Source organism: Alosa sapidissima, chromosome 20 (genome assembly GCF_018492685.1).
Source record: "Alosa sapidissima isolate fAloSap1 chromosome 20, fAloSap1.pri, whole genome shotgun sequence".
Lineage (NCBI taxonomy): Eukaryota > Metazoa > Chordata > Actinopteri > Clupeiformes > Clupeidae > Alosa > Alosa sapidissima.
Window position 1 is genome coordinate 2568892 of NC_055976.1, and position 72089 is coordinate 2640980.

At 41.0% G+C, this 72089-nt stretch overlaps 2 protein-coding genes and 1 long non-coding RNA gene across 3 annotated transcripts; 1 reads left to right on the top strand and 2 right to left on the bottom strand.

Annotated features, from left to right (window-relative positions):
- Positions 1-1185: 1185 nt before the first annotated feature.
- fgfrl1a (fibroblast growth factor receptor like 1a) lies at positions 1186-29322 on the bottom strand. Its single transcript, XM_042074035.1, has 7 exons — positions 28892-29322; positions 28383-28467; positions 15597-15869; positions 6523-6600; positions 5962-6246; positions 4856-5209; positions 1186-4234 (listed from the first exon to the last, which is right to left on the bottom strand). Exons 2-7 carry the CDS (start codon positions 28444-28446, stop codon positions 3822-3824), a joined length of 1467 nt encoding a protein of 488 aa, XP_041929969.1. The 5' UTR covers positions 28447-28467; positions 28892-29322; the 3' UTR covers positions 1186-3821.
- Positions 29323-30866: 1544 nt separating this feature from the next.
- Positions 30867-44355, bottom strand: rnf4 (ring finger protein 4). The gene is made up of 7 exons (XM_042074812.1): positions 44206-44355; positions 35674-35780; positions 35407-35483; positions 34830-34842; positions 34499-34586; positions 33899-33950; positions 30867-31373 (listed from the first exon to the last, which is right to left on the bottom strand). The coding sequence occupies exons 2-7, from the start codon at positions 35729-35731 to the stop codon at positions 31224-31226; spliced, it is 438 nt and encodes a 145-aa protein (XP_041930746.1). The 5' UTR covers positions 35732-35780; positions 44206-44355; the 3' UTR covers positions 30867-31223.
- LOC121694605 lies at positions 43162-56472 on the top strand. The gene is made up of 4 exons (XR_006025836.1): positions 43162-43209; positions 44513-44606; positions 55162-55250; positions 56101-56472. It is a non-coding gene; the product is annotated as an uncharacterized LOC121694605 (long non-coding RNA).
- The last annotated feature ends 15617 nt before the right edge of the window (positions 56473-72089 follow it).

Here is a 72089-nt window from a genome sequence, read left to right on the forward strand (position 1 = left end):
TATTACTTTGAAGGGGGTGTGAGTTATCATCATAGATATGTAGTCAAAAGGTGGGTAATTGATTCATTCACCCAATCAGTGCTCAATCTCAAATATAACGGCCACAAATGGAAATGTCAAATATTTTTATTAACAATCTCGTCGGTCCAGATAATACTGTTGTCTTTTCTCTCTCTAGCCGGGAGTTTTCTTGTAGCTTGAAAGATGGACTGATGAATCAACCCCTGAACCTGATGAATCCCAGAGATGCATCATGGGAAACCCCTGTGTTTAAACCTCCCTATAGATATTCTTCCCTGTCGTCATTGCATCCAGTAACATAACACATCAGGGACCATTAAACTGAAGTGCAGTAAAGCAAATAGAGGTCCAAATGCTGTAGCAACATGTGACATAAAGTGTGTAAATATGATCTTATTTTCTTTTGTTATGATTAAAATGATTAACAGATTGTCATAATATTATATCTAATGTATATATCACTCACCTGCACTTAATCAGCAGTTGACTTTAAATTGCAATGTAGGGACAGATACAGTTTCTTAAAAGCTGAATATTGCAATGTCATTGGCCTAAATTGGCCCATAATGAGATTGGCCTAAAAATATTGTGGTCACCTTAGATAGTATATTGGATATACTGTAAATGTGGTAGAACCTAATAGAAAGGTAATTGTTACAAAAGTTTGGCAATGTCTGTAACAAACACTTTTGTTGTTTTCTTTATTTTTAATTAGTCAGGCATGCAGTGATTTTCCAGGTCAGACAGGTATCTGTCCAATCTGTTCTCTCTAGGCTCTGAAAACATCAGTTTTGTTCTACATTGTGGTATAAAGGCTTACAAATCATTACAGCTTCTTGCCACTTGTGTCTTGACATTTCCTAACAATTGAATGGGGGATTAGATGATAACTTTAAAAAATCCCAGTAACATCAGTATGCTCTATCTTTCAAGGGCCTTCATGTGGTCATTGTAGAGCCTTTAACACAAGGTCCCAGCCACCAGGGGGCCTCTTGAATATGGTTGGCAAATGGAACAACAGTAAAAGAAAATGGCAAACCTATTGATTTGTCTTTTTAAACAATCTATTTATTCTGTGCATTAAAATAGCCTTCATCACTGATTTCTTGACTAGCTATATCATGATGATTTCCTTTGTCAAAAAGTTGTAGTGTCCACATGATGTTAGGAAGAAAGATATGTTTATTTATCAGCTTATATCCCTGAATAATTTCAAAACATTTGACATCGTATTTGAAATACACACAACGTAATGTCAACAACAGCTTGTCTCAAATCAACTTGGTGACTAAGAGGTGGGGGGGGGATCAGCATTTTTAGCATTACAAATAACAAATAATGCATAAAATGATTAAGAGGGTCTGAGCAGTGGAAACCTCCCAGTGTGAACATGTGGCTTTGGTGATTTTATTCACAAGCCGTTTTACAGCATTTATAAATTAAGTTTTGCTTCTGCAGTGCTCCCCAAACATGCTTTAAAACAAGGAACAAGGTGGGTAGTCTGACCATTAGTTCATAAGTAGATCTATAATTGCACTGAGACACCCCAAATCACAGTAGTGTGTGTATTTTAAGAAGTGCTATCACTGCAGTTCATCCTCAGCTGCATTATTGCAGTCTTAAGGCTCACAGTCTTACTGTATATTTGCATCTATTAAATTAAAAGTATGTTTCACATGGCACATCCATTATAATTTTCACCCATCAAACACTGATTTAATGGATTGATTTTATTTCATTTCATTAATTGATTAAACATTGAAATATTAACTTTTAAATACTTTTAGATATTTCAATCATAGAAAGAGGAACACAAGAACTCATTAAAAGAAGCTGCAGGAGTAGCTTGTGTTTGTCAGCACAAACCGTATTCTTTTCAAAAGCACATTGACAGGACACTATAGCATGGGTTTAAATGATAAAATAATGCCATTAATATTGTATATTAGATGATGCATATATGATATTTACCAGGACACTGTCCCAAGACAACTTGTGTACATCTGATGTGTGCTGCAGTATATAGCTTATGTTCACACAATCCAACAAATTCTGTATTTGTGATTTCAACAAGTATATACTACAGTAATGCCCCATTTCATGTAACATTTCTTGCTTAACAAATAAATTCATGTTTGCTTTATAATCACTGTTCAAAATTGGATACCATAGTTGTCCATTCTGATTTCAGTCTCATAATCCACATTAGCCATATTCTGAAAAGTGTTTTAAGACTTAATAAAGCTATCAAATGATTTTATGCTGTTTCATTTAACGGTTCAGATAATGCCTTTTGATATTAGCAAAAGTATAACCGCACATTCAAAAGGGGTAAGTATGGTAACACCTTTTTGAGTATAAGGAACACCTATGTATCCAAAAGTGAGAGCATGTATGAGTATTGGGTTGTGACTATTGGACCAGATCCTGACAAAACAATGAGATACTGTAGCAACCTTTCAAGTACAAAATGTATTTTTATTCAAATGTGCTTGTTTGTTACAGCATGAAATACAAATATATCTCAGCTTGATAAGCACTGTAGTATTGATGGCATGAACCCTAGTGAACTCGAGATTTATGGAGATGAAGGTTCCAAACATGGTCCCAGAAAGCAGATGTTGATGGTCATTTTGTCCAACATGTGATATAGTTTATGTAAAAGGAAGTATTTTGGAATTTTGAGTTATTTACTGTACATTTTTACAAAATGGCATCTACTGTACCTACTGACTCAATTGAAACTTTACTACAGTAACCACATCAACACATAGTCCAGAATAAAGGGCACCAAATGAGTGTGACATGCAAAGTAGTCTTCTCCTTTCTGTTAAATAGCTGTTAATGACCTACCAACAGTGCAAACGTAGGCTAATAATAAATTCACCTAATAGACTATTTTAGAGGGAGATAGTTAATATTCATTCCCTATATTCAGTCAATGCAAGTTAGTAATTAGGACAAATAACCAGGGTATTTTACCAAAACATAGATAGTGCTTATTTTGGTCAGATAGAAACATTGTAGCACCTGGTCCAATAGCCACTGTTATATGTGAAGTTTTCCAAACATTATCAGACCCAGGTAAAAATCTCTGAAAGTGCAAAGAACATAAAGGGAAACTGTAACCCTATATTAAAAAAATAATGTGATGAAAGTCATTTATCTCAGCATTATTAGTGCTGACATGAACCATGACTCATCATTACTCTTCTAAACCAAACACATTTTCAAGAATATTACAATATCAGAAGTACTGTGGATCCCAGACGGTAACGTGTACAATGTAAAGTATCCATACTACAAGCTGCCAATGTTCTGGGTAAAAGCGGTGTTTTGTAGGTCAACAGTCATTATTCAGCTTTTGTGAACTGCATCACAGATTTCCCTGGAAAACCAGAAATTATTGTACTCGAGTCATCATAAAGCATAATGATTATTAATAGTGATCAGAAAGTAAATTAACCTCTGTGGTATCCATTATGCAACTTGTGAAGATCTGGCAATGTTATACATTCATTTATTCCATTCATGTACTTTTTGAGTGGATTGCCAGGAAAAGTCCTTCCATTCCATTCATTCCTTTTTGCTATATTTTGCTTGTCTTGATGTCATCTATGAAACGTTCTCCAGATGTCAATGATTGTAGGTCTTGATCAGATGGTTTCAGGTGAGAGCAAGTTCGAAATGACAATTATTGGATGAAATTATAGAAAAACATGTCTGTAGCTTCAGTCAGTGGTTTCTTAAACAGTGTGATTCACAGTGTGACATTTAGAGTGAGGTTGGCCTCAGGGTGCTTAACACTGATAATGGATATGTTGGTGCTGATGTACTTTACCATCGACATGTGAGTGAGTATGTGTGTGGATATCCGTGTAGATCTTTGGGTAGACTTTGGGTGCACCTCCTTGGGGCAATAAACATTGCTGTTGCTGGGCTACATACTCCTCATAACTAAATGAACCCATCTGTTCCTTGTCACTGGCAGACAATGTACATGGACCCCAATCGCGAGGAGGTTGGCGATTCTGATTTGGCATTACCTGGCTTGTGTCAGTGGTGCCGGGGGAACATTGTTTTTTGGATTGGCAAAGCCAAAGGAGGATAGTACCAAGAATAAAGACCACTCCAGCAGGGATACCGATGATGACGGGCCAGGGTAGGCTGGGGGACATCGTCGTGGGGATAGTATAGTGGTGCGGGCTGGGGTCTACACATGGAAGGAACATAAACATATATATTATATATATATACACTACCAGTCATAACATAAACATATATATATATATATATATATATATATATATATATATATATATTATATATATTATATATATATACACTACCAGTCAAAAGTTTGGAGACACTTTTGGAGACACAGCAGTTTTTATATTACATTGTGTGCTTACATAATTGCAAAAGGGTTCCAGATTGATACCAGATTAGTAAACAGAATGTGCCTTTGCAACATTGGATGAATGGTTGCTGATAATGGACAATGTAGAGAACCCTTTTGCAATTATGTGAGCACATAATGTAATCTGAAAACTGATTAAAAAACAATTCTCATAGACTTAGTTCCTTAATTCTAAAAACAATGTCACTGTACAAAAATGTTTTAAGAATAAGTGATATAATGTGAATAATTCACTTCAATTTTATCAATTGAACAACAACTAAAATTGTCTCAAGACGCTTTATAGACCCCAGAGCTTGAAACCCCTTTAACATTGTGACTTATCAGAAAAAGTATAACAAATGTTACTGTCACAGTTTTTTTTACAGAAATATCTTTTTGAATGGTCATTAGACAGCAGATTTTTTGGCTTACCAGGTAACACTGTAAGGTATGCACTGCGAAAACTGTAGCCCATGGTATTGGCACCAAGGCAAATATACATGCCCGCATCTTCCTCTTTTGCACGGGTGATGAGTAGCTTATTCAAGTAGGAGCCATCTGGTCGAGACCACACTTCACCAGTGGGCAGCACAACAAAGCGATGATCACCAACTTCAATGGTGGAATTATATTTGCTCTCATCACCAGGCTCTACCCTCTTCAACCACTGGATGACTGGCTTGACATCACTACGGACTTTACACTGGAAAGACGTGGTCCCACCATAGGATACAGTGGTGTTCACTGGATGTGTACCAGTTAAAATGGGCTTGGAGTTTGTTCGCTCTGGAATATCAATAACAGTGTTCTAAGTATTTCAAATGATTAACAGTCTGAAACAAGTTTATTTATTTTCTGTGTTAATAATGCGCTTGGACTCCTATGAAAGAAACCAAGTACAAGGTTGATTCTGTTTCATCTCTAAGAACTAGTCTTTGTTAGCGCACACAGCTGGAAGTTAATTTCAAGTGAATTGAATCTTAATCTTAAAACATGTCTCGTCTGATGATGCCTATCTAAAACTATTAGCAAGTGACACGAGTGGCTACCACTTTATAATCTTATTTAATGTTGTATTATGACTGTTATGCCATTTAAAACTTAAGTACTTACAAGCCTTTAAAGGTGCCATGTGTAATGCCCGCCAAAAAATCAATTCATACTCCACATTCCATAAAAGATGGGGGCAGTATACCTCCAGAAAGTGAGTTGGTCTACCCTAGAGTAACAACCGAGACACATGTATTGCAGTTTGGCTAGCGGTTATGTTGCCCGCATACCGCCTCCAATGGCCGAAACTGGTATTATGACACCTGTCGGGCTGTGGCTAGTAATTTAGCATGCTAATTCAGGTTGATATCTCTGCAGCACTATACCTTGTCATTTTTTTAATGACATCATCGCCCTTATTTCTTCTCATTCTTTCGATGCGTGTAGCTCATTTTTTGGATATTTTTACCTCAATTCTTACACATGGCACCTTTAAATCATGAGACACAAAACACACTCAAAAGCAAGTGTCAAATAACTTGACTTACGTATGACTTCCACTTTATAGGTGGCATTGATCTCCCCAGCACCATTTGATACATGGCAAGTGTACTTGCCACTATGCTCTGGGGTAAGGTTCTTCAGACTAAGGGTCCACTTCTTCTTACGGCCTTCACCAATCTCCTCAGGGGTTAAAGGTTTGCTGTCTTTTAGCCACATGATTTCTGGCCGTGGGTTCCCGTTAGCAGCACACTTGAGCCGTACCGAACTCCCAACAGGCCTTGCAATCACCCGTTTGCGCATTTTTGTTGGCTGGGTAAACCTGGGTCGTACTTGACAAAAGAGAAAACTCAGCTTTGTTTTGTGTATTCATTTAAGATGGAAAGCTTTTTTTATTGCATACTAATGTGAAGTCTCCTCTTTAGCCTGGTGGAAAATACATGGCTGCTCGGCCTACAATCGCCAGAGGCCAGAAGAATAGAACTTGCACAGAAATCCAAACCATGTATTAATTTTAGGATACATTAATTGTTGACATAACTCTTTGCCCTTTGTCAAACAAATTCAATTATATGCTATCATACATACAACACAAATTACTACCTTACCCTGTTTCCCTGCCAGTTGGGTTGAGTAGTCCAAGCTTCCCACTGTACTTGGTGTTTCCTTCCCTGTGCTTGAGTCTTCTGCAGACAGCAAGATAGAGGAAACAGAACTAGTGACCAACTCTGCCTTCAACAGTAGTAACTTTTATGATCTCTTGCTTCAAATTCATGTTATTGAAAAAAAGAAAAATTCATAAATATACAAAAACAATAATTATAAATGGCATGTACTGTACTGTAAACTTAGTGTTATGCCGAGGGTATAAGACCAGATTAATAATAGTTATCAAGTAGAGATGGCATAAAGAGTAGGAAGCTCAGGTGGACATCTGTGGGACCTTTGTGCTACTACTGAATGGAAACTGCATGCTGTTAATGTTAAAGTGCCTTCTGTTTAAGAGATTCACAATTTAAGACATTCTTGGCTACTTACAAGTTCTTTGCTTGGTTGAACTGAAAGGTTTTTTTTTTTCTAAATATACAGCCTATTCATCTTACTTTCTGATACAAGTCTTAGCTCTTGGAAACTCTGGGTTATTATGAACCCTTCCAAAAGGTTGAGTTATTCAGTTTTACAAAATAAAAATGTGGAGCTTGTCAGCTTTAACACCCTCATATACATAAACTCTCAAATGTATACTGGAAAAGTCAGCACACAAAAGCAGCATGATGATAATCAGATTTCTAAATAAAACAAACCAAAGTCTCTCTTTCATTGAGGCGCCATGAAACAAGGGCATTCTACAACATATTTCCCAGATTTAATGACTCTTCTGGCTCTGTAGCTGCAATGAGTTTGTATGACAGAGGTGTTTGCATAACCTCTCTATGTGTTTGCATTCCCTTTTGCAGAGCAGACTGCCCCAGAGAGCTCACTGAGTAACCTGAAATCTGAGTCTCAAGTCTCTGTTCATGCACAAATTGCCATAGTTTAAGTTCTCCAAGGTTTCATGTGGAAGAACCTGGTTTGGGGATTGTCTGTTGAAATGTGAGTCGGGCAGTACTGCTGTAGGAATATTAAAATCTTTCTTATTTCAGTTTTAGCTGAACCTTATTGTTTTGTAGACTGCTGTATCTATTTTAACTACTGTGGATCCAAGTCTACATCCAGTGGACCTACGTGTTAAGTAACAATCCAAACAATCAGCTCTGTAAAATTCCAAACTTTGACAAAAAGCAGATGTATTTACCATTTCTTCAAAGTTGTAAATGTAGTGCATTAATTATTATACAATTACTAGTTTGTGTCTTGGCAAAATTGGCTGTGAAATTTGAGATCTAGTGCAATTACAGCAATACACACATTTTAGGTTTAAGAGGAGAGGAGAGCACATGGGGCACACACTGCTGGCTCCAGCTCACAATCCCCCTGTGATTTACACAATTTCCATCCCTGAGCTTCTGGAAACTATTACTGTGACAGCAGTTACACAGCTTTTTATTAACAGCCAGCCTTCAACTTTCACAATTCATAATGTAGTCATAATACAGACCTAACAACTAAACTAATGGCATCACTACTAAAGAATGAAAAATAATGATAACTTGACAAATTCATTGCCTACAGAATGTCAACAGAAGACTCAATAATACATACATTTTAGGTATTTGCACATCCATTGAAGTTGAGCTCACATTGCACTTCTCTGATACTTACTGACACTTTACAAAAATCTCTTTATATTGGATAGCTGAAGGTTTGCACCAGATATCTGCCTTTTTGCAAAAAGCAGTACATCCCTAAAAATACTTGGGTATAAGAAAGAAAATATCATGCTACTTGTATAACATGTCCTAGATTAGACTAAACATATGAAGTAATATTACACTTCTTCAAGCTCTCAGTCCTATGCTGCTTCTGGCACAGATAAACATGTGTGGCTAGCTGAGGACTGACCGTGCATTAAGTGTTTCCTCTTCTTGTTCAGGGATTGCCTTCAAAAATTCAGTTTTCCAGCCTCACAGCCTCATAAATTCAGCACAGAGACTAACCTTTCCATGGGCCCCACAGAGCAATTTGTCACTGGTATTCAAAGAAATATTCATATGATGCTCCGGTTCATAACTGCATCATGCTATATTTAATTATATATTACATCAGGGCAATTCCACGGAAAATTGACTTTTTGTCACATCCATAACGCCAATAAAATGTGATGGTATGGTATGATGTGAATGATTACATGAAATTTGAGCATTTGCTATTTTTGGCTGATGAATGTAAATGAGAAAAAATGCACAAAAAATGAATGTTATCATTCACATCATACAAATGCCAAGTCATTTCACTGGCGTTATGGATGTGACAAAAAGTCCATTTTCCATGGAATTGCCCATCAACATTATACTTTATATGTCATTTTAGCAGCACATCACCCTGGTTGCTGTCTTTCATCTACTGCCATCTACAGGACACCTTTTATGTACATAATGTTGATCAAACATCCATGCCTCTCCATATCAGACACACACACACACACACACACACACACACACACACACACCCCTCTTCAAAGCGGCCTCAGTGAAATTTGAGGACACATCAAGGAGAGCATGGGGCTTTACCAAATTAACATATCTCATATTGATCACTCTGTGTCGCCTTTGAAAACGACACCTCTCTTCCCATACTGTGAAATCATTTCAAATATGTTACAGATGAGTATGTCATACACAGAGTGCATTGGCAAAAATCTGGTGATTAGACATGCATTATGATAAGGGTTACAATGCAATATTAAAATATATTGCAATACTGTAATCAGGGTTATGTATTGCTATTTTCTAAATCACATTTAGGAAAACTGTTCACAGTTCAACTGTTCAACAGTAAAGTGCACCACAATACTGTATGTATAAAGTCAGAGTCAAATCATGCGGTCAGAACTATGGGATATGGATAGCGGTCCATTTGCTACTTCAATCTAATGTTCATTTCATGCATGATACATCTGACCGAGAGTATTAAAATAAGCGCATACAACATGTGTGTGTGTTTCTACACGAGGCCCCAGCTCATTACCATGCAGTAACTCTGAGCACAACTGATCTGGATCTCAGCAGCTCACTCCCTGCCAACTGTGTCCTCTCTCCCTATCCAGTGGGGAACACAGAGGGCTGTTTGCTGCAGGATTCCTGTGAGGAGTTCCAGGACCATGACCAGAGTTCTATACATCTGCTCACATAAATCCTGTTGATTTGAAACTTTTAACCTATGAATTGCTCTCATCCCTTTCCTCATCCTTTCCCTTCTCTTTTTGCTTCATGTTTGGATATCTACATTACTTTGCTTTTTAATATGATTGGTTATTGAATAGGTTTGAGGGAATCTCCTGGGATCAGATTGACTCTGGGTTTAGCTAATGTAACCAGTACAGAATACCAATACTAAAAATATCACACTGCATGTAATGGACAATGCTATACTTTGCCTACTCGTCTACCTTGCAAACCTTGAAGTTCTAACTCATGTGCATACATTATTGCACAATTAAGGTGGCACATATTTAATTATATAAATAAAACGCACAAACTGCTGTTATTTTTACGACAAACTCTTTTACAAAAACAGACTGGAATGTCATTCCGACTCCCTCCTTTCTTCCCTCTCTCTCAGTTCTTCCTTGTGGTAAGTGATGCAGAACCAGGATGTGGGGGCCTAGCCAGCCCACGTGAACTCAGACACTCATGAACAGACATGAGTGAAATGAAATCCCAGGCCCAGATTTGGAGCTGTATACACCCTGACCCTTCTGCTCCTCAAAATCCCAAACGTTTGTCTCCCAAAACGTCCACTGTACAATAATGCAAAAGATCAATCCCCAATTATTTCCCTCCAAAGAGTGTACACTTCAACACTCTGTAATCAAAGGCACCAATTCAGAAAAATAAAAATCTGTGATTTGTTCTTCAATCCAATCCAATCCAATAGTAATAAACAAAGCACTGCATCACTTTGGATATTATTAGTTTAATTCTTAGGATGCCAATGTCAAGTATTTTAGTGATTCTGCAATGCTCTGATATTTTAATCATGAAAGTCATTTTAAACAGTGGTTGTTTTCCCAAAGTTAGATGATTTTTTTTCCATAAAACACAAATTCAACTACAAAAATAGTATACTGTTGAAAATTGTAAAATTCTAAATGTTGAAACGTTAAATGTTTCTGTGTGATTCCAGAGTTTTGAATAATAGTCACATTTACAGTACATGTGTTTTTATCTCTAGTAAATAGCGGTAAATATATTCTAAAGAGTAGTTTTAAACCTTAGCTGAGGTGCATGGTCCCTCTCCCCATGTTCACCTTTTGAGGAAACATTACATTCATTTATTGCATGTCAAATTCAAACTTCCATCCATTTTGTCATTACAATACAATATTTGTATTTGACAGACACAGTCGACAATGGTGTCCCTGCTGGTTATGAGTTGTGTCAATGAAGCACTCCAATCTAATTCACCTTTCTCTGTAAAACCTGTCGGATTTGGATATTCACCTTTCTCTTTAAGTCCCACTGTCCTGGGTGTGTGCATCATCATGTACTAAAGGGCCATTTCAGCTCATCGACTTGGATAATGCAGACCAACTATTCACAACAGTTTTGAAGAACTAGAGTTATTCCCTTTAAGGACCTCTGGTACTACCTTGCTATGAGTACTGAGCATCAAGCTAGGTGTGCCAGGTATATAGAGAACTCCCTCCTTTCTGGAAGGCACTAATAACAAATCATTGTATTATATGAAATGTTATTGTCAATCAAAATACTTAGGAACATACATGAAATATAATCATTGCAGAGATAATACATAACCTCCTGTAATGAAATCTTGCATAGTGTGGGTCTTACCACTGGAGGTCAGATTACTGCTCATTTCCTCTGCAAATGAGATAGGACACCATACTACAGAATTAAATTCATGACTCTGAGGGTTACCAAATTCATTTATGTATCACTGGATATTCCAGGGGCCCAAGATGGTTGCAATACTAGTGTTGTAATATGATCTGTTTTCTTAAATGATATCCCTGTGACAGCTGTAGACTTTGGCTTGTGTCACGGTAAGACAAGAAGAAAGTCAAGCTTCCAATCAGGACTTCTCCACATAGTTTGTACATTTTAGTTTCTTTCTATCTAAAGTTTCTTTCAATCTATGCATGCTGGATAAGTGGAGGAGAATAAACACTGCAAAAGTCTTTTTAAGTATAGAAAGCACAAAGCCACTGAAGAGGAGATAGAAAGGCTGAAAATTACAAGTAAGTAACTTTCATTGTCACCGACTAATGGACTGGAATGAGGGAGGGGCATATCAACTGTTGATTACGGCCATGTCATGGAAGCATGTGTGTTGATTGACTCTGACTGTTTATCGCTCAGTCCGAACCATCGTATTTGTTTCCCATTTACAGAACTACTTGCATATACAGTCTTCATTCCAGTAGAACTCTAACTTGCCCTCGTGTCGGCTCAGTCATTCGAAGTTGTGCACATGCTTGTAGCACATAAACATCATCGTATGCATGAAGCTACAGCTGCCATGGGTTGAATTACAAGCCTTGAGACAGGCAAACAAAGAGATTAGAAAACACGCCGTGCCCTGACTAAATGCCATGGCAGGGTCCATGTCGGCTCATCAAAGGTGGGCAAGCGCTGAGAGTAAGTGCCCGGAGAGAGAGAGGGAGGCCGCAGCTGCCACGCTGATCTCATCTTGGCAGCTGTTGTATTCAAACTCCCCGTGAGGACGTGAACAGAGGGGGGAGCATGTAAGCCCTGTGCTACTTCACTGAGGCCTATACGCTCAGAAATTCACACCATTTCACTCTTTCGGTCCGTTTTTGAAACGATTTGTTTCAGTGCTCCTTGTCCAAATGCACACATATTTCACATTTCAGATGTACTTTTTTTGCAATATATCTAGGTATTTGGAAATTAAACTTTTTGGCCAAGAGTCATAAACGTTATGTTTGAGCACAATCAATGCAGACTAGGCGTATGAATGAATGCAACGCTCATCCTAAAAAGCATCAGTAGTTCCATCAGCTCGAAGAAGTTCCATCAGCTGCTTCATACAAAACCTGAAAGTGGCTTTTGTGAGCATTTTTAGAAAATATTATTCAATATTTGTGTCAATACATGTGTACACAAAATAAATTCAGTTCAGCTATCACTCCCTGCACTGTTCACTTTTGCACTACCACCATTGCACACACTCTACCATAGCACCTTATCATGGTCAGTGCATCACAGGGTCAGTTCATACCAGACCTTTGTAATCACTTCACATGCTCTTTACATTTTTACATTTCTGTGAGTGATTTTTATGTACGTGAGATACATGTGTGTTTGTGTGTTTGTTGTGTTATGGTTGTATAAGCTACTAGATGTCTAACATTTCCCTCGGGATGAATATCTATCTAGGAGTATCTATCTATTTATCTATCTATCTAAGTGTGCATTCCAAATTGTTTTGCTATCTTTTTAGACCTTGCTCACCTGCATCAACTCCCTTATATCTCTTTTATATCTTGAACACAGACTCCATTATAATTGTTTTGTCGCTTACAATGTGTATATTGTGTTCACATGCTAAACCTGTATATTGTGTTCACATGCTAAACCGTATTCCTACATAGGCGCGAGATTCTCTCATGTACGACTCACTTTTAGGCCTACGCGGACTCTGCCCATGACTTCATGTCCACGTCTGTGACTTGGAGGCCACAAAGAGCACTGGGGGCGGGGCAAAGCCAAAATGTGGGCGTTTCTTCTGTAAGCAACCATTTATGCATATTCAGTGTCCACACAGCCTGGGTTTAGACCCAACACTGGGAATCCCTGTTGTTTTGGATACACGTGTCTGCTAAGTACCTTTCACTTGAATTTTCACAACTCCTTGCTTGTGAAGGCTGTAGTAATTCAAGCAGCACTATGAGGTGCAAACACCATATTGAATTTGAAATAGGCAGTATGCCAATTTTTAACTTATCAAACGTGGGAGGATACCTCTATTCGAGAGTAATTGTCTACAACAACAAACCAAATTCTGGTAGTAGGAGATGTTTTATGAGTAGATGTAATCTAAGGAACTGGCATTTTGCAGTCTAATAGTGCTGTACTTGCACAGTACAGTACTTGCTGATTGTTATATCCCACACTGAAAGGAGGGGCAGTTGAAGAAAAGGTGGCACTTCCAAAAAAAAAGGGCAAACTGGCAACTGTACACTGAAAGCCCACTGTACTTTTGCAAGTTACATTTTAATAATCCTACAGTTTATGGTATGGCCTTAAGAAGAACAGGTAAATAAATACATGTTCAAAAACTGAATATTTTGCTGAAATAAAGTAAACTGTAAAGGCTTTTACATTAGTCTAATTTACCTCATTCTAACAGTACAGTGAGGCATACATCTCCTGTTGCACATTTGTTTCAGTCAAACAGATTCATTTCACTGTTTCTTCTGTAACCCGGGAGCCACGGGATCCTAAGTATTCCTGTGATGTTGAAAGATTCTACAAAGCGTGCACATGTATGAACCAGTGTTGGAACAGTTGTACTCTGACCTCAAGATTTGTCTTCATCCTCTATCTCTATATCATATATCTGTACACAACTACCTTTTTATTCTACTGGCACATTTAGTGACATTTCAGGGTTAAAAGTGGATATGTTTAACATTCTTTTCCTTTGTTCTTTCCCCCTCTTATGGTCAGTAGAGAGGATTAGGATTAGTGTGTGTGTATGTGTGCGTGTGTGCGTGTGTGCGTGTGTGTGTGTGTGTGTGCGTGTGTGTGTGTGTGCGTGTGTGTGTGTGTGTAAGGAGGCATGGTTGTGTATGACTTGAAGAGAGTGGGGGTGTAGTGTCACAAGACTAAGCTAGAGTTCTCTGTGGAGAACGCTACCAAATTAGGTCTTGAATGATTGGACAGCCATTGACTCATACTCAACTCAAGAAAAAAGTCCTGCACTTTAAAGATATCCTGTTCTTTCCCTGACACATCCACACTTCCAAATCAAAAATCAGGATTCTCTTTCAAGATAAGACATCTCTAACTGCCTTCTCACTGTTTGCATTAATCAAAACACAGGTCATGCAGCTACAATTTAACCCACTGCCAATTAGTCAGACCGCCAGCAAACCCATTCTGCTGGATTGGTTTGGTCATAGGACCTCACCCTGGACAGGACTTGCTGTTGGCCACCTTTTATATGTTATGTAGAGGCGGTAACATTGAAATGGCCACTCTCTCTGTTCACAGAAATTCCAGCCTGAGACCCTACCCTCCCAGATAATGCTGCTTCACTGGCTGAATACAGAGAATGTGTAATGAATCTATTGCGAAGCCATCAAAGTCTGACACATCTACGGCTGGTAGTGGTAGTGATAGTGAAGCCAGACCCTCAGGTGAAGTGCTGTTGGCCTGCCTTGCCTCTCTAATAGAAGCTATTGCTTTTGCTTCCTTCTCCATCTCCAACATCACTGAACCATGTTTCACACTGTTCCACAAGTTCTCAGAATCCCAAACTCATTCAGTGACTTGAATGACTTGACTTGACTTGACTGTCTCTTGACCTCTGCAAAATAAGGAGGTCGGCTGGAAGTTCAGTGTCAGGCAAGGATCCCGCACAAGAATCTCCATCTCCTCTGGTGTAAACCATAGAGTTTGCCACCTGAAATGTGTTATTCGCTCCATTATAGAGCAGTTCCTGAGCTCTGTGTTGATGTAAGATATGATTGAATGCTATTGATAAAGAAGGGCTTGCCACCCCCCCCCCCCCCCCCCCCACACTAATTACTCAATTTATGCTTGCTTGCACCCATGCCTTGTGGCTATTATAATATGAAGGTAGTACTGCCTATTTCACTGTCTATTATCAAATAAATGTATTACTGACTATTTTAGTGTGCTGTTGCTGCTGTGCAAAGCTCTTTTGTGATACTTGTTACAATTTCAAATGATGGCCCCCATTTGACCTAGTAGGTCCACTTCAGTAATACAGTAGCCTACACTAAACCAAGGGATAGGATTTATAAAAGCAGGGCTTGAGCAAATGGGCATAGTAAGGTAAAGGGCCTCACCAATGACGATGAGTGTATAGTTGATATTGATGCTGCCAAAGCCATTAGTGGCCTTACAAATGAATGTCCCAGCATCCTCTGCTTCCACTTCCTTAATCTTCAGGGCCTGCTGCAGGACGCGGAAGCGCATCCACCCACTGTGGATATTCCTCCCATCCTTGGTCCACATGATGAGAGGCGGTGGATCGCCTTCAACTGGACACAGCAGCTTCATGGTGCGACCAGCACGCACTGTCTGGCGATGACTGACCTTCTCAGCTACCCGAGGAGGACCTAAAGACCCGCGTATGGCAGGAGTTGGGCACAGGTTAGAAGTCACAGGTAGAAATAGTTACATGAGATAAAACTGACATGATAGCATCAAGTAATAAAATTATTACTAGTATGTATTACAGCCATTATTGAAACATTAATACATTATTGAAACATATTGATACATTAATTCACATATTTGGAAGTTAAATCTATCAACGTATTATTTTGCCTTAAAATGTTTAGATCCCAAATCCACATATTTTTACATGTCTAGTAGAGAGTTTAAGAGTATCTGCATGAGAGGACCAGGCAGGGGGTGATACATGCTACGTCACCGATTTTGGTGAAACTCGGCCAGTTTGAATGGTCAGCCTAAAAACTCAAAAAGCCAAAATAGTACAAAATTTGAAACAAGGCAGGGGGAGTTAGGACACCCTTGTTTTATGCCAAAGTTGCATTTAAAATGTTGACTTGAATTTTGTACTATTTCAATTTTTAGGTGGACCATTGAAACTGTCCGAGGTTCATCAAACTCAGTGACGTGGCATGTATCACCCCTGCCTGGTCCTCTCATGGACACACTCTAAAAACTAGTGAGCTAACCTAAAAGGTATGAGGAATTCTTGCAAATATCAATGACAGCACAACAAAATAACTTGAAATAATACATTTGTAATGCTGCATTTGTAATAGCCCACTATGCTTTACCAGATCACTTTACCCAGAGCCATATAGAATAGAATAGAATAGAATAGAATAGTTTATTTTGTCATTGCTTTACAGACAACGAAACAGTTTAGCAGCTCTGCACTGACGGCATAACACATCATATAGAGATGTACGCGGCTCTGAGTTTACCAAGTCTCTTTCTACGGATTTATAAACATTTAACATACTAACAGTACTGTATGTTTATTACATACATAAACATACTACATTGCATTGGCTCTGAACCTGTGCTCTGCTAAATGGCAATAAAGTTGAATCTAATCTAATTAATATATAATTCCTTGTCTGCTAGAAATATCTCCTCTGTTTCTCTCCTTCATGTTGCGTAAGCTATCTTGGCATTACAGACAATACAAACAACAAAACTTAGTTTACAAAGCTGATGACAGGTCTCATTAAACAATAAAGTTACACAACTTAGTTTACAAAGCTGATGACGGGTCTCATGAAACAATAAAGTTACAAAACAATGGCACTTATCCACCCTACAACACATTACAAGCTGAACAAATAACTTCAGGTCTTTTAATCTGCTCATCAAAGCAAAGAGCGGATGTTAACAGGCCACTGCTGTTATGGATGTTGAAAGTAGAGGAAACACTTGCAGCAGTTACCTAGGCAGCTCAACCATGTTATGCTATTGCTATTTACTAGCTTGGAGTGAGAACTTGACATTTTGATGAATGAGGCCTGAAAGTGTGAAGAAAACATTTGTCACAGACTCAGCCAGGAATCCCTCTTTCCCTTTTCAACTGGATTTCTCATCAGAGTTTTCAATCCCATGTTAAAAATTGCACAGATTGAAATCTCATTCTCCCAGGCTTGGAGACCTGCAAACCCGCCCACTCTTTACCCAGATTTATGAGTGCTCTGCTTTTCAGCCTTCTGTTTGAGAAAACCCTGTGGACCCAGCCAAGAGCCGACCGGCTACCTCTGGGCTTGATGGCAGGTCACTCACCACCATTTGAAGTTCAACTCATCAGAAATTCAACTTGCAGAAGTAAAAACAGCCCAACACTATTTTAGACCTTTGATGTTTAAGTACAGACAAAGAGAGGAAATCCAATTTGGGTGAATTACTCTATTTCTATGGGATATGGACAGTGTTGCCTAGTGTGTATGTGTGTGTGTGTGTGTATGTGTGTAAAAATCTGCAAAAAGATTTCACAAAGTTAACCTTAGCGTATGCTAGTTTGGCGACAACAGGTATGGAATGAATGACTGACCTAGGTTTTGGCCATAGCCACCATCCACTTAACAACATCCCTTACAGAAATTTCAGGTTTCTTGCTAACAGTTGCCGTAAATTAGCGGCAAGGCTATATTTTCACATGCAAATTAGGTTTCTGGCAAACAGTTGCAGTTAACTTTTGGCAATGTTGCAGCAAATTTGCAGCAATTCCATATGCAAATTAGGTTTGTCACCAGAAGTTCACTGGAAGTTTGCCATTATCAGCTAAGTGTGGTGGCAAATCACTGGCAAACACATTTGCCACTAGTGGCAAACTTCTCATTGTTGCCAGAACTTTGCTGAAAGTTTGCCTCGAGCGGTCAACATTGGCAAACTTCTGGTAATATTTTCTAATGAACTCATTTGTTTCCCACAAATCACTCACAAGTTTGCTGCAAATCTGCCGCAAACATTTCATTTTTGTAAGGGATGTCCTATAAGACAGGAAAATATTCAATGTGAGGTGCACAGTTCGTAGCTTTACAAACAAGCCAGTTTTAGCGATAAAATATGAAAATGATATCTGCCAATTAGCATAGGTTGTAGTGTGGCAACCATGGTATGTATAAGTGAGATGCAGACTTCATGTAGCATAAAATGATGCACTTTGAGATGGTATGACCAGAGACTTACTAATGAGGAGACACAGCGCTCAAAAAATCCTCCATAGAAATGCATGGGGTTAGTTTGTAACAGTTGTCTATGTAACGGATGCCAGCAAACCTCACTCTCCGCCGCCTCAAGAGTGCTGCTGGCATGCGAGCCAGTAGCCTGGGCCATTGGCTCAATTGTTAGCACGCTCGCCTCCCGATCCGAGGTGCTGCTGTTCGCGGGTTCAAGTCCGGGCGTGTGCAGGGCTGAATCGCGCAGGTTCAACACAACGCAGGTTACATCTACACATATCACACCTCTTCCGCGGCAAAACGTCAACATGTGAATACATTGAGCCAATCATGTGCTGTGTTGTGAATATATATTGAGCCAATAATATGGTGTGTTATGAAGACATCATGCCAATCATGTGTTGTGATCTCACCGCTGAAGCAAGATTGGTGTCGTGAAGCCTTGCACACACGCATTTCTGCCGAAATAGATGCCCGATAAGTGGCCAAAAAGCGTTGCAATATGGCCGCCGAGTGGAGGGACTTGCCTAAAAGGACTTTGGTATGGCCACTTTGCTTCACCACCTCAAACAGGAATTATTTTTGATACCAAATGCTTTTTTATTATTTCTTACATACTAAATAAGGTATTAGTTTTAAACGGAAACTTGGCAGGATTAGCTATATTTTCCTTCTGGAGAAGTTGTGCATTATGCTATTTCAAACTATGGAAAAAGGTCCTACAGACAACTACACTGACAACTACACTACCAGACAACTACACTGCCTAATATCGGCAACTGCATTACATCTATGATATTATTTGTAACTCATAGTGCATTTTTGAGGTCTGTGAACATGTTCAAGGAATGTTAACTCCAAGGAATGTTAACTCCATTTGTATCATATTTGGTACTATTATCTGGGCTATAAAAGAAAAATGAATTCACAGGACAAGATATTAGACATTGTAGACATATTTTCTAAAATGATTCCACTGACTGATTGTGCTTATAGGTTTCATAACTGATGTTATTGATATTACCTATGCTGCACATCTCCTGTCTGTTGTAGGTTGTCCATGTCACACCTGTTCACACAAATGTTCATGGACAATCATTCAGTCTATGCAAGTTCATACACAGTGGAATTAAAGGTACACTATGCAAGATTTTCACCTTTATAAAGCCAATTTGATGGTAAACAAACTTGTAATAGGTGAAATGCTCAACTAGCATAGCTATACAGCATAGACGTAGCGAGTCGCTGTACCGAGAAAACAAGCCATACAACTTCAAGAATGGCGGCCCAACAAATATGGTGAGAAGTGAGTTTCTGCCTGCTGTTAATCCTTCAGCTCCACAACAAAAGCATTTCCATTGTGTACAGGGGGGATAAGTCACGAAAAGTTTGCTATTTACAACACCAGAGCAAAATAGAAATATATCGCGACTCTAGAGGGAACTCCACCAAAAATATCTAAACCATAGTGTACCTTTAAATTAAATACAGAAATAAATCCTAATCTGCTGAATTATTACATTTTTAACAATGACAAAGCATTATGTGCCACTAATGACAAAAATGAGAAAACATAAATTAATGGATATTTAGTGGGCACTAAAGCAAGCTTGGTTCTCAACCCTGTTTGACACTGCTCAGCCAAGGGGGCCTCTAGACTCTGGGAATCACAGGAGCAGAGGCTGGAATAGTAGTGGGGGCTGTGAACGGATCAAGTTGACACGCCAACAAGTCAGCAGATTCCACAGACTTTAATGTTCCCCATGCTGTTTTCTCTCAAGTGGACTTAGGGGTGTGCAGATTTGAATGTTGTTGAACCAGACATATAATAAAACTAACATAGATTTAAATTTCAAAACAATTTGTCCCGTGTGCTACATTACATTTAAAACAATAATAAATAGGAAACTATTTATAAATATTAATTTAACCAATGTGTTTTGTGTTAAAATATGTACATATTTGCTTTTAATCAGTTTATTCATCAAATCCAAAAATGTGCTTAGCGAGCAGCCTGGCCACCATAACAGCAGCCAGACAAGACTGGGTGGACCATTCTTCCAGATTTCATTATCACTGTCACCTGATTTGGACATCCAGCCTATTCAATCAAATATCTCCTATATTATCATGGTTTATTTTTTACTGTCGTGAGGATTCCTAAGAAGAATCACATATCGCAACACTTTTTGGACATGAGGGGGGAAATGTGAACATTCCAGTTTAAAGAAAAGGGTGTAAACGACAATGATCAAAATCTATTGGACTCTTTAAAAAGCAAATTAGCTGATAACTCCCCATGCAAAAACCTGACAAACTAAGCCAGTGAGTTGAGTTTGAAGTCGAGCTTCTTAAGGCATGCTGACTGAAAAGTGTGTTAAAGGCCACAACTTACAATTACACATTGCTAACAGAACTTTACGTCTCAAAACCTGGCACATCCCGAAAACACCTGAAAGTCCTGTATTCTTTGGATCACTTGCTGGCTGGAATTAGTGCTTTCACATGGCCTCTGTGACAAACTGCATATGAGGGCCATGGAATGTGAAATCGGAGTTTATCTGACCTACCACTCCCTCTGTCCTCTCCCTCTCACAACACAGAGCAAGATTAACTGAAGGCCAGACGCGGCAGACCTCATTCTGCTCCATCATGGTCAGATATGCAGATGACTAGGGAGTGAAACATGTAGTTGCTTTAATATCATTCTTAAAGAATTAGAGTGAAGACACAGGACCATTGTCCATTATGCAAGGGATAATACAATCAGCCGGTCATTGCTGCAAAAATCACCCGAACACAGTGGTCACCAGTGTTGGGAGTAATGCGTTACAAAAGTAATGTAATTACTGTAATATATTGCTGTTTGTGGTAACGCGGTAATGTAAGGCATTACAAAAAAAATTTGGGTAATATTTTACTCAGTACAAACTTCAGTAACGTGCGTTACAATGCATTTTAACCAAAAATTAAGCAGTGTTTTGTTTTGATACATATTCGCACCACCACCGCGAGAACAACAGAGGAGAAAAAAATCTGCACGAAATAGTAGAACGTTATCTCCTGATACTGGTTGAAGATGACTGTGGCTGCAGCGGACTCTATTTGCGGGATGGACATAAGCCTACGCTCAGAGACAAGGATATGAAGAACATAATAGTTAGTGCACTTTGTGCGAAACCGAAAGATCTCACTATGCCTCGCGAAATAGCACAAGTCATTTAATGAAACATCTAAAGTGGTGCCACGCTAATCTTTTTGATTCTTGATTAAACACAAACTTCTAGTGCATGTCAGCTTTGAACTTGAATTCACAATTGAACTTAAAGAGAATAAAGGGATAGAAATGCAGAAAAAAGATTGTGTAGCCTGGCAGTGCCACCGCTCCCACCACGCGCATCATGCACTTTGCGTAGGGCACCAAAGGACAGAGGGGGCACCCAAATATAGCCAATGAATAGTAGCTTTACTGCAAACTGCATTTCACTCTTCATCAATAACGTTTACAATGTCAGAATGCACTAACACCATGGTACATGCAAGTTTGATACTTTTTGGGTTCTCTCAATCTCCACCACGTAGTGCTAGAATGGAATTGGTGGGTCTTCAATAATTCGTTTTCCAAGCATTTACATGAAGCACATGATATGCCGAGTTGACAAAAAAATAATCCATTCAGATAGCTAGGTGGATACCAGGCTCATAATTCACTTTTATTTGCAAAACGAAACGTGAAGCAACATGTTATTGCATACTTTCCAAAGCAATGAAGGCTGCTTAAAACAACTTAACACAGTGCATATTATTGTTAATATTGTGCTATCAATGTAACTCAACAAACAAGGCTTGTAAACAAGAGCTGGCAAAAAGGCATTATTAGAACGTAAAGATCAATGCTCTTAAAGTGACAGTGCACCATTTATAAGAAAACAGCATGAATGTTTAAAAACACACAGTAATGGTCTGTAAATAATAGGCCTTTTATTTTACTTTAGGTGTTTGAGTTATCATTTAAATGTCACTCACTCAAAACCACTCACTTAGGGCACCAAAATGGTCAGTAGGCCTCTTGACATGTCTTTATTAAAGGAACCGTATGTAAGAAATGTATTTCAATTAATCATAAATGGCCCTGATATGTCACTAGACATTAAGAAATCATGTTATTTCAAATACTTATATCACTGACAACAGTAGTCTGGCCAGGATATTGTCATTTAAAAAGTGGAGTTGCAGCCCTCAACTGATGTTGATGTTGTCATGTGTTTTGGCCTGATGCGCCACCCTCCACCTATCTGCTAATCACAAAGTCAGTAGTGTTTCGGCATCCGTGTTGCCAGCTCTGCCAGTCAGAGGGGAGGGGAAGGGGATACATCGCTCTACAGTAGTTTGAAAGTGATTGCAGTACCAGTTTTGGCCACAATCTTACATACAGTTTCTTTAAGCTTTGATTTACAATATAGTAGGCTTTCTATTGATTTTAATGAGCAGGCCTAGGCCTTAGAGTTACAGTATTTATATCACAATTTACCAGACTTTGACCTTTTATCGTTTTTTAACAAAATTCTGACTATGATTGAGCGTAATAAACTGCATTTTGAATGGCAAATCCATATTTCCAGATATTTTGGTGAAAGTAACTTAAAAGTAATGCAATAGTAGTGTAATGCCTTACAATTCAGAGACAGTAATATTATAATGTAACAAATTACTTTGAAATGACAGTAATAAGTAATGCATAATACATTTCGATTTTGAAGTAACTTGCCCAACACTGGTGGTCACTAACATACAAAGCCCCTAACAGGTCATGGTGATGATTTTTTATGGTTAATATGTTTTGTATTCCCTTGCAATATTTGCATTTACAGTCACATTTCCAGTTCATTGGTCTACAGGGAAAATATCATCTGGTGTGTTAATATACTGTATGGTGACAAAGTCCAGTATTTTCATGTGAGCAATTTGAAGCGCAGAGCTATAAATTCCTCCAAAGACATCATTTCTGTGTTTCTGTAAATCGTTGGTTGTTGCAAAAGATACACATGAACTGTTGCATTATTTATGTGTATCTAAGGTGCACTGAAAATCACTGATATCAAATTATATCTTCTGACCAGATATATTTGTAAACTATGGTATAATCAGAAATATCTAATGTCCAAACTACGCAAACCAGACTGAGGAGCCATTAGTAATCGTAATTTTGGCATGCCATTATGCATTCATAGATTAGGCTAAATGTTGCATGTAACATTCATCATCACACAGCAGGGCTATTCGCATTAGTTAAGAACATTTACAGACAAGAATCAAAGTGTTCAGTCAAATGTGTAAACACATGTAGATCAAGAGTGCATTCTCCCTGTCTATTATCTTTACCAGGTAAGGCCATAAAGATAATTTTTAAACTACAATTATAACACCATAAATACTGTTTTAAAAAACAAAACACTGAACACTTTTTCTAAAAAGGGGAAATCAGGGCATTTACTCAAAACTTGACCTGGGCACAAAACATTGAACACTGTCCACAAATGGTCTACAGGACAGAGAAGGTTAATGTTGCGTGGTTAATATTTGACAACAACTGCCTCCAGTCTACTGATAATGCTTTATTCTGGCATGCACAGACCACTCTTCTACTCAAACTTATCTATTCATCAAATGGCACCCACTCCACTGATAGGTGGGCGGGCACCTGCCATGTCCTATTAATCTCATGTCAACGTCTGAAAGCAGGGCCAATCATTAGCTAATATATGAAAGTAAACAAAAACAAAGATGTTGTAAGAAGAGAAGTTCAATGAGCACTTCATTTCCCCACAGTTAGACATTGAAACTGGTTCAGGAAAAACACAACACAATGCTGTTAAAGACTACATTCTACTACATGTGAGGAAAGCTAAGCGCTAATGATAGAGTAAACCATATTAATATTGGAGGGCTCTATCAATAAACTTATCCTCTTGCAACTGAACAAGAACTTTAATCGCAAAAACCAACACACCACCTTCTAACCCTCAACCCATGGCTCCCCATCTTAGCTGCGTTTTGCTCATGCTTTCTTCCTGTTAAAAAGGAGTTTCCAACCTTTTGATCCAGAGAGTTTAGACCATGAGCTCTATTGAGTGCTTTTCAATGCAATGTAAATGTATACTGTTGCAACTTAGTCTATGTGGGTTTTTGTTTCTGTTTCAAATGTTCCCTTAGGTTTGCATTTAATAGAAATAGATATTGTTGTAATGGGATGAAGAGATAAAATAGCACATAATACTGCCGTAGTGGTCAATGGCAAACATCAATCTGACTCCCTGACCTCACGGTGGATGCTGGACACATTCCTTCTGCTCCTGATCATTAGCTCCAGTAGCTGAACGGTTGGTTGACTGACCACTGGGCTGTGTGAAGAGACATGCTGGGTTGCTGTATGCTGAATGTGGTGTACCTCCTGTAGCTATGTTGCAGTAATGGCAAGTTCAGACTGACATTCTGCCTGCCGCTGCAATATAAATCCATAAATATTCAGTGTCTGACTTCTACTGTGGCTGGTGATCTTGGCTTCAACACTTTCTACCTCTGCATAGGTCATCCAGGTTCTAGATGTAATTGCATTCAGTTCCATCCCTGTCAGCCTTGGACAGGTACACAAAAACAATGCTACTGCTGCTGCCACTCTCCTCCCGACCTGAGCCTGTTTTCTTCTCCTCATTACTACCCCAATGCAGGGAGGCCAAGGGCTGATGGCCTATGCAAGCTACATAGACGCCAATGCATCAAACTACACAAGGAGGGTTTAACTGAATTGAATTCCTGTGACATGACAGTTCGTGAATATATCCAGACTATAGAGTATTACTGGAAATGGGAATATTTGAATACTATTGCAGAAAGGGTACATTATTTGATGTGTTTCCAGGCTGGAGAGAGATTGGAAGTATGATCAATCCCAAGTTCTTTGGAGTACAGACAGCATGCCAGGGCAGAGAGTCTTACAGTGGCATTGTCTTCTGTCCCATGCCTCTTTAACAACTGATTATGTCCTGAGTGTCAGATGAGAGGTATGTGTGTGTATGGTGGAGTGAGTGTGTGAGTGTGTGAGTGTGTGTGTGTGTGTGTGTGTTTGTGTGAAAATGAGTATGCTGAGTGGATTTTTAAGGTGCCAACTACAAATCATGTGAGAGTCTTATGTTTACGTGCAGTGTGTCATGCCATGCAGAAGAAACCGCACAACTCCATCTGATATATGGTGGTTACTGGTTACTGAGGAGTACAGAGCCCTGCATTACCTTACCAAATCCAACAGAGGATGTAAACAAGACGTAGAATTATGTAAAAGAGAGCATTATCTATGTCAAGACCTTACACAAGTGTTTTTCAAACATCATATTTCAAATGTGTAACCATTTCATTTTGTATTTTACAAAATAAGTCAACTCCTTTCGCTCTTTGTGAGGTCCTCAGTTTTACTTCTCTCAGTCTCACTCTCAGTTCTGAAAGATTCTCTTGAGTTTTGGGATGGATTTGACAGCAGGAGGGCGGGATGTATTTCCGGATGCTTGAGGGCGGGATCTAGTAACTCAGCGGCTACTGACCAAGTGATCAGTGACCTCTCAAAGACCGAAAGAGGATGACTTACTTTGCGAAATACAAAATTAAACGGTTACACATTTGAAATATGTTTGTAAAATACTTTTATGAGATCTTGACATAGATGACAGTGCTCTCATTTACAGAATTTTATTTTTTGATTACAGTCTGAGTACATCTCTCAATACATTATGCATGAAATTGATGCTGTAGAGTAGCCTGTGTTTGGTCAGAGGTGTAGGTAGAGGAACAATACTGTGTTTGGTCAGGTGTAGGTAGAGGAACAATACTCTAAAAATAATGAAAGATGTGAGAGAGGTATCAATTAAAAAGAAGGCAAACGCCATGGCATGGTGCTTTTAACAGTCTACATCATTGTGCTAATACACATTTAACATCTACATCAGAGAGGTAATAAATATTTAGCAAAAGTCTCAATCATTTAACAGTCTTCATCAGAGTGCTAATAAACATTTAGCACATTTTTAGAACTTTTACATTTGTATTTTAATGTGAGTGAAGGAACAGGCAGGGGAAACTGATGTTATTGTTAGAGTACTGTGGGAAGGTCAGGCATGTGACCTCTCCTGTACCCTAACCCCAACCCTAACCCTATCCTGCCCTCTTCCAGAGGCTTCCAGACACTGACCTCTGGTATCCTTTGTGAAGGCTGACCGACCACAGGCTCCAGACCTTACAATGAACCTTTCTTGTTTTGCTAAATCAAAATAACGACTGCTGACAAAAAGTACATTTGCATGCCATATGGTATATTAGGAAACATAGAGACACTATAGCGGCTACAGCTTGACAGATAAAAACAACAATTACAGGTTCAGGAAAAATATTTCTCATTATACAACAATTGCAACAATCAGCTCAATCTCTTCTTTTTATATTTTGCAAATCTAAAGTTGGAGGCCATATCTCAGATACAGTATATTCAACCGGATCAAATGTAACCTAATCACATCACAGCTCTCAAAGTTATCACCAAAATTTGAAGATATGTGATTCTTGTTCCCCTTTGACCACAACTTTGCCCAAACATATTTTCAACCGCCAACCCCCACCTTCTGCGACTGAAGTGTTTACTTTTTTTTCTCTCACTCACATGATAAGAGGGTACCTCCCCCACAGCGAAATATGAGCTCAACACCTTGGTACCACCACACACCAAGGCCAGGAGAGAGCCTTCTCTTTTATGGTCTTGCTTTTTCCACCTCCTGCAGTTTATATTGCATTCGTTACTGTATCTATAATACATCATATATAATATACAGTATTTCTTCTTGTGTGAGTATGTGTGTATGTGTGTGCGTGTGTGTGTGGGCGTGTGTGTGTGTGTGTGGGGGGGGGGGGGGGGGGGGGGTTAGTGTTGTGATGAAAATATTTTGAATTACAAACCTGTGAGCGCATTTGAATTTGCTCAGCACATCCCTCTGGCAGTGCTCCCATTTGAGCCCATTTCTGAACCACCAAAACCCAGGTTCACCCAGGCTACTTTTGAATAAACTTGATGAACCAATTTACTTATGTTCAACATGTCATTAAACTGAAAGCAAATGATTGTATATTTGTGGTGCTGATGCAGTGAACAACAAAATGTCTACAAAATGTGACAGACTCATGCCCAGCACGGAATTTCAGGAAGTACAGGGAAGCACAATGACAGCAGCAACAGCAACAGAGAAGTTTTATCTGATTGAACGGTATGGCAGAATCTTGTCCGTTATCTTCTCTGTGTAAAATTCCCTTCCAAAATATTTGTAAGCTTCTGTTTGTTAAACAACACAAAGCCTCTGTGGACTTGTGACTGTTCTGAAATTCCTTCACAAATGCGGTCCTCTAATGTGATGTTCAGGTACTTTATCCTTCCATCCAGCAGTCATCCCTACCCAGTGTCAAACACACACCTTTGTCCACAGCAGCTGACTCTGGAGTGCTTACTTGCTGAACATCAGTCATTCATGCTTCACTCGTGTGCTCTGATGACGTGAGTTGCCAATCCTTAAGGGCACTTCAGTGGCAGATATATTCATTCAAAATATTATGGGGAACATAACTAACTGATCTTAACTGATCTTTCATATAACATGAGTTGTCAGATTTCCATGGTAAAATTTTGTCAATCTTGTTCAAAAGAATGAGACAGTAACTGACCAAAGACAACAAACCTATCATAACATACAACTTAACTGAAATAAATTGAGTGTAAAAATTTAGGAGTTGTAGTAGCCTACAGAGATTATCATGGAATTAATATGGTTATCTGTTCCTTAGAGCAATTATTTAGCATCTCCTCACTTTCCAACATTTTGAGCCCATCTTTAGGATACCAGTAAATGTGGAACTTACCTCGTGCACAATCCGACAACAATAAACCATGAAATAAGAGGAACACTATCCATAAAAATTCCATTCCAGTTAATGTCTTGAATATCTGAAAAAGTGCATATAATTAGGGTTTAAAATTATAGACTTTGAAAGACTGTGAAATTGTTTAGGCCTAGGCTACAAGGCTGCTAAAATTACCTCTAAATATTTGTTTGACTATATGAAAACATTGATAACAAATCATTAATGTACAAAATGTTATTAGGCTGTACAGTGTATAACCCTAGGCTATTGGAATAAAGTAAACAAGCACATGTGTTTTCAAAATGAGATCATAAATGCCATGTACAGTAGCCAAATACATAGGCACACCTTTCATAGTAACTGGGTCTTGTAGTTTCTTAATCACCCCAAGATACTCTGAACCCCAAATATTAACCTAGCCTACTCATTACTTTGAATGTAAAATATAATTTAAGCTGCATCCACCCAAGGACATAGCCTACATGAGGACATTTGTGATATCTTACCAGCAATCGAGAATGAACTTTGGAATTAGTCTCCAACTGCGGATTGCAGAGCAACCATGCTTAAATCTTTGCAAAGACGGACCGCTCCAGTGACAATATAGATTGATATATTCCACACTTTAAACCACCACTTGAGTAGAAATACATTAAAAGACTCCTATTACAACGATTCTGTGCAAGTGAGTCGGATTAGCAGGTCCAGTAACACGCGGTCACACACCACCAGTTGACATGGTTTTAGTGACAATCGTGAAGGCCCTCGTAATAGGTCCACTGCTCTTGTAAGGCGATGTGTTCAGTGGCTTGTTCCCCTCTCAAAAGCGTAACCGCACTGCAGCTTGATTCCAAGAACATTTATTACAAATACGCGCATAACAAATTTAACTAACGACACATAGCCTACACAGCTGATGTCCTGTTAAAACCGCAATCGCCAAGGGGCATTCCAGCCTGCCCAAAAGCAAAGTTTTGACCAATCACAGGGAGGCACTACAAAAGTACATTTAACTCTTTCCCTATAGAATAACTTTACAATAATAGGTATAGCCTACTGTTAATAACGTTATTGTTGTTACTGATATTGGTCGTGACAACAGAAGCCCAATTGCTATGAGGATTTCATTCTTCCTTGTTGTAGCCTTAACAAACTAAAATAAAATATTGAATAGACATGGAAGAAAACATTTGCTCTGAGGACTTAAACCCTCACACCAAAGCTTGTTATATTGCCATAAATGTCTCTTCCTGCTTCTTTCTGCAGTCTTTATTCTTTTTAGGTAGCCGGCATTCCCAGCTACTTTTTAGGTTTGCAAAAAGAAGGCTTAGCCATGGCAATATCCTGACCCTACTATAGTCTTACTGGTGCGATTCTGTTGTTTCATCCAAAAGCGTATGGCCTACAATGATTTGTGTAAATTACATCAAAAGAAATGGCAACAAATGAGAAAGTACATTATTATTATTCTATTATTATCATTATAATTATTATTATGTCATGAACAGAATCTGAGTTCTTGGATAAAAGTAATTGATGGTGTTGGCCATTTAGGTTTTCAGGCTGCAGAGAAGGTTGCAGGTCAAACCTTTTTTTCCCCATTGAAGTTGGTTCGGAAGAATTATTATGAATTAGATTAATTTGGCTGAAGTCTGAACAGTGCTTTTCCAACATCTAAGTTTCAAACATTTAAGATCTACACTTCCTTTTATAACATCTATCCCATCTGAACGTACTGTCATCATGAACAAGCTCCTGTAGGGCTGCCGCTCAAAATCAGTAGATTTCCAGTCTGGTAATCATTTCATTCAAATAATCCCCAGATGCATTTATTTTGTAACATACTGGCCTAGATTGTATCTATTGATGTTCTTAATAGTGTACCAGGACTAAAGGTGAATACACTACCTACAGAACAAACTTCAGATCTTATCTGCATGAAACATCAAAGAAAGACTTAAAACCTGAATTGATTCTGTATCTTCTGAATAGATGTGTACACTAAAACCTACAACAGATTGCTCAACATTCTTCCTCGAGATAGAGATGTCCCCACAAAGTGATTAGCCTTTTAAGGAAGGCTACTGATGATGGCCAATCCTTTCATACTTATTTCTCTCTTCCCATTGGCCTGTAGCACCATCTACTGTTAGGCATCTGGGCACCAGCATGTGAAAAAGTCATGATTATAATCCATCTATACATTATACAAATATTATAATGATGACATAATATGTATTGTTTACCTATTTGATTTCACCAACATATAATGTTTCCCCTGGTAATCCACATCCTCTGCCCACATATTTATGGCATTAATGTGTACGTAGCATTCAGACAGGACACAGGTAGTACATTAAATAAATACTCATGAAATGGTGGACAAAGCCTGTCTGAATGGGGCATTTGAGTGATAAGAGCAATTCATTTTTATACATCATATATTGCACTATATGATATCAACAAGTACAGCAATTTAGATAGATTGATAAATACTTTATTTATCCCGAGGGAAATGTAGGCATTCAAATTGTTTATTTATTCAATCAAGGTAAAATGCAGACAAAACACATACATAAACAAAAAAGCATGTACATCCAAATGTAACAAAATGTTACTGCAACAATTAGGGAAAGTAGGGAAAGTATAATTCACATAAAGATCTTTCCAACATTGAGAAAGTAAAAGTCCAAACAAAGTGCACAATATGCACTCAGCCCTTCATCAAGGGTTAAGATACAATGATGTTCTTAATAGTGCACCAGGACTAAACGTGAATACACTATCTACAGAACAGACTTCAACTAACATTTTCAAAGTTACTACATGTGCTCATTATCAAATGTAGATGGGGTGGTACTGTCTGTGTGTGAGCTTTTTTCTACAAGTTGGACAGGTGTGTGCATGGGCAAGGGAGTCACGCAGACACTGACTACAAAACGTATGACCACACAGAGTGGACACCATTACTCTGCCGCTGTGCAAGATCTGTGAATAGAAACAAAACAAACAAAAGTACACAGGGAAGGTCAAACACATTTTTATCCATCAATTCCTGACAATAAACTACAATGCACAGGTAATAGAACAACCCAACCACAGAGGACTATATTATCACATTGCATAAAATTGTTAGTCCACAAGGACTGCTATATTACTACTGGCAATTTGCTGATGCTTAGCTAAAGCCCATATTGAGAACCACTGGACCCCCATATTGAGAACCACTGGACCCCCATATTGAGAACCACTGGTCTAGAGCCTATTGAGACTATTCCTTAACCAGCTTTTATACCACTGCTTGGTTGAATTTCTTATTGTGATGTGGTTAAGAATGTCAATTATTATGACCGCCACACTAGCAAAGCAATTGCAGTGATACTTCTGTTGCCTTTTTGAGCTCAGAAATATCACTATGCAGAGGTACGTTTTTAAGCCTACTTATTTTTCTACAAGCAAACTTTTAACATGACCTTCAAATTTTTTGTGTTGCTATAGGCTTTTCGTGTAAACTGGGCTGTTTATGGTGTTTCACAGCCTTTTGCTTGTGGGTAGGCTAGTTAGTTATTAGACTAATAGAATTAGACACAATCTCCTGATATCAATTTTTGTTGCGCAGCCCAAAGAATTCCCACACTGGAGAGTGAATGTCCTACTGCAGGGCAGAGCAGCAGAGACGGACTGTAGGATACATGCTGTTCTATCCGCTGCATTCTCCATCACGTCACGTCTGGCAAGTTACAATATTAAAGTTTGGCGTTGCTACGACATCAGGTTTGTGTGTGTGACTTTGTAGGGAGCAAGTGAGGAAGAGAGAGAAACCACGAGAGTAACAAGCCCGTTCATTTCAAAATGCCATCGTTTTGCTGCACGATAATATCATGGGTGCGTTATTTCCATGATTCTCATGTTTTAATTATCACGCTTATCATGAAACCGGTATATCGTGACACCCCTATTGTCAACCCATTCCATATCCACTCATTTGAGGTATAGCGCCACCTAGCTAAAAATGAAAAAGCAAAAACGAGGGGTTGTAATCGCAGGTATCTTTGGTTGACATGTTCAAAGCTGCGCGAAATTTGAAGTGTAGGATCATTATGACACTCTTTGAATGCATGCCAAGATTCATATAATTCCGTTCATGGGAGGCCATATCTGCCACACACACACACACACACACGCAGAATATTGTGCAGCCAAAGTCATCCCAGTCGTCTTATTTATATGGGCTTGAGTTTCATGAGTGTTTTCTCTTAGTGGTAGCCTGTAACCTTTTGATCAGATTTTTGATGGTCAGCAAGAAAAGAAGAGATAATATCGGCAAATACTTCGCTCAAATTAACTGTACGAGAGGAAAGAAATGTGAAGGATAGGCATGTGTTTGTGTGTGTGCACACGCATACAGTACATGTGTGTGTGAGAGGGAGAGGAGTTTCCCATTGTAATACGCAGTTTAATATAACATACCCTGTTTTAGACAAGGCTATATTACATTACATTTGGCTGACGCTTTTTTTAGCCAAAGCGACTAACAACATGGTAAACAGTTTACGTTTTAGAGCAATTCTCAACAATTTTACAGTCAGTACAGTCAGAATAAGTGCATCAGTGAGTGCTGTTTTTAACAGTTACGTGTCAGTTTAAGACGGCTGGTGAGTGCTAGGATCAGCAAGACTTGTTGTAAGTGTTGCTATGAGAGGAGATGTTCTCTAAAGAGCTGGGTCTTCAGGAGTTTTTTTGAAAATGGAGAGGGATGTCCCTGCCCTTGTAGGAACTGGCAGTGTGTTCCACCAACGAAGAACAACAGATGAGAAAAGTTTGGATTGGCCTGAGTGTACTGGTGGTAGAGCTAGACGTCGTTCGTCTGAGGAGCGCAGCGGTCTAGAGGTAACATATGTCTGTATGAGGGCATTCAAGTAGGTGGGAGCAGAACCGGAGACTACTTTGTAGGCAAGCGTTAGAGCCTTGAATTTGATGCGGGCCGCCATAGGTAGCCAGTGTAGCTGGATGAGCAGCGGAGTAACATGTGATAACGGGGTAACATGTGATATTGACAGCATACATGAACGTCTTTTAAAACAAGGAAACATTGTCACTGCTACTCCATGATATGGAAGTAACAACGTTACTTCTCATTAAAAATAGCAATTTGTGGGTCGGATCAAGTTCGGGTAAATGTTTAATGCATATTTTCTTGGGTCTGGCGGGGCGAATTGGATCTTCAAAACAGGTTGGGCGGGTGCGGGTCATAAAAACCTCCGACACGTGCATCACTACCAATAACACATCTGTTACCTCTTTCGTTTTAGTTACCCTTTAAACACTTATTGCAAGATATAATTTATGCTGTAAGTAGCTTACTATGTTTCTCGAAATAAATGTAATGATTCAAATCCATGTTGAACTACAGTACGGCCCAAATATCAAATGTTAGCATGACATTTTACAAAACCTGATACTTCAAAGCCATGGCTGTCTTTAGCAGATAAAGATGAAACAGGGATCCTTACCTCAGGATATGTATCAAAGCAAATTGGACAGCTTACTACACCAGGTTTAGACCTGTGAACAAAATATAATTTCAGATCTGTTGCCCTTTAAAACAAATGATGTATGAATGACGGCCCTTTTTTCTTCATTACTCATAGAGCAATAGGATGCAAGCATCCTATTGGCCACATGTTCTGAAAGCAAGAATGTGTGTTTCTTTCTGTTATCTATCATTGTATTAGTGCAAGGAAGAAACATCATTTTGCGTTAAGGGTCCAACAGAATGTTAGTGATGCACTGTGTTTTATTAGGCCTACAATCAACAACCTTTACAGGAACCACATAATAGATTCAAAATGGTAATGCAATATTTCAGATTAAAAAGCCATCTGACCAATAAGAAAAACATTATTACAACTACGAAAATCTATATTGCCTTGAAGCATCATTTGACATGCTTTGGCCAGTGTCTCTATGGAAAATGTAACAATCAATTAAATTAAACAGTTAAATACAAAAGACCTGCAGTTTAAATACATGAATTTTGCACTACTGCATCTGCCTTTTGGCCATTCCTGATATATTACCCATCAACCCATCCATCTGGCATGCTACTGTACCTGGTGCTGGTGTTCCTATGGGGAGAGGACAACACTCTGGGCCTGAGGGCACATGGGGAATCATCTGTATCGCTATGGTTATGTGGACCTGACAAATGAGCAGAGAATCAGATTAACATTAATAATTCATTTATGATTATTAAGTGACAATTAGTATGAATCACTATGACACACAACTGCATGTTGCCGGACAGTATGCTTAATGAGCCAAATGACAAACCTAATCAATGAATGAAATGAAAACCTAAACAATAAAACAAATTCAAAGGGCAGCAAATTGTGAGGTTACATGACGCAATGATGTAGTAACAATTAATAGGTTGTACATTACCTTCATCTACCAACTGCCTCAGATGGTGTTACAAAATATAAAAGAGCAAAAGAGAACCATGTTAGACAGTGTCCACTAAACCTTAAGGCCCTGTGTCCATGTAAAGGTTTTTTTCCTGGCAGAAAGGTGCTACAACCCAGCATGCAATCAAAAATGTAAATTGCAGAGTGTAGGTAGACACATACTTTTTGGTTACAACAGCATTTTTGACTGTACAGTGTCTTTCTCTGAAACTTCTAAAAAACCCATGACAAAAAAGCAAAACAAATGACATTTCGGCTATCTATGGAGTTTGGTCCATCATTATTCCAGTTATGATAGACTTCCAGTAGCCCATTGTGGCGTTTTCAGAGCCTTTCTAAAAGTTCCAAGAGTTGAGATATTTTCAACTAAAAGGCGCTCGGAGAGGCAACACAAAAAGGAGCAGAAAACCCATTAAAGACACTTAGCTAGGCAGGCGCATATGCTCTCCCCTCATTGGGAACAATTGAAAAAAGATACAAACAGAAAAAAGTGGTAAGAACACTAAGAGATTAAAATATGGGTTGCACATGACAGTATAATTCCCCAAACTCACCACAACTGAATCATTGTTTGTCAAGTCAACCACAGATGTTTCTGTTACTTCACTTGTAAGATCCACGACATCTTCGCCTGCACAAAAGTATAATTTTCCACTGTAATCATTTCCATCAACCTCCTAATACAGACACTAACAGGAACAGTCTATGGGACCTTTCATGACAGTACAGAAGAAAAAGTTGTAACTTTCTCCTCTCTTGAAGACACTGAAGCTAAACACACCTTTACAATGGACAATAGCCAAATGAAACACCTTACTCACTGTCAGTTCTGTCACTATCAATAATGTCAATTGTCTCTGTATGTTCCAGTGACGTCATGATGGTAATGTTGTTTCTCCTTTCCTTCTATCGTCTGTGTTTTTGTTATCTGTCGGAAAATAAGAGAAGCACACGCACGCACGCGTACACGCACACACACACAATTATTCAGTGCTAGGGTTAGGGTTCTTTAGAATTCTACTTCTGTCATGTTTGTAGGCTTGCCTGACATCTCTGCTTGTATTTGCCATCACCACAGCAGCACTGGTTGAAACCACTGGTTCATAGCTGGATAGCTAATAATTAAGTTTATCACAGAGTGTTTAGTTTCTGTATGTTTTTTCTAAGTTTACGACTTTAAATGTAACCGATGTTTTCTCCTCTGGGTCTTGGGAAATACGTTTCACAATCCATTGGGACTGAATAAGCAAACAATCAGTGTTAATGATCTAGTAGCAATGTTAGCATTTGCATGATGTTATCCACTTGCACTAGTACAAGTACTTGGCAAGTTGTAACGTTATAGCGTGCTAATGTCAACAACCAGGCATAATGGGCTACATTACATATTTCAGGCCACCAGATGGCGGCATTTTATTGCACTTCGGGCATTTTTTATAATGTAATAGTAAGCAGTAAAATGGCGTCATCTGGTGGCCGTGCAGCGCAATAGCGCCATGAAATATTTAATGTAACAGGAAATTACGGTAGAAATCTTGTTTTTTTTAACTAATTATTCGTATAATCCATCTGATATATTGTGTTTTTCTTTTTAAACCTCGTTCCTTTATAAATTCTGATGTAATATGAAGGTATGTCTTTGAATGTAATAATAACTCTAACAAGTAAGCATAACGGCCGCCGAGGTGACCGCCGTCATGCTATCCAGCAAAAGATTCTTTGGGCGCCGCTATTTATGGATTTCCGGCTCCCATTGACTTACATTGAACACATGTAAACAAAACGTCAATTATGTGCTCAAACTAACGCCGCTGACTTATGACAACAACCATTCCACTTTGATACGAAACTACATAATTGTACAACATTTATACAACAAAAATCACAGAATTTGGATCAAGTAATGTGGAGAAATCTTATGCAGAGTGTCAACCCCTAACAATGTGCCCATTGCCCAAATTTATGGTCGACTAATGTCGAATGTCAGAGTAATGACATTGAAAAAGGTACCTTCATGATACACTTTAATTTATAAAGTTACAAAGTATAAAAAGAAAAACACAATTTATCAGATGGATTACCCAAATAACATTTATTCGAGGGCACATCTATTCCCAGAACTATAATGGGTGTTAAATATTCCACAACCACTAGATGGCAGCATGACACAGCACATAAAGTACACATACGTTTCGCTGCGACCTGAAGGATGGCGTGGTTGAATATCCACTTCTCCTGCACTTCGGGTCTAATAGCGAGTGAATTGTATGACCACCAGATGACGCCATTTCACTGCACCTCGGGCCTAATAGCTGCTGTAACTTCGTTTAAAGGGGTGGTTCAGGATTTTGGACATAGGACCTCATTTCCAAGTAAGCAAGTGTGATACCTCGAGTGTCCTTTGCAGTAGGTAAGACTGTTTTTAGTGGCAGGCTAGCACATACCGTTGACTTGCGCTAGTCTAGCACCTGCGAACTCTGCAATTAGAACGACTGGATGAAACGTGTTGAAAACGGTCTCCACTGATAAATATCACACTTGCTTACTTGGAAATGAGGTCCTATGTCCAAAATCCTGAACCACCCCTTTAAGTAATAAGCCTCGAGGAGCCGACGGTTACACTTGTTTTAGGGGCGTTGTTAGCCACGCTGCGCAAGCCGGGTAGGCTACAGAAGAAGCCAATAGGCTACAGTCGCGTGTGTTTGTGGTGATTTATTCCATGTATTAACAAAATAATAATGTAATGTAGCCTACATAGATAAAGATAAAAAAAAACGAAATAATTACACCAAAAAAGTAAAGAAGCTTTATCATTGATATATAAGCTTACTGAAAATCAAATATAGGCCTAGCCTACAATTGTGCTCCACAGACAATATGTCCTACAGATAATAACAACAGTAAGAACATAGGCTAATCATGACGACACAGGGGCTTAAGTCTCATGTTGGCCTATGACTACTAGGCTACCAAGCACGTCTGGGTCTGCGACAGTGAAATAGCTCCAATATTAATTGTGGCGCCAATGAATATATGCTAACATGAATCTCATCAGTCACCTATAGATAAGGGTTAGGCTATAACATATGTAGGCTATAATGTAAAAATAGGGTCATATCATATAATGTTGACTTATTAAGATGGGGGAGAGAGCTGAACATATTACACTGAACTAATTGTTCATTGTTGAAAATCAATCAAAAGTTTGTAGTTGATCCAGATGTCATTGGTCGCAAGGACTGTTAATGGGTGTATCCACAATTGGGACCTTGTTACAAGTTGGTCTTTCAGCTGCTAATGCAATCAGTGGCCATCAGAAAACATGTTAGACAACTGAGGAATGAGATGCCACACATAAAATGTACAGTCAAAGAGAATGCACAAACATCAATGGGAATCCACCAAACACAGCAGGGAACCATGTTATTGTCAATCAGCACTCTGCCACACTAAATCAGACCCTGCTTATGTTTGTGCAGAGCAGAACAGATATTTGTAGATATGATGCAGGACCTGTTAAGAGAGATTGGCAACTCAGTCTCCCTCATACTAGTCCCTACGGTGAACGATGTAATAGCATAGTGCTGCTGCTTCTGATGTGCAAGACAAGACGGGGTATATATTCATAATGTGACAGGCAGCATGTATTTATCATTATGTTACAACCTCTGAACAACTACTATTGATGTTAGAAGAACAAAACAATACATCTTCAAATGTTCATTGCTTATTACATGTGTTATAAAAACAAAATCCTTGTCTGCTTTCTGTGTTTTTGCATGCACCTGTCAACAGGGGTGTAAAGACATATTTGTTCACCATGCACTTAGGCTGTTCTGAGTCATTGTTTGTATGTTATAGTATTTGTTGATTTGCATTTATTGCCCATTGATATTGCATTCACATTATTGTTTATTAATGGTATTCTCCTTATTAATGTAGTGTCACCAACATTTAAAATAATATCAACTGACATTGTTATTCATAGCCATATTTATTCTGCTCTTATAAAGGTAATACAGTGCACATATTTATATTTCATTTATACTACTCTAAACCACCTTCTGAAAATCAACTGTATAGTGTTTCACTGCACCATATTTCTTGACCTGTCTCACCACCTGCCTATAGGCTGCTTACACCACCTTACTTACAACACTTTGAAGAGCCAAAAACAAAGCTCAGCACACCTGTTCAACAAGTTTTTATTGTCCACTACTGGGGAAATACATTGGCAACACTTTATTTTAATGTGTCGCTGGTACAGTGTACCTACCTAATTAGGTACAGTGGTACAACCTGTGTAACAACATGTACTATCAGGTACTGTACTATCATTGTACTTGCATTATGTATTTGTGGGTACCTACATAGGCTATAGTTGTTACATTGTAATACTGAGTGCTTTTACAAAACGTTGCCAATTTGCCTACATTTTCATCAGAGGCAAAGAGCTGACCTGAGACCTGCTGGATGGGGTAAATCTGGTCATGAAAGATTTGATATACAAATCATTCTTAGCTCCAGTCAAGGCCTCATTGTCTTCAGTGTACATGTAACAGCTGTGCTGCTACAACCTTGTTACTCGTTGATACAGTGGAATAAACCTATTAAGTGCACCAATTAATTACTTACATGTACATATGACATGTTGTGTCTTCGATGTCTTGGAACAGGTCTACTAATTCACATGTACTGTGTGGTGTAACAGCAGACATGTTTCAACACATCAATTACAGGATGCATGACATCATTGACAGGATATAATATGTACATGTAAGTACTTAACTGGTACACTTTATTTGAATGGGTTTATTCCACTGTATCAAAAGAGTAATAAATAACACAGTTGATACATGTACTACAGTATGTAGGGTAATGGCAGACATGTTCCAAGACACCAATTACACAACATGTAATGTAATATGTAATTGTAAGTGGGCAATTCCACAGAAAATTGACTTTTTGTCACATCCATAACGCCAGTGAAATGCCTTGGCATTTGTATGATGTGAATGTTACTATTCATTTTTTGTGCATTTTTTCTCATGTACATTCTTCAGCCAAAAATAGCAATTGCTCAAATTTCATGTAATCATTCACATCATACCATACCATCACATTTTATTGGCGTTATGGATGTTAGAAAAAACGTAATTTTCCATGGAATTGACCAAGTACTTAGTACCTATGCCACTGTATCAAAGAGCAATAAGTTGATGTAGCGAATTAGTAGACCTGTTCCAAGACATCGAAGACACAACATACATGTCATATGTACATGTAAGTAATTAACTGGTACACTTAATAGGTTTATTCCACTGTATCAAAGAGTAACAAGGTTGTAGCAGCACAGCTGTTACAAGGATACAAGGAAGTTTATTGTCACATGCATATAGTTACTGGAAGTAAGAAATGCAGTGAAATTATGTCTGGTGACAGCCTATTTGTGCATTTATATAAATGTAGCGTGACAAGTGTGCTTACATACAGCAAAAACTCTTCTGTATTGCCCTCTCTCTCTCTGTATATATATATATATATATATATATATATATATATATATATATATATATATATATATATATATATATATATATATATATATATGTATGTATGTAATGTGTGTGTGTGTGTATGTATGTATGTATGTATGTATGTATGTATGTGTATATATATATATATATATATATATATATATATATATACACATACATACATATATACCAGTGTTTCCCCTACAGTGTATTTAACAGCGGCGCAGCGCCGCCGCTGGATTTTCAGCGCCGCTGCAACATAATATCACGAGATCCACTTAACACACTGTAAAAGCACAACGGCCAACGTCATCTCGAAATTGTTTTCTGAAAGTCTTGAGTAAGTTAAGTGCATCAAATCCGCACTTAGCCTCTCATTATTCAGGACATATGCGGCATGATGTGTCAGGTGATTACAAGCCCAAAGACAAGTCTGCAGCCCATATGGCTAGCCTACATTCTGAACACGGTTACATTGTTTAGCTATCCGACTGATGGGGTCTTGCTCCGCCACAGTGTAGCCTATGGTGTCATCGTTCACTTGTAGGTTACACAATAAATAGCCTACTTATAGGCCTGGTGACAATAAAAAATTATATTAGTTATATTTCATCACGAAGCTGTTTGTATGCCGTGAATTCGCTTGTAGCCTATGCCATATGTTAAGCTTGAGCAATTCCTCTGATCCAAAGCCTGCTTTGACACATTGACACTAATGTGAAACATGCATCCTCCTCTCCTAGCCTACATCAAATAAAAGAAACCAATTCATGATTACCGAAATGAATTTAACATGGGGGGAAAAAAGTTTGTTGCGATTTAGCCTACTGTTGTGATGCGGTTCTTTCTGCTGATTGGATTTACGTCCGGTGTCGTCAACTCTGAGAACTCTTGCTCCGGTTGACAATTTTATCCAGAGAGCTGATTTCCCAAAGATGAGCCTCCATCAACATTCAACGACAAATTATTAAAACGTAAGTAATGCAATAGAGTAAACCAATGTGCTACAAGGTGTATGGTCTTAACGTTAATTGTAGCCTAGACTTGTAACGTTAGCGTAGGGCTACATGTAATGTTTGCATGGGAAAGCTAGGCGAACACAGTCTAGGCCTGTTTAAACTTTCTGATAGTTAAAGGAAATATGAGCATATGTTGGCATATACGTATAGCCTAAATTCTGTCCACTTAGCTATAATAGGCTATCACAAACAGACCTTTTCTACGTTTGCGGCATTAGACATAGGAGCCTACATTCTCTTATCAGAAAGACGTGTTCTCATAACTTCAGCGTTCTCTTGACGGTGAGACGAACGGTCGCACTTCAATCAAGTAGCCTAGGTCCTTTTCGAGTTAATTGTGAGTGAGTTGTATGGTAACTGTGGGAGTGATGTAGAAGAAAAGTGAGTATTTACTTTTTTATACGTGGGTTTGTTGTTTTGGGACTGAGAAATAGACTACAAGGAGAGCATCTGGCTACGTGCATGCGTGTCAGCATTAATGGCCCCCAACAATTCAATTCAATTACCAAAGAGCCTTAGAGATGTTCTTTGAAAAGCCCAGAAAAATTAAGTGCTCGCAGATTGGGTGTGGCCTTTGCCATTAAGACAAATTTAAATAAATTGTAAATAATCTTTTTCTGGGTTGTGCCATTTCATTTTTCTTCTATCATTTTTAACCAATAATGTAAAAGAAAGCTGAAAATGTCCACAAAAGAAACACGAAGGTATGATATATATATAAAAAAAAATAAGTAATAGCACCGCTGCTGGAAAAAATTCTAGGGGAAACACTGTATACACATACATACATACACACATTACATACATACATACACATATAAATGCGTGACAAGTGTGTTTACATGCAGCACTAACTGTTTACAAGCAATAACTTCAGTTCAGTGAAAGCGACGACCTGTTCCTGTTCTGTATTGCTCTCTCTCTCTCTGTATATATATATGCACACACACACACACGACATAAATACACATATAAATGTAGCGTGACAAGTGTGTTTACATACAGCAAAAACTTCTGTATTGCTCTCTCTCTCTCTGTATATATGTATGTATGTGTATGTATGTATGTGTATGTGTATATATATATATATATATATATATATATATATATATATATATATATATATATATATATGCACACACATTACATACATACATATATAAATGTAGCGTGACAAGTGTGTGTTTACATGCAGCACTAACTTCAGTTCAGATCGACAACCTGTTCTGTATTGCTCTCTCTCTCTCTGTATGTATGTATGTATATGTATATATATATATATATATATATATATATATATATATATATATATATATATATATATATGCACACACACATACAGTATATCCATGCATATATACATATGTATTGTATGTAGATAGATAGATAGATACTTTATTGATCCCCAGGGGAAATTCAAGGTCTCAGCAGCAGCATACATACAACACAAACACATTCTTTAACAGCAGAAAGAGTAGGCTGCCACACCTGACGACGCCAGAATTTAGGCTATTAAATGTAGTATTGCATTACTAGATAGATAGATAGATAGATACTTTATTGATCCCCAGGGGAAATTCAAGACCTAATTTGGTTTGTTCTATTGACATGGAATGAATGAACAGGCACACGTGACTATGGAGTAGGTCTACTTCACAGATTTTCAGATGGTGCGTTGTGGCTGACAACATCCCTAAAATCTCGAGTGTCTAGGTTCCTGGTTGCTATAGTGCAATGATGTCATCTGCTGGCCGTGCCGCGCAATAGCGCCACAACATATGTAATTTCACTGGACATTACGGTAAAAATCTTGTTTTTCCTTACTAATATTCGTGTCATCCAGCTAACATATTGCTTAATTCTTTTGACATTTCGTTCCTTTATAAATTGTAATGTAATATAAAGGTACGTTTTTGAATGTCATTACTCTGACATGTGAGGGATAACGGCCACCGACGTGACCTGTTATACTTGACTCATGGACAAGGGGAAATGCCATTAACTCGGCGTCACGCAGCGGCAATTTTCTTAATATCGATATTTCTCCACATTACTTGATCCAAATTCTGTAATTTTTGCTGGATAAATGTTGTACAAAAATGTAGTTTCGTATCAAAGTGGAATGGTTGTTGTCATAAGTCAGCGGCGTTAGTTTGAGCACATAATTGAGATTTTGTTTACATGTGTTCAATGTAAGTCAATGGGCGCCGGTATTCGGCCAATGGCGGCGCCCAAAGAATCTTTTGCCGGATAGCGAGACAGCGGTGCCGAGGTGACCTGTTATACGGGACTCATGGACACTCGGCAATTTTCTTCCTCCCGATATTTCTCCACATTGCTTGATCCAAATTCTGTTGTTTTTGCTGTATATATGTTGTACGAAAATGTAGTTTGTTACCAAAGTGAAATGGTTGCTGGAATAAGTTATCGGCGTTAGTTTGAGCACATTGACGTTTTGTTTACATGTGTTGAATGGAAGTCAATGTGCGCCGAAAATCGGTAAATAGCGGTGACCAAAGATTATTTTCTCCGGATAGCGAGACGGCGGTACCTTCTTTTGGGAAAGATTCTTGAAAGATTGGAGTCTTTTGAGTAAAGCTTTAGTTAAAAGAGGGCATTCGTTAAAAGACTACAATCTTTCAATAATCTTTCCCAAATCTTGTCAAAGTTGTTTGGTGTAAGATGGCCATCAGCTAACGTTAGGATAACTAACTTAGCTGCTAGATACCTTAAAAACACAGCCTCCCAAGGACCTATCAGAAAGCTACTAAGCTCATCACGTCTGTCAGACCCTTACCTCCTTTTCCCTTCAGTGGTTTCCAGTTTTCAGCACAACTATCTGTCAAATTCATACGAAAATGCCAATCGACATAGAAATACTGCCATTTCTGGCTGTCTTCTTCTGCTAGTTTTACTGGCAATTTGCAATCTTACTTGCATTATCGCCATCTACTGGACTGAGGTGTGAATATCGTTGGGAATGGGATATCAGAGGGTCGACTCGTTCGACACAGACTCTGGCCTCTTCTCATTTGTCTTTTTGTCCATCCATCCTCCCTTCCTCCCTCCTGTCCTAATCCCTCCTTCTAATTCATTTTGTGAAGGAAATGAGGAAGGAACAATAGGAGGATGGAAGAATGAAGGAGAGACCGATATGAGAGATGAGATGTCCTGCTCACTCACGCATCACTTTTAGAGGTAAACTATGCAGTATTGGCAATTTCCTTACTGTTTTCTCGGTTTTTGCTTCTTTTTCGCTGGCTCTGTCATGACGAATGTCTGAGAAACAACCATCGCTACCTTTTTCTAGCCGGTGCCTGGCGTGTATGTGTATTTGAATGCAGTAAAGCAATTCGTTACACTCGGTATACTTCCTGACACTGCAAGGGTGGTTTTTCCGATCACAGGCGCTAGGGGGAAGTGACACGGCCACCATTCAACCCGAAAAAAGTCATATAACCATTCCAATGACTCTGAAGCTGTTAAATGAAGGTAAATTAAGCTAAAAAACTTGCATATTAAGCTAAAAAAACCTGCATAGTGTGCCTTTAAGGGACGTCAGTTACTGATGATGCGGCACATCACCTCTTAGGCTAGAATAAACAGACACGCAAATTGCAGAGAATATGAGCTTGCCAAAGCCTTAAAATATGAATATGGACTCTTCCCACTTATTGACCTTGATAATGAGGTAATGTTTGATAGTTCTCGAGGCATGAATACTTACTATACAATGCATGAACAAAACAGGCATGAACTTTTTTTTTTTTTTTAGTTTGCATGGTAGTTCATGATAATTCCAGCATATAACAGTCTTTTTTATCTACTAGTTTATTGACGCAAATAAATCCCTACGAACTTGTTTGAAACCGAAAGTTGACGTGGGAGAGAACTTTTTACCTTGGCAGCTTGGACCAATGATTGCACAATTCGGACTGAAAACGCTTCTGCGTAGGATACTCTTGTGTATTGGGCCTTCAACCTCTCCCCTCGGTCTTGCCTCCTCTGGTTGCAATTAGATGAATGAGATGTCCTCGATGATATTGGGCTTTGAGCGATTTCCAGGGCACGAGCTGGAAGACCAAGGACCGAGAGAGGCCGTATGCAAATAGAGATTTGAGAAGAGGCCCGTGACCATCCCGCCTCTCTGAGAGAGCTTAGTTTCCGGAAGTAAGTTTCCCATTAATTTCTCCAATCTACGTCTGGAACAAACCCAAACCTTTGGTCCCCCCTTTCCAGGACAGTCTGGACGACGTGGCGAAGACCTGGGGTAAGCTGTTCTCTAACAGAGTGGTCATCGCCAGTTTCGGCTCACTAACAGAGATGGAGGGCACAGCTGAGAGAGGATTGCTGGACTGTCCCAGGGCCGAACAGTCGCTGGCGTCTTACCTAGCTCCGGATGCTATATGGGCTTGACAGCTTCCTCCCAGCTGCCACATAAGCAGCCTAAAGCCTATGGTACGGTCCCGCGTCTGCGTCCCGCGCACGCGGCACTGGTGAGCGCGTGACGAGAATTGCGTAATTTTTACAGCATGCGTCGCGTCTTTGAGTCGACCGAAATTTAAGACCGTGCGTCAAAGTGACGCGTAGACTGCGCATGTGTGAAACGGAACTGCTGTAAACACTTCCCTCCAGTAGGTGGACCACATAGAAGAACAACACTTAAACCTAAAAACAAACCTAGACAGAAGAAGACTTGTTTGGTTACCATAACGACGATGGAACAGAGCGCCTGTCCTCAGCTTGCCTGGCTTTGAGTTACGTGAGACACCACGACATGGAGTCAACTTCGACCGATGTAAAGCCACAATTCACAGATACATTCTTTAACATTATATTTAACGGTCACTTTACCATCTATGGTGTAGAACCCAAAGTATTTCAAGACACCACATTTTAGATGAGTTGGGGACGTAATTATCTGTCTGCTGGCCGTTCTGTGCGTTACCTTTGATTGTCGAAACAGGGTGGCTGCATGGGCTCATTGTGGCTACTGGCTATTATATTGGCTTGATTTGGTCATGAGCCCTGGATCATATAGCACTGAATGAGATGGCAAACAATAAAATAAAACTAATCATAGACTGTAGAAATGCGCTACACAGCACTAAAAACCGAATAGTTTATTTATAGTTCGACTACGGATATTTCACGGATATTGTACGGATATAAAAAGTGAAAGCCCTACTCCTTGCATAGAGAGCTGACATGACTTCGGATTAAATGCATCTTTTAAAAATGAGCGTATGCTGAAATCAAATCGCGAAACCCAGAGCCATATAAAGGTATCTATCAAAGATTCTAGAACAGAGCTTTAGAATCTTTGGTATCTATCTACAACGCTCAGGCGAAACCCAGTAACACTTGCTGATCGAGATGCATTCTCGCCTGTTCCGTATAATGCGTTATCAATAGTGATTATAATAATAAAGGGAATGTAGCCTACCTATCCCAGGTGCAATCATTATCACCTAGCCTACTCCTGAACAATGCTGAACTCAAATCTCGAAACTCGCCTGTCAACACCAGATAATGCGTTATCATAATAATAATTGAAGAGGCTACCTCTCGCTCTAAATACACCCATTATCACAGTGAGACATTATACATTATGAACACAAATAGTTACTTCAAAACTTTTATTGACACGTCATATTTACAGGTTTTTGGTTCATACTTTTTGGTATGAGGCAGGTGTGAAGACTCAATACAAATTTAATTGAGGACATCTGTACGCACAACTCTTTCTTACCATGACACTGCTGTGTTTAGAAAAATGTCTTTACTTTGTATCGCACCAATATTGCTGCCCTCGCAGCACCGAGTCACTTAGCTATAGGCTAAGCTATAGCTATAGGCTAAGTAGCCTAATATGCAAGTAGGCTAAGCTAGTCTCTCAGCTATACCAACAGGTGTGTTCTGGTGGATGATAAATGGAGCGATGCGATGGGCCAGCTTATCAAACTTCCCAGCAGACAGGCGAACGTACTCGTGGTGCTTTTTCCTTCATCAGCTCTTCCTTCGTTCAGTGCTCGCACATCCCAAGTTCTTCTTTTCTTCAGGCGTTTCAGGCTTCTTTGGTGGTTGTGTCCTACTTTCACTTGACGTACCGCCCCCAGTTGGTGGGGCAGAGTATCAGAGTTAATCCGTAGTGCGCAGGCGCTAACCTTAACGATTTAACACGCATTCAGGACAGCAGAAATTGGAGTATGCTTCACGTCCACGGCAAAAATGACGCACGTCTTGGACACGCGCAAATGTGACGCAGGACCATGCCAGAGCCTTAAGTTCACCTCCCAGTTACTGCAGAAGAACTATAAAGTACTTGGACAGGCTGCCCATGCTCAGTCAGAACACTGTGTCGTTGCTCCTCGCCTATGTGGCTGAGCTACAGGCTGAGGTTGGTACTGCCATTGACAAGGGCAAACCAGTGAAGGACTTGTGGGCTGAGATCCGCTGAGATTTCGTCATGAGATCCACCCGCTGCTCCAACCAGGCTATCGGGAGGGCCATGGGTTTGACTGTGGTAGCCCAGAGACATCTTAGGCTCAATCTGTCTAAGATCCCGGATAAGGATAGACATGCATAGGCATGCTTTCCTGGATGCCCCGTTGGACCCGAGCGGTCTGTTTGGTTCTGCAGTCCAGGAATGCAGACTCACTGTGAGTCAAAGAAAAAGAAGAACGAGGCCTTCAGCTACCTCCTCCCTCGTAAACTCGCTCTGTCGGCTACAACTTTGGCTGCTGCACAACGCTTTCACTCACCACGTCCAGCAAGGCACGCACACCAGTGGCTGGCCAAACGTGTCCCAACAGCGACAGCTTGCCTCAGCCACAGCCACCCCCCTGCTGCGGTGCAGGGCGCTTGGGCACATCTTCCAACGTTTCAGCTGACACTGGACGACCACCATGCCGTAGCCCAATGGCGAAAAAGAAAAAAACGGCATAGCGGGAGTGCAAGCCCTGCACATGCCTGCGAGGTATCAGGCCGGCTATCTCACGCCTTGCCCGACACTTACGCATAACCTCCCCACGCATAGCTCTGGGGAAGTTCACCAGTACTGTTTGTCCCACAAGCACATGCGTATGTGACCAAAATAAAGGCTTTGTGCCAACCACGTGTCCCCTCACTCAGGTTATCTAAGTCCCACGGTTCCTCTTTTGGGTCTAGATTGAACACACACTTGTTTCCCCATAAACACGAAACCTTTGTCTGTGGTAGAAATAAAACCAGTGCACCCACATGGTTGTTCTGTGATAAGCCTCTGGTGTCACACCTTTCTCGACCACTAAAGGGGAGTATGAGGGGAGGGCAAATTAATTCGAGCCCATTCAATCTACTTCAGCCAATACCCGCAGAATTTCTCCCGGTCTGGCACCTGCATGTGAGGTGTCCCTGGGTTCTGTCTATGATAGAACAGGGCTACAAAACACAGTTTGCTCAACGGCCCCCAAGTTTCCGGGGACTACTACAGTCAGTGGTCAAGTCAAAAAAAGTGCTGAGAAAAGAGATAGAATCCCTTCTCGAGCAGAACGCAGTGCAAACAATCTCTCAAAACAAGGTGCATTCAGGGTTTTGCAGCAGGTACAGTACTTTGTTGTCCCCAAAAAAGTCGGAGGCTTACATCCCATTTTGGACCTAGTGGCAGTTATCCATAAAAGCAAAAAGAGAAAAGGTTATATCTCAGCTTCCTTTAGTCTTAAATTGTTGTATAATGTATTTTCTCTACTTTGTTTGATACAAGCACAATGTAGTACAGCAAAGTCCAGCTCAGTGGCACTTACAAGTTGCCCATACAGGCAACCACACAGCCACAGTTGAGGAGGAGTGAACATCCGTTGCTGGCATCTTCCAGATCTGTCCAATATGACACCCAGACTTTGGTTCTGTCATTCCATTCCCAACCCCACTCACTGGGGTCTGGAATCTCTGGAGTTTTGGAGAGGGACTAACCTGACTCCGCCAGATGGATTAACCTGACTCTGCCAGATGGATTGCTTCGCATTTGCTCCGCATATCCATCTGGGAACTTTCCGTTGGAGAATGTTTGGAAAAGGGGCGAAAATACTGGTTAGCTGATTGGATAAAGCATCTGTCTATCACCACCTACATGCAGCTTTTGTCTGGAAGCAGTTTTTCATGCCTTATTCCAGCGTGGAAAGCGTGCCCTGCACACTGCAGCTTTTGTCTGGAAGCAATCCCTCTCCAAAACTCCAGAGATTCCAGACCCCAGTGAGTGGGGTTGAGAATGGAATGACAGAACCAAAGTCTGGGTGCCATATTGGACAGATCTGGAAGATGCCAGCAAGGGATGCTCACTCCTCCTCAACTGTGGCTGTGTGGTTGCCTGTAAGGCCACCGAGCTGGACTTTGCTGTACCACATTGTGCAAGTGTGAGGGAGGCTGTACTAATAATGATGAAGACTGAAACCAAAAATCTTTGAATAAATACATGATGTTTAAGCAGAGTCCTTTTAGGAAAGTCCCTCCACTCGGCGGCCATATTGCAACGCTTTTTGGGCACTCATCAGGCATCCATTTCGGCAGAAATGTGCGTGCGCAAGGCTTTACGACACCAATCTTGCTCCACCGGTGAGATCACAACACATGATTGGCACGATGTCTTCACAACACACCACATTATTGGCTCAATGTATTCACAACACAGCACATGATTGGCTCAATGTATTTACATGTCAACATTTTGCCGCGGAAGGGGTGTGATTTGCGTAGACAACTGCCATATTGCCATTTCAAACTAAGCTCATGCATTTCTAAGGAGGATTTTTTGAGTGCTGTGTCTCCTAATTAGAAAGTCTATGGTTTAAGTATGAATTGTTTATTTTGTGTTATTTGACTAAAATATAATATTGATAACCTGGCAATAGCCAGATGAATTTCGCTCCGCCTAGCTCCACTCATCCATCTGGAACCAATCCATTGAAGTGTTGCTTCAGAAGGCTGGGCCTAATCAAAAAATGCTTGCATATGATTGAATAAGCCACTTGTCCGTCATCTATTGACGTGCTACTTCAACCACTCACATCGAAGCCAACCCGTGACGCTAATAACAGACTCACAGTCGCTTCTACGCTATGTCACATCTATGAAACTCCCGCCCTGCGTCCTGATTGGCTAAACCATAAAGTTGGTTGGAGAAATCACTCTCAATGGAAGAGGTCCCAGATGGATGTGAGTGAAGCTAGGCGGAGCTAAGCGGAACAACATTCATCTGGCTAGGGTCAGGTTATAATATTGATCCTTAACATGGTGAAAAGCCTAATATACTGTAACTTTTCACTGTGGCATAGTTCTGAATTTGTGTTTATTTAAGGCCTCAACAATGGTCCTTTTGGTCACAACATGTGATTTTTGACACTATAGTGATAATGACCTGTCCAATCAACAAAGAAAAGCATACCTTGGAGGTAAAATATGGGTCTAGGGACCTGAGTAATATTTCAATGTGACTTTTTCAGAGATATTGACAGTTTATGAGATAAATATGACTATGATACTAGATTTAAATGGACTTAAAATAAGAAGAACATATCAACATTGGATTCCTTGTATCAAACAAAGTAGAGAAAATACATTATACAACAATTTAAGACTAAAGGAAGCTGAGATATAACCTTTTCTCTTTTCGGCGGGGGCCATTTTGGATTTTATGGATAACTGCCACTAGGGGGGCCACCCCAACTTGTATCCATGGATTTTTTAAAACCTTAGGCCTATACCTAACACCCTGCCAAAAATCAAAAACTTATCCAGAAGTGCCCAATCTTCATGATTTTTCACATATTCCTTCCCAGCTATATAGGGTGTGTTCGAAACGGGTAAAGTTGCTGCCTTTTAAGATATCTAACTGGGGAGCAAGGCAGCAAGTGCGGTTCAAAACTGAAAAAAAAAATTCTGCTGCCTTTTAAGATATCTTAGAATTCCCAAATAACGGTCATTTTTGGAGGCAGCATCGATGCACACTTCATGCTCCCTCCTACCCATAATCCCTTGCGGCAACGTCTGAAACAGCTGTGAAAGGTAAACAAACATGGCGGATGACATCGTTTAAAATGTCATTTGTGTGACCTTATTTTGCTTAGATTTGTAGATTAGAGATGAGAAATAAACAATTTACTATCTGATTATGCCATTGTTGTAACCATTAATAGTGTCTGGTCTGATATATCTGCCGGCTGTAAAACTAATTTATACCGTTAGCCTGCTAGCTTACATAAGCTAATTTAGTTTAACGTCAGGCCTTTGCTAACGTCATACCGTAGTGTTAACCAAAGATTCTACACTCATTTTTAAAATATGCATTTAATCCAAAGTCATGTCTAGTGAGACAGCTCTCTATGTAGGGAGGGAGGCAGTAGGCAGCTGTCTACCGTTTCGAACACACCCATACACTTTCAAAATGCTGATGCACAAACAGCTCCTGGCGTCAATGAGACAGGGGGATTGGTTCACGAAGCTAGATCTGAAGCGCGCTTATTTTCATGTGGGAGTCTACAAACCTCACAGAAAACCACACAATCCCTGCATTTTTATTTTGAAGGCAGAGCCCTGGAGTTCCAGGTTATAATATTTAGCTAGCCACTGCGCCCTGTCTTTTCACAAAGGTGATGCAATCCATTATAACCCCCCTCAGGGAACAGGGTCTAAGGATTTATGGGTACATAGACGACATACACACAGAGCTGTTCCTCAAACATCTAGAGTCTCTGGGCTTACTCATAAACTACCAGAAAAGCGTGCTTATCCCAGCCCAGACAATAAGCTTTCTGGGCCTCACCCTAGACTCTGTCTAGTTCAGGGCCACGGTCACGCCTCAGCGAGCACAAATGCCTCTCCTCCAATTCCAGCTGGGGAGGAGAGTGAAATTTCGCACTTGCCTTCGCCTTCTAGGCTTGATGGCATCGATGATAGCAGTAGTGCCACTGGGCCAACTGTTTATGAGAGACACGCAGAGATGGGTGTTCTCACTGGGTCTGTGCGCAGAGATGGGTGTACACAGGGACAAAATGATACCAGTCTCCGCATCATGTATGCAAGCACTGAGAATGTGGCAGGACCACGCGCTGCTCTAGTAGGGTGTTCCGATGGGGCTGGTAGCAGTGTGCAAAGAGTTAACCACGGATGCGTCACTGACTGGCTGGGACACCACACTAGAGGACCGGGCTGTGAGCGGCTCATGGTCAGCACTACATAAATGTTTTGGAACTGATGGCAGTGTTCCAGCATTTTCTCCCAATACTATCACACCACCTGTATTGATTTGCTCAGACAATACACCGTCACTTTGACTTTACCATCTTGCCTATCTTATTCTAACTCAGTCGAACGCTCATTTGAAATCGCTCAGAGCCACTCATGTCCCTGGACGACTAAACATAACAGCAGACAGACTTTCGAGGGCCTCCCAATCCAATCAGGAATGGAGATTTCACCTATTGATAATAGAGCGTGTATGGGCCCGCTTCGGACGAGCGGAGATCGATTTGTTTGCATCAAGAGAGAACACTCACTGCAACCTGTTCTTCTCCATTCAGGACAGGGACACACCATTGGGTACAGATGCGCTAGTGCATACATGGCCGAATGTCCTTCTTTATGCATTTCCCTAGTTCATCTGGTCCCAGACGTACAGGCAAGGGTGAGGGACGGTGGTCTCACCATAATACTGATCGCCCCGTGGTGGATGAACGGGCCATGGCTGGCTGATATTTTCCAGCTTTTGGTCGGAGAGCCTTGGCATCTCCCCAACCGCACGGACCTCCTGTCTCAGATGGGAGGAGAGTTACTTCACCTGAACCCGAGCGTATGGAACCTGTGCACCTTCCTCGTGAGAGGGAAACACTGAGTTCCGCAGGGCTGCCACATACTGTCATCGCGACCATTCAGAGTGCCAGAGCTCCTTCTACGAGGTCTCTGTATGACTTAAAATGGTCAGCATTCGAAAAGTGGTGCGATCAAATGCTTTCCAGTGCTCGATCGCGGCAGTCCTCACGTTCATAAGAACTATTTGAACAGAGTAAGGCTCATTCAACGCTTAAAGTCTACCTGTCAGCCATTTCAGCCTGTCATGTAGGCTATGACGGCATCTCCCCTGGAGCGCACCCTCTTGCATGCAGATTTCTAATGGGTGTCTGCCGCCTGCGTCCGGCGTTCAGACCTATTTTTCCGACTTGGGACCTGGTCTTGGTGCTGAACGCACTGTGTGATGCACCGTTCAAACCCAACAGCAAGCAGAAATAAAGATTATTTCCTATAAGACAGCCCCCCCGGCAAAGACAGTGAGTGAGATTCATGCTTTTCCCACACACCCGTCATGCGTTCAGTGCAGGGTTACTTCACGGCCTAATGTTGCATTCATGCCAAAAGTGCCTATGTCTTATGGCTGCTCAGATCTGCAGCTCTCGTCTTTTTGCCCCCTTCTGTTCTCTTCGGAGGAGTAAGAGAGACTTCATGCGCTTTGTCGCGTTCATGCGTTGTGCGTGTATTTGGAAAAGACCCAATCATTCCGGCGCAGTGAGCAACTGTTAGTGGGCTTTGCAACTGGGGCCAGGGGACGTGCGCTCTCTAAACAGAGACTGTCTCATTGGATTGTGGGTGGAATCTGGGTGTACAGTAGCAGCGTCCTGGGCCGCCTTCCTGTGTGTTCCAATTCAGGCTGTGTGTGCAGGCTTATAGGGGCTTACAGACACTGCTTGATGCAGGCTTTTCAGACTGTAATGTCATGTTGTACCGGGTTGTAGCCGCAGTTCTCTGAGGGAGATGAGTAAGACACAGACCAACGATGTCTCACTCATCTCCCTCAGAGAAACGCGGTATGAAATAGCCTTACGTTTCTCAAAGTCAAGGTGGGTTCCTTCAAAGCTGTCATTTGAAGGATGTTACATTATCATGTCCCGCGGACGTACTGTTCCAATGTCAAGCATCCATCAAAGTCTACCAAATTCTACCAAGGCCGTAGTCCTTCGTTTTGCCGAATTTTCAAGGATGCATGTGTAGGGTAACCTGACTCTCGCCAGATGAATTTCGTTCCGCCTAGCTCCACTCATCCATCTGGGATCAATCCATTGGAGTGGTGCTTCAGAAGGCTGGGCCTAATCAAAAAATGCTTTCATATGATTGGATAAGCCACTTGTCCGTCATCTATTGACGTGCTACTTCAACCACTCACATCGAAGCCAACCCGTGATGCTGAGAACAGTCTCACAGTCGCTTCTACGCCACGTCACATCTATGAAACTCCCGCCCTGCGTCCTGATTGGCTCTACCATACAATCTGGTGCCGAAATCACTCTGAACGGAACCGATCCCAGGTGGATGTGAGTGGAGCTAGGCGGAACAAAATTAATCTGGCGAGAGTCAGGTTATGTGTAGGGTGACCAGATGAAAATGGGTGAAATTCGGGATGGGGAGGGGGGACGGGACAGTGTGGGGGGGTGGTTACATGTATAGATGAATTTCAAAACTGCACCAAAATTCTTTTTATTCAGAAATTCAACTGTCTGTCATTTGGTAAACCAGCTAATTGACCTAGCCTACTTTATGGCATTTTTTTTATTTATTTATAAACGAAACTGTCGGTCTTTAAGAAAACATAATGATTGTGTTGTTGTAGCTTTGTGTAACCCAGACATCAGCAACGTTAATTGTATACGTCCAATCACTCCTTCTCGTGGCTGCCTGCACTTTCCCTGTCCTCACAACTGCAACTTGCGCACTTGTTTTTGCTTTTTAGTGATCATCAGGTCCCGGGACACCAGCCTGAGCCTCCATGTCAACAATGAAAAAAAACTAGCTTATTATCAATGCGTGTTATCAAGTCGAGTGAGTATGCTACACATTTTTAAGATACAGGAATGCTGCAGGCAATGAGCTGCCAACCACCATGATTTAATAGTTTTTAAAGTTCTATCAGACAATAACTAGCATACTCAAGACTCCGTCTTAGGGTGCATTCCTACTAGATCCTTTGGTCAGAACCCAAGTTCGTTTGGACCGATGGTTTGGTGATTTTTGCTAATGGGAATTTTTCCTCTGTGTGCTTGGCACACCCACAATCCTGTGTGCACATTTATAGAGGATTTAAAATCTGCACTAAACAAGGCAGTTCACTATATATTTAAATGTAAACATTGTCTTATTGGCCCTCATTTATCAACCAAGTGTAGAAACTAGCGTAGATCTGAGCGCAGAAATCATTTCATGACGAGGCTCAGGTATGATTCATGAAACGTTTCTATCACTCCTATTCCAGCGTAAGAAACGTGTGTTGCTAAATGTGGCGGCTGAAAACAAACGTATTTAAATATCACGCCCCTATATACAGTATGTGTCAAGTGTAGAACTTCATTCTAAGCTGTGCCATAATTTGTGAACCCAATTTAAGCTTAATGCCTTAATTCATTTGTGTGCTTTATGTACAGTGTGCCTTGTTCATTCACGTGTGAGGTTTGCATTTTAATTTATAATTTGTGAAGTGATTGCAATTGGCCTGATATGACTGAGCTTGTGTGTGAGCACGGAGTGCTGTGGACATTTATCTAACACTTTACAGTTAGGGCTTCACGTAATTATGGACAGCTGCGATTACCTGAGACACAACCCTCTTCGCCCAGCATTGGTGAGATGTGAGACTATGTGGGCCTGGCGTTTTGTTCTGCTGTCTGATAAAAAGCAGGTGCAACGAAGGAGAGGAGGTGAAAAATGGACTGAGAAGGCACGGACACACGGGAGAAAGCAGCAGAGAAATCGGGAGAAAGCAGGGTTGGCAGCGGAGATTCTGCGGAGATTTTGTGGAGACTGTGGACTGGAGCGTTATATCTACTGAGGGGTTTGCGGCTGGACAAAGCAGCGACGGAGCGCAGGTCGACGGAAAGGAAGACAGAGCAACGAGATGCGGAACTTGATTCAACGCTTATCTAAGCTAAGTAAAGGAAAGTTGTCTTGTCCATATGTATTTGTGTGAGCAGGGCTCCGAACCGGTTCAAGGAACGAAAACGAAAACCAAAAACGAACAGAATTTTACGAGGAGCGGAAACGGAAACGAAAACAAAATGGTCTTCAACTGTTCCGGAACAGAAACGTTATTCTGAAATCCACAAAACCGGTTAATAACGTTTTTTTTTTCTCGTTCTCTATATAACAGCCTAATCATTTGATTTCTGCAGTTTGAAAAAAAAAAAAAAATAAATGGACTTTTGGTCCAAATGTGTATATTTTGTCTCACTGTTGTAATGTAACCTATCCTTCTGCCACTTCGGATCTTAGGCCAGCTCGTAGCATAGGCTACTGAAACTGATTTGGAAATTGTTTGTAGCCTATGCTTAATAGCCTATTTTGCCTGTCCACACCTTGTCGTTTTAAAGTCGGGATTTGAAATGTTTGCGCAATTATAGCCTATTCTATGTAGAAGAGTTAAACGGGAAATTTGAGATAGGCCTTGTCAGCAACAGACAGGTTCATTTATAAACAGGGTTGGAATTATAGCGCAAGCCTTTGAAGATCTCCATATGGATAAAACTTAGGCTACAACCAGGTAAGGAGTTTAGCACATATCCAGAAATATTTTTGATAAGAAATTATTTATAGGCATAGGTTAGGCCTACAGTAAGTCTGTAGGCTATGGGATGGATAGCCCATCTGAATGTTTTTGGATGCCGCCTGTGATTTATTATTTTTGGGCATAGCTACGGTATAGGCTAAATCAAGGGGAAATAATGAGTATGTCTATTCAAAGGTAAAGTCCAGAAAAATAGACTTGATAGGCCCACCAAACACTGCCGGAACTTTAAGAACGAACGATATTTTGCGTTCCGAACCGGTTCAGGACCGATATGTTGGTGGCGGAACGCATGCAAGAACGAAAACGTTAAACATAGGCCTACCTGAACCGTTCGGAACGGAACGTTTGAAAAATAATTTCGCTTTCAAGCCCTGTGTGTGAGTGAGATCTGAGATCTGTGTGTGTTCGCGACTGAGGGTTTTCTTTTGGTCCTTCCACAGTGCTGCAGCTATTTAAACAAGCCCGCGGAGTGGTGTAGAAGGCTGCCAGTTGTCAGCGAAAGATTGCATTGGATGACTGCATTCCACTTCCTATCGCCTCTACTGCTGTAACTACGTGCATTTGCGCGGTTGGACTCGGACTACGTTATTATGAACTGTGATTCCAAAAGGCGCTTCTTTGGACTCTTATCAGCAACGCGCACCTCCCCTCACATAGACTAATGAACTGAGATTGAATATTGAATATGTGCTGTCTATTTTGAGCTGAATGACGGATCCTGTGGTTTTATACTATTGCTTTTTTTATTGCTTATTTATTATAATGTGTCCTGTACTTGTGAATTAAACTTGTTAAACTGCAGCAATTAGTGGTCTGCCTTTTCCTAACAGTGGATAACTTTATATGCTGGTAGTTAAGAATCTCGCACCAGGCGTGACATTCAATTAAGTGGCGTAGTCGTCAGGATGTTTAAATCCCCCTACAGCTGAGGGCCAAGTAGTAGGGGCAGTTATCCCAGATAAGGAGCCCACATCACGGCACAAGTCTGCGTTGATTGGTAAGTGCCCTAATATATTTATAAAAATGAATGGAAATTCTGTGCCATTTGTGCTTGATACTGGTTCACAGGTTACCTTACTCAGCCAAAGTTTGTTTAAGGCGAGACACTACAGGTGAATAGGGTAAAATAATTGTTTAACAAGCAGATATCACTATGAAACTTCCTCAGTTGATTACTTACATTAATATGAGAAAAAAATGTATTACAAGTTTGCTGTAATTTAATGTTTACATATGCAAATTAGGCATTATCTAATTAAATATGCGCTAATTTGCATACATTTTAAGGCACAAAACCTGAGCATTGGATACAGCCAGGTTCAAAATTATGTTTTCATTGTGTTCAGATATTAGATGGGGAAACATTTACAGAGGGATTTATGAATATCTACTTTTGTTATCCTGTAAATCAGAAAATTATGTCACTAGCCCTAAAAAATTGATTTTTTTCCATGTTTTTAGGCATAAAATGTCATGTAAGTCAGGCTAGGAATAATATATCAACAGACCCCTCTGTAGAAATCTTCGACATATAGTTAGGCATAAGTCTAGAAAGTTTAGTGTATGTACGTGCTTCTGAAGTGGAGTTTTTGAGCTCAGAGTGTGAGAGGAAACTCATTTTGAGAAAACAGCCTTGAAAGACAGCCAATGAGATTCCGTTCTCAGCCTAGACTCGCCTTTGAACTTTCGCGATTGGTTGCTGATACAAAAGAAGTGTCCATATATGGATCACATAGTGTGATACAGGAAAAACAGAGCTTTCCAACGGTAGTACACTGCAAAAAATGAATTCTAACCAAGTGTTATTGATCTTATACTAAGATTAAAAAATCTATTTGGTATTGTTTTTAGTATGAAAAGACTTACCTAGCGCCCTCTCAAAAGATCATTTTGACTTAATTTAAGAAGACTTTAACTTATTTTAAGGAGTCTTATCAAGACAAATTTGCTCAACGCACTGGCAGACAAATTTGCTTGTTTTTAGGACAAATTTGCTTAACGCACTGGCAGACAAATTTGCTTGTTTTCAAGATGAGATGTCTTAAAATAAGTCTTTTTTTTTTTAAATTAAGTCAAATGATTTCACAAAAAAGCGCTAGGTAAGTCTCTTTATACTGAAAACAATACCAACTAGTTTTTTTATCTTGATATAAGATTAATAACACTTGGTTAGATTTTGTTAGATAAGCAGTTTTTGCAGTGTACACATGATATGTTTTGGACCACGGTCGCGGGAGTGCATGCAAGGTTAGAATGCTGAATTTAGGAGAAATATACAGGCGCGAGTAGACACAATATAATGAAATAAACACCTAAATGTGTAAATCGGACTTTTTTGTTGTAGTAGTGTGATAGAATACATGCTAAGGTAACATACTAGCTCAAAATCTCGAAATTGACCAGTGCTTGAAAAAACGATGTTTTCACCTGCCGTGTCTCGCCTTAAAGGGATACCAGGCAAGCCTGATGCTTTTTCTCTACGAAACTCCCCCTCGCTCGGTCTGAAGCTCTTTTCCTTTTCTTTGCGTCTTCCGTCAAGGGTTTTCGCTGCTTCTTCGCCGCCTCTGCCATTATACACACATTTGCAACAATCTCTGGCGTTTCGTTAGCCTGCCTCTGTGCTGTAAACTGACAACTTCGGTCGGCGGGTAGGATACACTGAACTTGCAAGTGGGATATTCTTCCTACAGGCAGTAGGGGCGGGCGAGAGAGCCTTCATTCGCCCCGTAATGAGTCATTTAACGATATACCGACTGTCGAAGATGATTAATTAACACGAAAACATTGCCTGGTGTCCCTTTAAGAAACATCTGGAAGGCACCCATTTGACCAACATTGCTGATGCCCCCTTGCTGACTTTACGGGCTGCCAATGGCTTGAAGATCCCTTATGTGGGCTATGCCTTGGTCGACTGTATGGTGGGAAGTGTCCAGGCTTTAGGGAAGAGGGAAATAATTGTAAATGATGTTTGGGACCACATAAAGGTATACTTGGCATGAACATTATTAAACCTCTTTGGTCTGCTCTCACTCAGGGGAACCACCTGGGCCTGTCGGCTTTCAAAACTACACTGCCTCTGGTAGAAGGGCAGGCCTGGGCACAGGCGTTCGCAGAGTGCCATCGGATCACCACCAGAGGGCCCCTTTCCCCCTATCAAGGAATGGCAAAACTGCCACGACAGTAACCAATCATCCTCCCGCCTCAGTCGGAAATGATCGTCTGGACACAGGTATCAGAAAATGGTGTTAGCCAGTCGTGTAAGGTGATTGTAGAACCACTTTCTGACTCTGACTTTGAATGGCGTGTGGGTCGCATCTTGGCAACTTGAGTGGTGGACGAGTGCCCTGCAGGCTTTGTAATCCAAATCCTTAACCTGTAGAGGTGCCCCAGCGCCAACCATTGGCCCAGGTGACGGAAGTTGCCACGGACGACATTCAAGGGGAACAAGAGCTCATCCTCAACAGTGTGGCAACCGATGTTGTGGAAGTAGAGGTGAGGCGGATAGGGACTATGGGGAGTGCTGATGCCACTGAACCACATCCAGTGTTGTCCTTACAGGGAGACGGGCTGACTCCAGACCAGCAGGGGGAGATGACCAACTTGATTAGCAAATGGGAGAAAGTGTTTGCCAGACATGATGAGGATTTCGGCTGCACAGGTGTTGTAAAACACCAAATACCCACAGGTTCAGCACCCCCTAGCCGTGAGCAATATCGACCGGTCCCTCCAAGTCTATATTCAGAGTTTTTTTTTTTTTAAAGTATATTTTGTTGGCCTTTTATGCCTTTAATTGACAGGATAGTAGAGAATGACAGGAAGAGAGTCGGGGTGGGATCCAGAAAGAACCACGGGGCGGGAATCGAACCCAGGTCGCAGGCGTATGGTGCAGGTGCCCCAGCCAGTTGCGCCATGGCTGGGGCCAAGTCTATATAGAGGCCTATTGCAGAACATGCTGGAGAGTGGTGTGGTGAGGGAGAGCGCAAGCCCTTGGGCAGCCCCAATTGTGCTAGTCAAGAAAAAAGATGGAAGCTGGCGATTCTGTGTTGACTATAGAAAATGGAATGCCCTCACGCACAAGGATGGTACTCCACGTTAGATCTCGCAAGTGGCTACTGGCAAGTAGAAATGCACTCCCTGGACAGAGAGAAAACCGCATTCACTCCACTTGGCTTATATGAGTTTAACAGTATGCCATTTGAGTTATGTAATGCGCCAGCCACATTCCAAAGATTAATGCAACGTTGCCTAGGAAACCTAGTGAACGACTCATTATTGATTTATCTTGATGATGTGGTTGTATTTTCTCCTGAATTCAGTAGCCACCTACGCCATCTGGAGGAGGTGTTTCAATGTCTTCATCACCATGGGTTAAAACTACAGCCCAAGAAGTGCCACTTGTTCCAGAGCAAGGTGAGCTACCTTGGCCATGTCATCAGCGAGCATGGGGTTGCAACCGATCCAGCCAAGACAGCTGCCGTAAGAAACTGGCCTGTTCCCCAGACTGTGAAGCAGGTAAAATCCTTCCTTGGCTTTGCAGGGTACTATCGCCGTTTCATCCCTGCTTTTTCTAAAATTGCATCACCACTGAATGCCTTGATACGGGGTACTGCTACACACGGGAAGACTATGGGCATTAACTGGTTGCCAGAGTGCCAGCAAGCTTTTGACCAGTTAAGAGAAGCCCTACTTGGTGCACCCATACTGGCTTATGCAGATTTTACTCAACCATTCAGACTGTATACTGATGCTAGTTAGTTAGATGCTAGTAGTAGAGGGTCTGGGGGCAGTGCTAGCACAGGTGCAAAATGGTACAGAACGTGTGATCGCCTATGCCAGCCATAGCTTACAACCAACAGAGCGAAATTATCAAAACTACAGCTTTAAATTAGAGCTGTTGGCTTTGAAATGAGCAGCCACCGAAAAATTCAAAGATTACCTTTATGGTGCAGAATTTACCGTGTTTACAGATAACATCCCATTGGTGCATTTGGAGACAGCCCGCCTTGGCACCGTGGAGCAACAATGGGTGGCGCAGTTGGCAAACTTTAGGTATACTGTTAAATATTGGCCAGGTATACACAATAAAAACGCTGGTTACCAGACCCACAAGAGTCGACACCAGCCAGTGCCCACGGAGTGGTGGTTGAGGGGGAAGAGACCTGGGCGGATCGGCAGGCCAAGGACCCAGAGCTGACGCAGCTACGACAATGGAAGGAACAACAAGTGCCTCCAGCCGAGTGGAGTTACCCTTTGTCTCCTTATGCGAAACTACTGCGACGAGTGTAACCAGGTCGTGTTGCGGGATAGTGTCTTGGGGAGGATGCGCAAGGAGGTGGCCTCTGGATTGGAAGTCTTCCAAGCGATCGTCCCTAAACAAGAAGCTAAAGAGATATGGCGGGCTTACCATGAAGCCCACGGTCACCCAAGTGGTGAGCGGACTCTGGCCATACTGCGACAGCGTTGCTACTGGCCAAAAATGGCCCAAGATGTGAAGGAGTGGACAGGAACCTGCCTACAATGTGTTTGCGCAAAGGCTGGTCCTGAGGTGAGGCTTCCCCTAATGTCCATCATTACCTCTTATCCATTTGAGCTTGAGGTAGACTATCTTTCCTTAGAACGGCCCCAGGACAGATATCCTTATATTTTGGTTATAACGGACTTATTTTCAAAATATGCTCTAGCAGTGCCCACTAGAGACCAGTCTGCCAGCATGACAGTTCAAGCCCTCTACAATAACTTGATCCAACCTTTTGGCTGCCTGGAAAGGATTTTGACAGACCGAGGAGCTGCTTTTGTTGCCCTTGATGAAGGAACTCTGCCAGCTATATGGATGCCAGAAGAGTCGTACCACAGCTTATCACCCCCAGGGGAATGGGACATTTGAGAGATTCAACCAGACCCTGTTGGGACTGGTAAGCTCCCTCACAGAATCTGACCAAGACCAGTGGCCCCATAAATTGGCCAGCCTCATCCAGGCATACAATAACACCATCCATAGCGCTACTGGGTTGACCCTGCACTATGTGGTGTTTGGTAGACATGCCAGGTTACCTGTAGACTGCCTAAAGCCACCATCAGGTTCCTATACCCTATCCGGCTGGGTGAAAAGACATCAGGAAGACCTGGACTATGCTTATCGAACAGTGAAGAGACAGACTCAACACAGACAGAAATTGGACCAAGCCCGATACATGCTAAACTAGCACCCCTGCTCCCAGGAGAAAGAGTGCTTGTTCGCAACTTTTGTAGGAGGGCTAGGTGTAAACTAAACCTTAGATGGGTACCAGAGCCATTTGTGGTGGTTAAGCAGCTGCGGGAGGGCCACCCAGTATACGTGCTTTGGCCAGAGGGTAAGGAGGCCCCGACGCGTACAGTACATCGTAATAACCTCCGATTATGCTCCGATGCTGCAGGGAAGCAGAAGAGCAACCTATCGCGGACCAAGCAAACCAGTTACCCCCTCCAACATGGTGGCTCCCAGGGGTTCTGGTCAACCCCACACCGCAGCCGGACATGGAGGCCAGAGGCCTAGCTCAGGCCCAACCACCTGACCCTTCCGAAAGACCAGCAGCCTCCCAGGGTGAGCCACATCAGCCCACTGTACATCAGCCCACTGTACGTCAGTCCCAGCGATCCAATTTTGGGAGGCCCCCAGTTTGTTATCGTTATCGAGTAAGTGGTCGGGACTACCATTATTAAAGAGGGGGGGAAATGTCAAGTGTAGAACTTCATTCTAAGCTGTGCCATAATTTGTGAACCCAATTTAAGCTTAATGCCTTAATTAATTTGTGTGCTTTATGTACAGTGTGCTTTTTTCATTCATGTGTGAGGTTTGCATTTTAATTTATTATAATTTGTGAAGTGATTGCAATTGTGCACTGAAGCAGATCTTCAATTTGAGTCTACGCCTTGGACAAGTTCCAACACTGTGGAAGACATCATGTCTCACCCCTGTCCTTAAGAAGCCACACCCTAGTGAGCTTAATGACTACAGACCTGTCACTCTTACATCACATGTGATGAAAACAATGGAGCGACTGGTCTTAGGTATGCTCAGACCCCAGGTACGCCATGCACTACACCCGTTACAGTTTGCATACCAGGAGAAAGTGGGCGTGGACGATGCCATCCCTTATCTTCTACACAGGACACATTCTCACCTAGACAAGGGGACAAGTGCTGTGAGAATCATGTTCTTTGATTTCTCAAGTGCTTTTAACACCATCCAACCCCTCAGACTGGGAGACAAGCTCTTGCAGATGTGTGTGGACGCTCACCTGGTAACCTGGATTACAGATTACCTGACCGAGCAACCACAGTTCGTCAGACTGAAGAACTGTCTCTCTGACACTGTGATCAGCAGCACCGGAGCGCCACAGGGAACTGTGCTCTCTCGAGTCCTGTTCATCCTGTACACATCTGACTTCTGCTACAACACCGAGTCATGCCACATGCAGAATTTGTCTGACGATACTGCAATTGTGGGGTGTATCAGGAACGGGCAGGAGGAGGAGTACAGGAGCCTGGTGGAGGACTTTGTGCAATGGTGCAAACTCAATCATCTTCAACTCAACACTTCAAAGACCAAGGAGATGGTGGTGGATTTTCCGCAGGTCTAAGCCCACTCTGCTACCAGTCCCCATTGATGGGGTCAATGTGGAGGTGGTAAGCACCTACAAGTATCTGGGTCTCCACCTGGACAATAAACTGGACTGGTCAGCCAACACTGATGCACTCTACAAGAAAGGGCAGAGCAGGCTGTACTTCCTGAGGAGGCTGCGGTCCTTCAATGTGTGCAGCAAGCGCCTTAGGATGTTCTACCAGTCTGTTGTTGCCAGCGTCCTCTTCTATGCAGTGGTATGCTGGGGAGGAAGCACAGGATGCGGGGCGAATTGACAGGCTGGTAAGGAAAGCTGGCTCTGTAGTGGGAGCTGAACTGGAGTGCATCACTTCAATATCTGACAAAAGGACCCTGAACAAACTGATCAACATCTTGGACAATGAGTGTCACCCACTCCACAACACTATTGTTAAGCAGAAGAGCCTGATCAGCTGGAGACTTCACTCACTGCCTTGCACAACAGACAGACTGAGGAAGTCATTTGTCCCCAGGGCCATTGAACTGTTCAATGCTTCACTTAAGGGAAGAGGAGAGATAGACTTCTCGGTAACACTTTACTTGACAGGTGAGTTCATAACACATTCATAGCAGCTGTCATAAACTGCACATAAAGCATTTGTGACTGTTTCATGAGACATGACTCAACATTCATACCAAACCTTTCATGAATGTTGAAGATAGAACGACGACAACTTGTCAAAATAAAAGTCCAACAATCGTAAGGCAGCATTGCCGTTTTCAAACCTTTTACCTGATCACGTCACATCTGAGTCAATGTATTTGTGTAACCTGGATACCATTAATTTAATCACTCCAGCCTTTGTAAATATTTCATGAATATCTTATGAAGTCTACATCAAATGTCACTTTACTATACAAGTTGTGAAGTATTCGTAATCACAGAGTTTAACACTGGGAGGTAAACTAGCCTACATTCAGCTGACCCCTATTTGTGTAACCTGGAGCGGTTGGACATTCCCAGTAGCAAAAAATGAGCAAAGGTTATATCATAAAACAAATACATTTTTATGAAACAAAAATTATTTGCTTGACCATGTTCTGACTTTTTGGCACTGGAGTAGCCTGTTGACTCAGATGTGATGTGAGGTAAGAGGTTTTGAACAAAAATGGCAATGCTGCTTTGCGATGGACTTGTTGGACTTTTATTTTGACAAGTTGTTGTCATTCTGTCTTCCACATTTATGAAAGGTTTGGTATGAATGTTGAGTCAAGTCTCATGAAACAGTCATGAATGCTTTATGTGTAGTTTATGACAGCTGCTATGAATGTGTTATGAACTAACCCGTCAAGTAAAGTGTTACCGACTTCTCTGCATAGTCTGTCTGCCTCTTCACCCCCTCCATGTTTGGATACTGTCTGTCCACTAGCCACTTTTTACCACTGTCTTTCTGCCTCACTGTTTGCGTGCTATATTAGCACATTAGCACATATGCATAACCCCTCCCTCCATGCCACAGCCGAACTTTTCTTAAAATAGTTATATATATAGATATATAGACTTATTCTTGCACTGTTGCACTGTTGGACTTACTCATTTGCACTATCACCATGACCACTATCACCATTGCACTATTACCGTGACACTCACTCACACAGAGCACCTTACCTTACCTTACTACAGGGGTCTCAAACTCAAATGAGCTGGGGGCCAATTCTGCCAACGTCATCTGATTGGAGGGCCGGCTATTTCTGAAATGCAATGTTCTTTTTTTCAAATACCACACAAAACTGCAAACAGAAAGTGCAAGTGTTTTTATCTAGTTTTAGACACCTGTGCTAGCAACCTTAGCTTATAAATAAAATAATGATAAAATAAATATTAATACAAATTATAAAATAAATGAAAAACATAAAAACAGGTATGTGTGTGTGTGTTTCACACCAAATAAAAATATTTCCTCTCATAACTTTTTTAAACCTGGCAAACTAGGCATCAGGGTTAAGAAAGCCATTGCCAACACCATTGGATTTGTATATCAAAATTTCAAAAGGCCATGGCTTGAAAGTGGTCAGAGATAAAGTCCTACTGTAAATGTAAAAATCTTTGAGTAAAACAAAAGTTTATGAAGGGGGTAAATTTACCCATCTAATTTGTCACTGGATGGCAAGCACCTCAAATTATGCACCTTTCAGTAAATACTGGATGAACATATTTAAGCAGGTTTACTTTCCTTTTTTCATATTACCCACATAACAAATTAACAGGAAAACATCTAAGATGTATACCAACACCTAAGATGTTGTGGTTTAGTAATAGATTACTACAATATAGGCCTATAATAAAGTATTCTGGTCAAACAGTTCCTATCGCGGGTAATCTGCAGTACCCAGAAGTTCGCATCATATTGCGGGTGACTTTGTAGTAATAGGGGCTCTTTAGAGCCCTATTTCTACTAGCCCTGCTGTCTGTACCACATCCATTACGGACACTATTATCACGATTACCACTGCAACCTCCATGGTATGCTTAGTGGACACCGTTGTATACACGCACCTCCATTCACAGACGCACCGTGACTATCACTGTCATAGACGATCGATCATAATCTCCAAAAGGATATTCTTCTTCAGAATTAGAATAGGTGAATAACATAGCTTACCTAAGACTTCATCACACGTGAACGTTTTTCAACATTTGGTGTAGGCCTATTTCTGCTTAATTTCTGCTTCAATTTCTGCAACACTATGGCCTGCATCGCTTCCGCGTCATTACATATGCACGTCTTTGTGTTTCTCGCGTGTAATACAAGTATTTCCTGAAAACTTTGCGCAGCGATTTTGGGTTTGAAGAGTAGAGTAGGCCTACAAATGAGATTTGTCACCGTACCTGGATCTATCGTCTATTTTAAGCAGTATCGTTGTTTGTCGCAATTAATAGCCTCAAGGGCCGGGTTACATTATTATTTTGTCATACGTCGCGGGCCGGAATTGGGCAGGACGCGGGCCGGATTTGGCCCGCGGGCCGGGTGTTTGAGACCCCTGCCTTACTATGCACAGAGAATCACAGGCTCAGTCCCTGCCTCAGTCATTGCAAGCGCCTCTTGATTGATTAATCACCACTATGTGGATACTGTTTTTAGAATTGATTTAGGTTAAGTGTTAGTTAGTATCATTTGTATTTTAGTATATTTAGTATATTCTTTATCTTCTACTGTCCTTATTGCTTAGTTGTGTTTTTATATTACATACTTTTAATTACTTTTTCTGCTGTTAGTGAATGTGTGTGTGTTGTCTGTATGCTACTGAGATCTTGAATTTCCCCTGGGGATCAATAAAGTATCTATCTATCTATCTATATGACTGAGCTTGTGTATGAGCACGGAGTGCTGTGGATTTGCTGTGGACATTTATCTAACACTTTACAGTTAGGGCTTCACGTAATTATGGACAGCTGCGATTACCTGAGACACAACCCTCTTCGCCCAGCATTGGTGAGATGTGAGACTATGTGGGCCTGGCGTTTTGTTCTGCTGTCTGATAAAAAGCAGGTGCAACAAAGGAGAGGAGGTGAAAAATGGACTGAGAAGGCACGGACACACGGGAGAAAGCAGCAGAGAAATCGGGAGAAAGCAGGGTTGGCAGCGGAGATTCTGTAGAGACTGTGGACTGGAGCGTTATATCTGAGGGGTTTGCGGCTGGACAAAGCAGCGACGGAGCGCAGGTCGACGGAAAAGGAAGACAGAGCAACGAGATGCGGAACTTGATTCAACGCTTGAACGTTCAGCTAAGTAAAGGAAAGTTGTCTTGTCCATATGTATTTGTGTGAGTGAGATCTGTGTGTGTTCGCAACTAAGGGCTTTCTTTTGGTCCTTCCACAGTGCTGCAGCTATTTAAACAAGCCCGCGGAGCGGTGTAGAAGGCTGCCAGGTGTCAGCGAGAGATTGCATTGGATGATTGCATTCCACTTCCTATTGTCTCTACCATGGAGGTATTATATATAACTGGAGAGTGACTAAGTCCCGCCCTCCATACAAATGAATGGTAGAGGCTAGGCTAGTAAATCCGGCCAATTCATAGTCAACGCCATCTTGAACACTGGGGTTCGGATCCAGCGCCAGTCGGCTCTGACCATGCGCCAAGTTCCAAAGCTGGAAATGACGCATGGACCAACGTCGATTTTTATTGGATATTCTGTAAAAAGAGAGTCGTCCTCCAGTAAGAGGGTGGCGATAATGCACATACATTGCTTGCCACGTAACAAGAAAAAGAAAAAGTTGCTCGGGAACGCGCGTGTAGTCTGAGTGGAGTCGCCCTGAAGTGCAACTTAATTTCATTGGATAACAGCGGCTCTAACTAAGAGCGGTCTGCCTGCCGTCCTGCTGCTGCAAATATGCATGACGGGAAATATCCGTAGTCGAACTATAAATAAACCATTCGTTTTTTTTTAGTGCCATGGGTAGCGAATTTTTACAGTCTATGATTAGTTTGTTTTTTATTTTATTGTTTGCCATCTCATAGCGGGTGCTCTAAACGTATTCTAGCATTGGCCCATGACCAAATCAAGCCAATAATAGCCAATAGCCACAATAATGACTGGAGCCAGAACCCTAAATAGCCACCCTGTTTTGAAAATGGAAGATAACGCACAGAACGGTCAGCCTGAGCGGACAATTACATCCCCAACTCATCTAAAATGTGGTGTCTTTACTTTGAGTTGTACACCGCAGGTGGTAAAGTAACCATTAAAGAGAATGTAGTCTGCGGACTCAGCAAAAAACTGTTTACTTGCGCATCCACGACATCCAATCTTCGCGTTCACCTGTCTAGTTACCATCCAAATGAGGCAGCGGAGTCAGAGGCACAGTAGACGGCCAGAGCATAGCCAGGTGTCCAACATCGTATTTACATTACATTACATTACATTTGGCTGACGCTTTTTAACCAAAGCGACTAACAACATGGTAAACAGTGAGTTTTAGAACAATTCTCACAATTTTAGGACAGTTTAAAAAAACATTAGAGTACAGTAAGAATAAGTGCGTCGGTGAGTGCTGTTTTTAACAGTTACTTGTCAGTTTAAAACGGCTGGTGAGTGCTAGGATCAGTAAGACTTGTTGTAAGTGTTGCTATGAGAGTAGATGTTCTCTAAAGAGCTGGGTCTTCAGGAGTTTTTTGTGGAAAAGGATGTCCCTGCCCTTGTAGGAACTGGCAGTGTGTTCCACCAACGAGGAACAACAGATGAGAAAAGTTTGGATTGGCTTGAGCGTACCGGTGGTAGAGCTAGACGTCGTTCGTCAGAGGAGCGCAGCGGTCTGGAGGTAGTGTAAGTCTGTATGAGGGCATTCAAGTAGGTGGGAGCAGAACCGGAGACTACTTTGTAGGCAAGCGTTAGAGACTTGAATTTGATGCGGGCCGCCATAGGTAGCCAGTGTAGCTGGATGAGCAGCGGGGTAACATGTGCCCTTTTGGGTTGGTTGTAGACCAGGCGCCACCGCCGCGTGGCGCCCGCCTGGATCATCTGAAGTGGTTTCACTGCGCAGGCTGGGAGACCTGTCAGGAGGGCATTGCAGTAGTCGAGTCGTGAGATGACTATTGCCTGAACCAGAAGTTGGGTAGCATCTTGAGTCAAGTAAGTCCTGATTTTCCGTATGTTGTAGAGTGCAAAACGGCATGACCGGGCGACTGAGGCAACATGATCTGAGAAGTTTAGTTGGTTGTCAAGAACAACTCCTAGATTTCTTGCAGTCCTGGTCGGTGAAACAGACAGGGAGTCAAATTTGATGTTGATGTCGTGGTGTATGGTAGGTTTAGCTGGGATGACCAGCAGTTCAGTCTTTGAGAGGTTCAGCTGGAGGTGGTGTGCCTTCATCCATGTAGCTATGTCTGAAAGGCAATCCGAGATCCGTGCTGAAACCAGGGGGTCGTCAGGTGGAAAGGACAGATAGAGCTGTGTGTCGTCTGCATAGCAGTGGTATGAGAAGCCGTGCGAACGGATAATCTGTCCCAAGGAGGTGGTGTAGATAGCAAAGAGGAGGGGGCCCAGCACTGAGCCCTGGGGGACCCCTGTGGTGAGATGGTGAGGTGCGGATAGCTGACCAAGTCTGGACACTTCACTCTCGGAGAGAGGCATGAATGCTGAAAAAGATGTTCCAGCAGTCCCTAGAGGTTGTAGGAGTGCGGTATCTGAGTCAGATGCGTTGAGTGGGCATGTAGAGAATTGACTGCTGATTGCCGCCACTTTGTTTGTAAAAAATGAGGCGAGGGTATCTGCAGTAAGGCTGGATGGAGGAGGAGGCAGCTGAGGGTTGACTAGCGATTTGAAGGTTGAGAAAAGTTTTCGAGTGTCTGTAGCGCTGTTGATTTTGTCATTGTAGAAAGCAGTCTTAGCAGCAGTGATGCTGGCTGAGAAGGAGGTCAGGAGTGTCTGGTAGTTTTTGAGGTCGTCAGCTAGTTTGGATTTGTGCCATTTCCTCTCCGCGGCTCTGAGTTTGGTGCGCTGCGATCGGAGGGTATCATTTAGCCATGGATGAGAATGTTTGGATCGAGCTGGCCTTGTGGTAAGAGGGCACAGCTCGTCTAGACACGAGGTCAGTGTGGAGCAGAGCGAGTCAGTGGCTTCATTAACCTCCAGAGAGGAGAAGGTGTTGAGTGGAGGTAGACCGGAGGCAACCACAGAGGAGAAGTGCGTTGGAGACAGGTTCCGGATGTTGCGGCGGAACGTGACCATCGGCTGAGGAGCCGGAGCACATCGTATGATTGCATACTTTCCGTAAATCCTAAATTATGTCCGGGGTCTGCTATTTACTTAGGCTGCGCAAAGCACAGGTATTTATTTGGGGTAGGCTTATTCGAGGCAGACCTTTATTTCTTACATTGTGCGTTTTATTGTGAGACATGCGTTTTCTTTGGAGCGGCATACCAGGCTATCATAAGCAGACGATTTTCGGTTTTGGTATGGGATTTAATTTACTTTTGGACTTTTATTATATAGTTAAATGTTGAGACTGATGGGAACTTAAATCTAGAGGGTATTTGATGATCATTGTAAAGTTTCGTGTAGTTGAAAAAGTGTTGGAATTTCCAGCTGTTTATTGCAAGACAAGGCCTTTCAAGCATTCATTGAACGTGCGCTGTGCTCTGGAAACCTTATTGCGTAGCGAAGTAGCCTAAATTGAGTTATTTTTTTAATTATGCATGGTTTACTTTTTATTAAATTCGTAGGCTGGAATGCCTCGCGGCAATAATTGTGTTTAAATGTAGTAGCCTAGTGCTTCAGCCTCTGGCAAGCTCCAAAGGGGGCGGCTATAGGTTGAGAGCAACGTGTTGGAGACCCATGGTGTAACGAGACAAGGGCTTTATGCCACTGTTGTGTAATTTATTGTCTTTAATCATGTTTAGGCTATTTTTGTTTGGGACAAACAACAACGAAACAATATCAATACAATTTTCCTTATTTGTCCTATGATGCATAAATAACCATAATATACACGTCTTCTCATAGGCTCCTCAAGAAATACGC

Bases quoted from the DNA above. Each gene is read 5' to 3' on its own strand.
- fgfrl1a (XM_042074035.1), bottom strand. From the start codon at position 28,446: ATGGAATTTTTATGGATAGTGTTCCTCTTATTTCATGGTTTATTGTTG. The intron at 6,601-15,596 runs GTGAGGCCCTTT...TGCTGTCTGCAG, and splicing joins CTATACACTCATCGTCATTG to AAGACTCAAGCACAGGGAAG. The intron at 6,247-6,522 runs GTAAGGTAGTAA...TCTTTTGTCAAG, and splicing joins CCAACTGGCAGGGAAACAGG to TACGACCCAGGTTTACCCAG.
- rnf4 (XM_042074812.1), bottom strand. From the start codon at position 35,731: ATGACGTCACTGGAACATACAGAGACAATTGACATTATTGATAGTGAC. The intron at 35,484-35,673 runs GTGAGTAAGGTG...ACTTTTGTGCAG, and splicing joins TGATAGTGACAGAACTGACA to GCGAAGATGTCGTGGATCTT. The intron at 33,951-34,498 runs GTACAGTAGCAT...TTTTGTTCACAG, and splicing joins CATAGGAACACCAGCACCAG to GTCTAAACCTGGTGTAGTAA.